Genomic DNA, 72,089 nt, shown 5'->3' with positions numbered 1-72,089 from the left:
CTTTCCGACTTTCGGTAATTTGGTAACATTTCCGCCACTTTCTGCTTATACCGGGGGTCTAGTAGCGTGGCCACCCAGTACAGGTCGTTCTCCTTCATCCTTTTTATACGAGGGTCCCTCAACACACATGACAGCATGAAAGACCCCATTTGCACAAGGCTGGATACCGAGCTACTCATTTCCCGTTCCTCGTCCTCACTGATGTCATTGACGGTCTGTTCTTCCCCCCAGCCACGTACAACACCATGGGTCCCAGATAGGTGACAACAACGAGCACCCTGGGATGCCTGCTGTGGTTGGTCTTCCTCCTCCTCAAAGCCACATTCCTCCTCTGACTCCTCTTCCTCATACTCCTCTTCCAGCGTTGCCGCAGGTCCGGCAAGCGATGATGACAAGGCTGTTTCTGGTGGTGATGGTGACACAACTCTTCCTCTTCACGCTCATCTACAGCCTGATCCAGCACTCTTCACAGGGCACGCTCCAGGAAGAAAACAAATGGGATGAGGTCGCTGATGGTGCCTTCGGTGCGACTGACTAGGTTTGTCACCTCCTCTAAAGGACGCATGAGCCTACAGGCATTGCGCATGAGCGTCCAGTAACGTGGCAAAAAAATTCCCAGCTCCGCAGAGGCTGTCCTAGCACCCCGGTCATACAAATACTCATTGACGGCTTTTTCCTGTTGGAGCAGGCGGTCGAACATTAGGAGTGTTGAATTCCAACGTGTCGGGCTGTCGCAAATCAAGCGCCTCACTGGCATGTTGTTTCGCCGCTGGATATCTGAAAAGTGCGCCATGGCCGTGTAGGAACGCCTGAAATGGCCACACACCTTCCTGGCCTGCTTGAGGACGTCCTGTAAGCCTGGGCACTTAGACACAAAGCGTTGTACGATGAGATTCAACACATGTGCCATGCACGGCACCTGTGACAACTTGCCCAAATTCAATGCCGCCAACAAATTGCTTCCATTGTCACACACCACTTTGCCGATCTCCAGTTGGTGCGGGGTCAGCCACTGATCCACCTGTGCGTTCAGGGCGGACAGGAGTGCTGGTCCGGTGTGGCTCTCTGCTTTAAGGCAAGTCAACCCCAAGACAGCGTGACACTGTCGTATCCGGGATGTGGAATAGCCCCTGGGGAGCTGGGGGGATTCAGTTGATGTGCAGCCAGATGCCGCAGCAGAAGAGGACTCAGCTGAGGAGGTTATCGAAGAGGATAGAGTAGGAGGAGTAGAGGAGGTGGCAGTAGGCCTGCCTGCAAGTCGTGGCGGTGTCACCAACTCCGCTGCAGAGCCACGCATTCCAGCCGTCAGCAGGTTGACCCAATGCGCAGTGTAGGTGATATACAGTACAGACCAAAAGTTTGGACACACCTTCTCATTCAAAGAGTTTTCTTTATTTTCATGACTATGAAAATTGTAGATTCACACTGAAGGCATCAAAACTATGAATTAACACATGTGGAATTATATACATAACAAACAAGTGTGAAACAACTGAAAATATGTCATATTCTAGGTTCTTCAAAGTAGCCACCTTTTGCTTTGATTACTGCTTTGCACACTCTTGGCATTCTCTTGATGAGCTTCAAGAGGTAGTCCCCTGAAATGGTTTTCACTTCACAGGTGTGCCCTGTCAGGTTTAATAAGTGGGATTTCTTGCCTTATAAATGGGGTTGGGACCATCAGTGGCGTTGAGGAGAAGTCAGGTGGATACACAGCTGATAGTCCTACTGAATAGACTGTTAGAATTTGTATTATGGCAAGAAAAAAGCAGCTAAGTAAAGAAAAACGAGTGGCCATCATTACTTCAAGAAATGAAGGTCAGTCAGTCAGCCGAAAAATTGGGAAAACTTTGAAAGTAAGGGCTATTTGACCATGAAGGAGAGTGATGGGGTGCTGCGCCAGATGACCTGGCCTCCACAGTCACCGGACCTGAACCCAATTGAGATGGTTTGGGGTGAGCTGGACCGCAGAGTGAAGGCAAAAGGGCCAACAAGTGCTAAGCATCTCTGGGAACTCCTTCAAGACTGTTGGAAGACCATTTCAGGGGACTACCTCTTGAATCTCATCAAGAGAATGCCAAGAGTGTACAAAGCAGTAATCAAAGCAAAAGGTGGCTACTTTGAAGAACCTAGAATATGACATATTTTCAGTTGTTTTACACTTGTTTGTTATGTATATAATTCCACATGTGTTAATTCATAGTTTTGATGCCTTCATAGTCATGAAAATAAAGAAAACTCTTTGAATGAGAAGGTGTGTCCAAACTTTTGGTCTGTACTGTACCTGCCCTGACCGTGATTTGCAGACCAGGTATCAGTGGTCAGATGGACCCTTGCCCCAACACTGTATGCCAGAGATGCCATGACTTCCTTTTCAATAACTGAGTAGAGGTTTGGGATTGCCTTTTTTGAAAAAAAAAATTGTCCGGGTACCTTCCACTGTAGTGTCCCAATAGCGACAAATTTTTTGAAGGCCTCAGACTCCACCAGCTGGTATGGTAAAAGCTGGCGGGCTAAGAGTTCCGTCAACCCAGCTGTCAGACGCCGGGGAAGGGGGTGACTTTGTGACATTGGCTTCTTACGCTCAAACATGTCCTTGACAGACACCTGACTGTGGGCAGATGAGCAGGAACTGCTGAAGGCGAGAGGCGGAGTGGCGGATGGTTGAGAGGGGGCAAGGAGGACAGCAGTGGTTGACGTGGCTGAAGATGCTGGACCAGGAGGAGGATGGTGGCTTTGAGTTTGTGTGCTGCTTGTACTCATGTGTTGATCCCATAGGCGTTTGTGATGTGCGATCATGTGCCTTCGCAAAGAAGTTGTACCTAGGTGGGTGTTGGACTTCCAACGACTCAGTTTCTTTTGGCACAGGTTGCAAATGGAATCGCTGTTGTCAGAGGCAGACACACAAAAAAAATGCCACACTGCTGAGCTCTGCAATGACGGCATTCTGGTGGTGGCAACAGCATGCGTTGATTGGCGTGCTGTCTTCCTGACCCCGGGTGCCGATACATGCTGTCTGACTGTGCCACTAGCTCCTTGCGACGACCTCCCCCTGCTTCCAACTCGTCTCCTTCTTCTCTCTGTCTCCCCTTCTGAACTTTCCCCCTCTTCTTCTTCTCTTCGAGCAGGCACCCACGTGGCATTCACGGACACATCGTCATCATCAACTACTTCACTTGTATCTGACACCTCAGCAAAGGAAGCAGCAGCGGGTACAACATCATCATCATCACGCTGTACGTCCATGTGTGTAATGCTGCCTGACTGAGACATATCCCTGTTTTCTACATCCTCTGGCAATAATGGTTGCGCATCACTAATTTCATCCAACTGATGTGTAAATAACTCCTCTGATGGATCAAGTGAAGCGGCTGTGGTAGCTGTGGAGGTAGTGGTGGTGGTGGCGGCGGGCGGGAGAGTGGTAACTTGAGAGCAGGTGACCGAAGCTGAGCTGGAGGAGGATGGTGCGTCAAGGTTCTTAGCGGAAGCTGTTGAAGATTGGATGTCCTGTGTAAGCCAGTCAACTTTTTTCTCCGAATTTTTCGGGTTCAGGGTACGTGGCCTCTGAACACTGGGCATTATTTCAGGGCCAGTGGAAATCACAGCACCACGACGGCCCCTGCAGGGTGGCCTGCCTCTGCCTGTCATTTTTTTTTTTAGATAAGTGGTACTATGCGTGCAAGGTACTGTGCCACCCTATATAAGTGGTGGGCAGTGGGCACAGTACAGTCTGTGTGGGCCTGACACACACTGGCTTGCAACTGCGATTATATCACAGAGAAATAATAAATGGACTTTTTTTATCTGCAAGGTACTGTCTGTGACACCCTGTATGAATGGTGTGCACACAGTACTGTCTGTGAGCATGAAGCCTCTCACTGACTTGCAACTGCGATTATATCACAGAGAAATAATAAATTGAGTTTTTTTTATCTGCAAGGTATTGTGAGTGACACCCTGTAACGGTATGAGTGGTGGCCTAGCCAGTGGCCACAGTACAGTCTGTGGGCCAGACACTCACTGGCTTGCAACTGCGATTATATCACAGAAAAATAATAAATGGACTTTTTTTTTATCTGCAAGGTACTGTCTGTGACACCCTGTATGAATGGTGTGCACACAGTACAGTCTGTGAGCCTGCAGCCTCTCACTGTCTGGCAACTGCGATTATATCACAGAGAAATAATAAATGGACTTTTTTTTATCTGCAAGGTACTGTCTGTGACACCCTGTATGAATGATGTGCACACAGTACTGTCTGTGAGCCTGCAGACTCTCACACACGGGCAGGCAACAGCAATATATATATATATATATATATATATATAAAATAAAAAAAGCAGACTGATGTACCAGCCCTAAAAAGGGCTTTTTGGGGTGCTGTCAGGATGCTGTCCTTACAGCAGATGAGTCTGTGGACACAGAACACTGCCCTAGCTAACGCTTTCCCTATTAAATCAGCAGCAGCGTCCCTCCTCTCACTAAGAATGCAGCTTCCGAATGAATCTAAAATGGATGCTGTCCAGGAGGTGGGAGGGTCTGGGAGGGAGGGTCTGCTGCTGATTGGCTGGAATGTGTCTGCTGACTGTGAGGTACAGGGTCAAAGTTTGCTCAATGATGATGCATAGGGGGCGGACCGAACATCGCATATGTTCGCCCGCCGCGGCAAACGCAAACAAGCTATGTTTGCCGGGAACTATTCGCCGGCGAACTATTCGGGACATCTCTACCAACAGACCACAACATTACTCTGGCCTGGGAAGTAAGGGAACTTTGCACTCCTCTGGGTACTAACTTAAGCCTTTGATATTGCATATTGTGGGAAATGCAGAATTTTCTAGTTATCAGCTGACCATAACCGTCACTTTTTATATGGGTAATGTAGAAACTTCTTAGCTCTGCCCCCAACCTTTGAGAAAACCGGGTCCTCTTGTGGTTTTCAAGTGATCCTATTCATTTCTCTGGTTTGACTGTCTTTAATTCCATGTGGTGAGTGCCAGGGCCATGTGCACCAACCTTTCCTACATGTTACTGGTCATTTGGGTGGGTCCTCACCAGATTGCTTTCCCAGTATACTCCATTAACCTGAATCCAGCCTTGGGTTTACCATCAGATGAGTCTCATTGGTTCTTTTTCTGTCTAAGGTCTATTACTGAGTCAGAACCTAGGCCAACAAGAGGAATCTTTAGTGGGAAAATCTTTTTTTCCTATTCCCTTTTTAATACAAACAAAACAAACAAGTGCCATTTTTGGTATTTGTTATTTGAGTCTGATTTGAGTCTGATCTTTTTTAGCCTTCCTCTAGCAGCAATAAATTTTACGCTCTTACAGGACTGTATGTTTAATTCATCTGACAGATAAGAAGACATAAATATACATCTATGTGGAAGCGAAGCTGAAAGGATATTTTTTGCAAAGCTGTAGAGTAAATTTAAAGCTTTAAATCATGAATACGGAAGCTTTTTTGTCTGTTCTATCTGCTTCCATATTTTTCTTTTCGTTGATCTATGGAGTCATCTCAAAGTTCTTTTGGTTCTTGTGAATTTGGACTTACTTCACTTTTTTGTAAATACACAGAGGAATTTATTTGACTTTGGTGTGTTAATTTGATACATTATCCATTTTGTATTGGGTAACTACTATATTTGTGTTCTTTTCAACTTTTCCTGTTACTGCCTTCATGGATTTTAAATTTTTCATATGTCCACCAGACCTTATCAACCTCTTCGATTACATTGTCCTTTGCAAGCAGCCAATGACACTGCATACACATAAACCAACATATGTACGTTCAAGGGAGTGGTAGTACATGCTCATTTCAATGTCGATTCTATTTTTGAAAGTCAATGAACTGTAACTCTGATTATAAACAACTTCCCATAAATCAAATGTACAAGTAAAAATAGAAATGTAATATATCTCATTAGAGAAATATACTTTACTCCTCAGTGGTTGTAATGGCTAACTGAAAATATGACAAAACTGAAAGCCTTCGGGACTACTTGGACCTCTTCAGCAGACGTTGAAGAGGCCCAAGTAGCCTTTAAAGCTTGCAATTTTGTCATCATCTTTTCAGTTAGCCAATAAAAGGTATCAACCACTGAGGAATCTCATTCGCCATTTTTTTATATTTTATTTACTGGCTAACCTGGTACAAATATATACATTTGAGACAGATAGTTATACAGTACCTAATAAAATAGTTATCAATCATCATTCCCCATATGTCTACTTTATGTTGGCATCATTTTGTAGATTAACTGCTGTATGGGCACACGGCAGGGCACAGGGTGCAAGGAGCAACATATGGATTTTGGAGCGCAGATTTCACTGAAATAATTTTTAGGCGCCATGTCACTATTGAAGACACCCTGATGCACCCCTACAGTAATAAATATCAAAAAGTGACCCCATTCTGGAAACTACACCCCTCAAGGAATATTTCAAGGCATGTATTGAGCACTTAGACCCCAAAGGTGCTACATAGAATTAGGAAACACTTGACTGTGAAAATGGAAAATTATATTTATTTCTAGCAAAAGTGACTTTTTTCACTTTCACAAGGGGAAACTGGAGAAAATGCACCCACTAACTAGTTGTCCATTTTCTCTTGATTACGGCAATACCCCATATGTGCTTGTATACTTCTATATAGGCGTACCACAGGGGTCAGAAGGAAATGAGCACCAAATGGCTTCTGGAAGGCAGAGTTCACCGGAATAATTGACAGGTGCCTTCTTGCAATTGAACACACCCTGATGTACCCTTAAAGTGGAAACCCCCAAAAAGTGACCCAATTCTGGAAACTACACCCCTCAAGGAGTATTTCAAGGTGTCTAGTGAGCACTTTGACACATCAGGCTTTTCACAGAATTAGGAAACACTTGGCTGTGAAAATGAAAAATGAAAACATTTTCCAAAAAAAGTTGCTTTACACCCACATTTTTCACTTTCCCAAGGGGTAACAGGACAAAGTGCACCCCACATTTTGTAACCCATTTTCCCTTGAATATGGCAACACCCGCATGTGCTTGTAGCCTGCTGTATGGGTGCACAGCTGGGCTCTAGATTTTAACTGCAAAATATGAATTTTGCAGGCCTGAATTGGCAGACATGGATTTTAGGTACCATGTTGCATTCCAAAAATTTACGAGGTCCCCAGAAATTAAAAACCCCAAGAAGTGACCCCATTTTGGAAAGTGCACCCCTCTACAAACATTTTAAGGAATGGAAAGGGTACTTTTCAGCAAACAGGTGTCTCGCAGAAGGCAGAAACACTTGTCAAAGGATTTAAAAGCACTCAGCTGTGAATATGAAAAAATACAACCAGACTCCAATTTTTCACTTTAACAAGGGGCACTATTGACAGTTGTCTCACAGAAAAGAATATGTAGTGGTAGTTGGAAAGTGGGTATGCAAGAGAGGTGTACTAAATCAGAGATATGGAAATATTACAGGGAGCATAAAGGATGAAATTAATAATCCATGGATGAGTGGTAGGTTCGGAAATAATCCTTTATGCAGAGGCCAGGTTTATCAAGGCAGGTGTTGCACTGATAAATGGTGTCCTTTCGTATTCCCCTTTTGTAACAAACCCGGCATCTTTTTTGGGTCTTTCGCTGTTTGTGAGACTTTACCAGGGCAATGTTGTCCTGGTACAACACGGGCACCATAACCTCCTGAAGTACTCGGGCCCTCCCCTTCCTGACTTTGGAAAATTAGGGCCTTGATGACCACCTCTTGTAACTGAAGGAAAGTTCCTGCGCAGCTCGATGTAAAATGTACGCATTGTACAGTGCCATCTGTACAATGTATACGGCCAGCTTTTTGTACCACACCTTAGTTTTACGCATGGCACTGTAGGGCTTCAGAACTTGATCAGACAGATCAACCCCTCCCATGTGCCTGTTGTAATCAAGGATGCAGTCTGGCTTGTTGACAGTGGTAGTGGTACCTCAAATTCGGGCAGGAGAACTGGTGTTAGTGGCCCCTTTCACACAGGCGAGTTTTCTGCGCCTGTGCAATGCGTCACGTGAACGCATTGCACCCACACTGAATCTGGACCGATTCACTTCAATGGGGCTGTGCAGATGAACAGTGATTTTCACGAATCACTTGTGCTTTGCGTGAAAATCGCAGCATGTTCTATATTCTGTGTTTTTGAAGCAATGCAGGCCCTATAGAAATGAATGGGGCTGCGTGAAAATCTAAAGCATCCGCAAGCAAGTGCGGATGCAGGGCGATTTTCACGCATGGTTGCTAGGAGATGATAGGTATGAGCAACCCCGGACCCCATTAAAGTCTATTTACTGTATTATTTTCTCTTTTAACATTGTTATAAGGGAAAATAATAGCATTCTTAATACAGAATGCTTAGTAAAATGTGCTTTGAGGGTTAAAAAATAAAAAAAATTAACTCATCTCATCCACTTGATCGCGCAGCCGGCATCGTCTTCTTTCTTCTTCTTTCAGGACCTGCAAAAGGACCTTTGATGAAGTAATCGCGCTCACCACGTGGATAGCGGTGACGTGAGCGCAGGTACTTCTGAATGAAGATAGGACCTGCACTGACGTCACCACGCTCACCACATGGTGAGCGCGATTACGTCATCAAAGGTCCTTTTGCAGGTCCTGAAAGAAGATGAAAGAAGACGATGTCGGCTGCGCGATCAAGTGGATGGGGTGAGTTATTTATTTATTTATTTTAAATCCTCAAGGCACATTTTACTAAGCATTCTGTATTAAGAATGCTATTATTTCCCATTATAACCATTGTGGTAAGGTGAACAGAAAAGTGTATGGTAAAGTCCTGGAAGGGGTGTATATCCCACCCAGTTTCCTCAACTGGGTGAGGTAAATAAAATCCAGAAGGTTAAAATGGTCTCAGCAATGTGTAAGTTGCTGAGACAGTTTTGTTAAGTTTATGGGCTGGATTTTATTGGACTGGGAGAAGGTAGGCTTGGTAGAGGGACCTCCCCAGTCCACCCCATTTCGGGGCAGGTTTTCCCCTAGCCTGAGGCATCCCCAGCTGAAGCCAGCTGGGATCATCAAGGGGAAATAAAGCACAGTCCAGGCTGTCAGTCTGAGGAGAATGATGCCTGGAGGAAGTCTGGGAAGATGGCTGCCCTGCTGGCTAGAGAAGCCGAAATATCTCTGTGACCTGTGTTCAATAGGTGAGCTAGGATCTTCACTGTATTAGCCAGAGCCAAAATGGGCAGGTGTTTATTTTGGTTTGGTTTATGTTTTGTGGTGCTGGACCTTCACCTTACCCAGTGAGTTATAACTGGGTTTGCCTGTTTTGCCGGAGTGTTATAAAAGAATAAAGCAACGTTTGGACTTTAACCCTGTGGTCTGCACGGGAATTTGTCATCACCGCCCTGCCTGAGAGTGTAACCCTTACTCCATGTTATAATGGAAAATAATAAAATCTAATAGAACACCAAACCCAAACTTCAGTGAAGAAGTCCGGGTTCGGGTCTGGGTACTACATTCAGTTTTTTGTCACGGGGGTGCAAAACGCATTGCACTTGCGCGGAAAAAACTGAACATCGGAGCGCAATCACAGACAAAACTGACTGCAATTGCGTGCCTACTCGCGTGGGTTTCCCGCAATGCACCCTGAATGCATTCGGCCCTCATCCACGATGCCCGTGTGAAGGGGGCCTTAATACTGTCGCCTTTTTTAGAGTAGTTGCCCTACCAGGGATCTAGGGAGGCCTCTCTGACTTTTGCGTACTGTGCTGCAAGACACAGAACCTCTGGCTTTTAGGGACATGAATAGGGGGATGCTGGTGTAATAGTTATCAATGTAGAGGTGGTAACCCTTATCCAGCAGTGGATGCAGTAAATCCCACACTATTTTCCCAGTAACTCCTAGGACGGGGGGCATTCAGGGGGTTGTATCCGGGAATCTTTCCCTTCATAAACCCGAAACCTGTAGGTGTACCCGGAAGTACTCTCGCACAGCTTGTACATTTTAATTCCATACCGTGCCCGCTTGCTGGGCAGGTACTGGCAGAATTTAACCCTTCATTTAAAATGTACAATGGACTCGCCTATGCTAATTTCTTTTTCTGTGGTGAACACCTCTGTAAATTTGGAGTTGAGCTGCTCCAGGAGGGGTCTTATTTTGAATAGACGGTCATTTTAGGGGGGAGGGGGGGCAATGTGCGTTATCGTTACAGGGAGTGCAGAATTATTAGGCAAATTAGTATTTTGACCACATCATCCTTGTAACGGACCGTTTCAGCAGACAAGGGGTTAAAATCCGTTTAGGCGATGTGGCACTTTCTGAGAGACAGGCACAGCTACTGCAGGATACACCAAACTCCCGAACTGGATACAAAGTAGCACTCCAAACTGGAACCTCACGAATAGCTGCTAGCAGACGAACAGGAATCAGCTTACACTCCTGGCAATCAGCCTCTAACAGCATACAGCGGATCCCCCCCAATAACGAGACAAGGCTCCGTGTTGAGGGTCAAGCAGTGGTCTGACTGTACTTCACGTACAGCCTCTTTTATTCATAAACCACAAACATAGTACTGCCCACAGGGGTTTGAAATATAACCAATCAGTAATTTACAACACATACAATGATACAACATATCCCCACAATGTATCATGGTTTCCTCCCCTCTGTCCCGGAGACCACCGATGGGCAATCCAATTATCTCTCAGGACAAAGAGAAATCACCAATACACATGTGCAGACAACAGGACAGACTTCACCATTTAAACACACAATGGGACAATGGCACAATAGAAACACACCCAGCATTTTCCTCCCAAGCTGACAAGTTACACTTATTAGAAATTGTTACAACTTTGTGAGTTTACATTGGCCATACATATAACTTACATTAATTTAAACAGTATAACTTGGGGACAAACCTATCCAAAATTCACTTGAATAGGTTCAGGGGTTTAAAAGTTAGTATGGGCCATAATCCTGAGGCAAGAGGCTGATAAACAGGCCTCTCCAAAACCCAGTGGCGAGGTTGGTTTCGCCACACATCTCCCCCCCCCCCCCGGGAAGACTAACCAGATACCTGACCTCACGCCGGTCGGTACCTGAGTTAGTCTGGCAGCCCACCCATAACCCAATACTGGACCTGTTGCATTTGGTAGCCTGTCTCTGTCCAGTGAGTCCACCAAGGTTATGTTGGAAGCTGGTACTCCCGGTCTCTGTGTTGCTCCCTGGCTTAGAGTCTGGTTGTTGGAGGGGGAGACCGAATGTCTCTACCCCCTGTGCTGTAAGTGCAGAGACCACGGTCCCATCTGCACTGTTGTGGGGCTTACTGTCTCCCCCTGGTGCGTTAAGCTGCCACTGTGGAGAGGGGGTAACGAGCTCCTCTCCCATACATACTTCCAGCCGCTGGGGAGGGCGACCGACCGTCTCCGCTCCCAATACAGTGTCCTGCTGCTGGGGAAAGGAGACTGGGCTCTCTATTCCCTGCTGGACACTCTGCCGCTGGGGAACAGGACCGACTGTCTCTGCCCCTTGTAACTCCGCTGCCACTGGGGAATGGAGACTGGGCTCCCAATTCCCTGTACATCACACGGCCGCTGGGGAATGGAGACTGGGCTCCCAATTCCCGGCACATCACTCGGCCGCTGGGGAATGGAGACTGGGCTCCCAATTCCCCAAAAATCATGCTGCTGCTGGAGGGCAGGAACAACTACCTCTGCCCCCTGTAACTCAGCCTGCCGCTGGGGAGGGAGGACGCTGCTCTCCTCTCCCTGCATTTCACACTGCCTTCCCGGCATATCACTCTGCTGCTGGGGGGCAGGAACAACTACCTCTGCCCCCTGTAACTCAGCCTGCCGCTGGGGAGGGAGGACGCTGCTCTCCTCTCCCTGCATTTCACACTGCCTTCCCGGCATATCACTCTGCTGCTGGGGGGCAGGAACAACTACCTCTGCCCCCTGTAACTCAGCCTGCCGCTGGGGAGGGAGGACGCTGCTCTCCTCTCCCTGCATCTCACACTGCCTTCCCGGCATATCACTCTGCTGCTGGGGGGCAGGAACAACTACCTCTGCCCCCTGTAACTCAGCCTGCCGCTGGGGAGGGAGGACGCTGCTCTCCTCTCCCTGCACTTCACACTGCCGCTGGGGAATCGAGACTGGGCTCCCAATTCCGTGCTGGACACTTTGCCGCTGGGGAGAGGAGACTGAGCTCTCTCTGTCCCGCAACTGTAACTTCCGATGGAGGTCCACCCAATGTGGCAGCTGACCGTCACCTTCTGCCCGGTATAGTAGGGTCTTGAACACTAGACTCCTCACGAACTTCACGTATTTCTCAGCTGTATTGGGTCCGAAGAAGTTCAGCTGCAACCACATCATACTTTCGAATTCCTCCACAGAGTATCTGTACTCCACTGCTGGTTCCATCCTGGTGCTTTTAGGGTCGCTGTACTGAGACATGCGTTGCCCTTAAGTTGTAAAATCCAAAAAAATGGTGTCTCCTGTAGCTGTCCTTCTGGCTGTAGGAACGATCCCGCTGCTTGCCACCAATGTAACGGACCGTTTCAGCAGACAAGGGGTTAAATCCGTTCAGGCGATATGCCCCTTTCTGAGAGACAGGCCCAGCTACTGCAGAACACCAAACCGCCGAACTGGATACAAAATAGCACTCCAAACTGGAACCTCACGAATAGCTGCTAGAAGACGAAAAGGAATCAGCTTACACTCCTGGCAATCAGTCCCTAACAGCATACAGAGGATCCGCCCAATAACGAGACAAGGCTCCGTGTTGAGGGTCAAGCAGTGACTGTACTTCACGTACAGCCTCTTTTATTCATAAACCACAAACATAGTACTGCCCACAGGGGTTTGAAATATAACCAATCAGTAATTTACAACACATACAATGATACAACATATCCCCACAATGCATCATGGTTTCCTCCCCTCTGTCCCGGAGACAACCGAGGGGCAATCCAATTATCTCTCAGGACAAAGAGAAATCACCAATACACATGTGCAGACAACAGGACAGACATCACCATTTAAACACACAATGGGACAATGGCACAATAGAAACACACCCAGCATTTTCCTCCCAAGCTGACAAGTTACACTTATTAGAAATTGTTACAACTTTGTGAGTTTACATTGGCCATACATATAACTTACATCAATTTAAACAGTATAACTTGGGGACAAACCTATCCAAAATTCACTTGAATAGGTTCAGGGGTTTAAAAGTTAGTATGGGCCATAATCCTGAGGCAAGAGGCTGATAAACAGGCCTCTCCAAAACCCAGTGGCGAGGTTGGTTTCGCCACAATCCTCTTTATGCATGTTGTCTTACTCCAAGCTGTATAGGCTCGAAAGCCTACTACCAATTAAGCATATTAGGTTATGTGCATCTCTGTAATGAGAAGGGGTGTGGTCTAATGACATCAACACCCTATATCAGGTGTGCATAATTATTAGGCAACTTCCTTTCCTTTGGAAAAATGGGTCAAAAGAAGGACTTGACAGGCTCAGAAAAGTCAAAAATATTGAGATATCTTGCAGAGGGATGCAGCACTCTTAAAATTGCAAAGCTTCTGAAGCGTGATCATCGAACAATCAAGCGTTTCATTCAAAATAGTCAACAGGGTCGCAAGAAGCGTGTGGAAAAACCAAGGCGCAAAATAACTGCCCATGAACTGAGAAAAGTCAAGCGTGCAGCTGCCAAGATGCCACTTGCCACCAGTTTGGCCATATTTCAGAGCTGCAACATCACTGGAGTGCCCAAAAGCACAAGGTGTGCAATACTCAGAGACATGGCCAAGGTAAGAAAGGCTGAAAGACGACCACCACTGAACAAGACACACAAGCTGAAACGTCAAGACTGGGCCAAGAAATATCTCAAGACTGATTTTTCTAAGGTTTTATGGACTGATGAAATGAGAGTGAGTCTTGATGGGCCAGATGGATGGGCCCGTGGCTGGATTGGTAAAGGGCAGAGAGCTCCAGTCCGACTCAGACGCCAGCAAGGTGGAGGTGGAGTACTGGTTTGGGCTGGTATCATCAAAGATGAGCTTGTGGGGCCTTTTCGGGTTGAGGATGGAGTCAAGCTCAACTCCCAGTCCTACTGCCAGTTTCTGGAAGACACCTTCTTCAAGCAGTGGTACAGGAAGAAGTCTGCATCCTTTAAGAAAAACATGATTTTCATGCAGGACAATGCTCCATCACACGCGTCCAAGTACTCCACAGCGTGGCTGGCAAGAAAGGGTATAAAAGAAGAAAATCTAATGACATGGCCTCCTTGTTCACCTGATCTGAACCCCATTGAGAACCTGTGGTCCATCATCAAATGTGAGATTTACAAGGAGGGAAAACAGTACACCTCTCTGAACAGTGTCTGGGAGGCTGTGGTTGCTGCTGAACGCAATGTTGATGGTGAACAGATCAAAACACTGACAGAATCCATGGATGGCAGGCTTTTGAGTGTCCTTGCAAAGAAAGGTGGCTATATTGGTCACTGATTTGTTTTTGTTTTGTTTTTGAATGTCAGAAATGTATATTTGTGAATGTTGAGATGTTATATTGGTTTCACTGGTAAAAATAAATAATTGAAATGGGTATATATTTGTTTTTTGTTAAGTTGCCTAATAATTATGCACAGTAATAGTCACCTGCACACACAGATATCCCCCTAAAATAGCTAAAACTAAAAACAAACTAAAAACTACTTCCAAAAATATTCAGCTTTGATATTAATGAGTTTTTTGGGTTCATTGAGAACATGGTTGTTGTTCAATAATAAAATTAATCCTCAAAAATACAACTTGCCTAATAATTCTGCACTCCCTGTATAATGTAGGAATTTTAAAGTGGATTAAAATGGGACATGACCATTGTAAATTGGAGTGTGGTACAAGATATCTGAACTCCAATATTGTCTCATTTAGTTGTTTACCAGGCCCATATGCAGCAAGAGTTCCCAAAACATCATAATGTCGGCTGCATTTACTGGGGTCCAACCAAGGGTTCTTGCATATGAGGATCCTGAAAGGAAGAAATTTTATGTTATTTAAAATCTTGAGTATATTCACACTATGCGTTTTTTTTCAAGCTCATAAGGTGAACTCATTATATATGTTTTCTTTTCTTCCATCCTTGTCTGGTAAGGTTCTATCTCCTCTCTGTGCTTTCATTTTTCGATATGAATTGGGTATGTTTATGTTTTATTTGCACAGTAGTTGGGAATGTATTTAGTTCTATTCAATGTAGAATTTGGTGATACACAGTGTTTTGGCTTTTATACATTTGTGATAAGTGATGGATCCAGTGGCGGGAAGGGGGCCCGCAGTGGAGGATAGGCCCCGCCCACTAATTACACTTGTATGGCTACCTCAGAATGTAAGAGGTGGAGAAGGACCTTTGGTGATGTCATCAACCATGTGACCAGTGCTAAAGCCAATAGCAGAGCAGCAGAAGTCTAAAGGACCTTTAGTGATGTCACAATCATGTGACCATTGCAGAGGACTGGTGAAAGACCTGTGGCATATCCCTGTGAGGGGGCGGGGCTTCTGTGTGGCGCCTGGAGGAGAGGTTAGTGGTGTTCTGGAATAACCCATAATATCCTTGAAAAGCTCGGAGTTGTATTTCTGTCCTATTATATCCCTCTCCATGTAATTTAAACGTATGCCCTAGTACAGTCTGGTAATGCTGGGAGTTGTAGTTCTTCTGTCCTATTGTATCCCTCTCCATGTATTTTCAATTTGTGCCCTAGTACAGTTTGGCAATGCTGGGAGTTTTAGTTCTCTCCTCTTATACCCCCTCGCTGTCATGTATACTGATGCCCCATAATCTGGCCATACTGGGGGTTATAGTTATTTCTTTTTAAAGCTCTCACCTGGTACAACTAGATGATGTCCTATAATAATCTGGACATGCTGAGAGTTGTAGTTCTCTCTTCTTAGGCTGGGTTCTCATCACCGTTTAGTTTTCCGTTTTGCGTGCAGGACTTTTTTCTGTCTAAAATAATGGATCTCTGACAGAAATGGTATAAACGGATGCCAAATGTGCAGAACTGATGCTTGAAATACAGGATCCGTTTTTTCTATATTTTCCTGTTCATCTGACGGATCAGAAGAACGGAAAACTAAACGGTGATTTGAACCCGGCCTTATACTCTCTCTGTGTAATATCTACCGTATTTTTCGCCCTATAAGACGCATCGGCCCATAAGACGCACCTAGGTTTTTGGGGAGGAAAATAAGAATTTTTTTTTGAACCAAAAGGTGTGCTTTTGGTGGGTTTGGAACTAATGGTGGTCTGTGGATGACAAACACTGTTATGGGGGGATCTGTGGATGATGGACACTGTTATGGGGGGGATCTGTGGATGACGGACACTGTTATGGGGGGGGATCCGTGGATGACGGACACTGTTATGGGGGGGATCTGTGGATGACGGACACTGTTATGGGGGGATCTGTGGATGACGGACACTGTTATGGGGGATCTGTGGATGACGGACACTGTTATGGGGGGATCTGTGGATGACGGACACTTATGGGGGGATCTGTGGATGACGGACACTTATGGGGGGATCTGTGGATGACCGACACTTATGGGGGGGATCTGTGGATGACAGACACTTATGGGGAAGATCTGTGGATGACGAACACTTATGGGGGGATCTGTGGATGACAGACACTTATGGGGGGGATCTGTGGATGACAGACACTGTTACAGGGGGGGGGGCTCTGTGGCTGGCACTGTTACAGGGGGGGGGATCTGTGGATGGCAGTGTGATATATGTGCCATCCACAGACCCCCCACCCCATAACAGTGCCATCCACAGACCCCCACCCCTTAACTGTGCCATCCACAGAGGGGGAGGAAAAAGTGCGTCTTATGGGGCGAAAAATACGGTACTTGTATCCAATAATAACAGCCTGGACATGCTGGGAGTTGTAGTTCTCTTCATTTTTCCTCTCCCTGTGTTGCTCCCTAATTTCCAATAATAACAATCTGGTGATGATGAGACTTATAGTTCCCTTGTCACTATTATAATGTTCTGCAGCCGCTGAGGTGTGTATTAGGCTTTGTTCAGATCTGTGCTGGTGACAGTCGCTGTTCTGCCGTCATAGGAGCACAACAACGAAAATCACTGTAATTCCGGATCTGGCGCTTGAATGAAGTAACTATTACTAATTAAAATGTGGCTAGCTGCCAAAAGTGAATATATCTTGATGGGGACTTTCACCCAGCTATGGATACTGTGCAGCATACAGTTATAGTGCTATAGCTCAGTGATATACAGTCAGGTCCATAAATATTGGGACATCAACACAATTCTAACATTTTTGGCTCTATACACCACCACAATGGATTTGAAATAAAACGAACAAGATGTGCTTTAACTGCAGACTGTCAGCTTTAATTTAAGGGTATTTACATCCAAATACGGTGAACGGTGTAGGAATTACAACAGTTTGCACATGTGCCTCCCACTTGTTAAGGGACCAAAAGTAATGGGACAGAATAATAATCATAAATCAAACTTTCATTTTTTAATACTTGGTTGCAAATCCTTTGCAGTCAATTACAGCCTGAAGTCTGGAACGCATAGACATCATCAGATGCTGGGTTTCATACCTGGAGATGCTCTGCCAGGCCTCTACTGCAACTGTCTTCAGTTCCTGCTTGTTCTTGGGCCATTTTCCCTTCAGTTTTGTCTTCAGCAAGTGAAATGCATGCTCAAATCGGATTCAGATCAGGTGATTGACTTGGCCATTGCATAATATTCCACTTATTTCCCTTAAAAAACTCTTTGGTTGCTTTTGCAGTATGCTTTGGGTCATTGTCAATCTGCACTGTGAAGCGCCGTCCAATGAGTTCTGAAGCATTTGGCTGAATATGAGCAGATAATATTGCCCGAAACACTTCAGAATTCATCCTGCTGCTTTTGTCAGCAGTCACATCATCAATAAATACAAGAGAACCAGTTCCATTGGCAGCCATACATGCCCACACCATGACACTACCACCACCATGCTTCACTGATGAGGTGGTATGCTTAGGATCATGAGCAGTTCCTTTCCTTCTCCATACTCTTCTCTTCCCATCACTCTGGTACAAGTTGATCTTGGTCTCATCTGACCAAAGTATGTTGTTCCATAACTGTGAAGGCTATTTTAGATGTCGTTTGGCAAACTCTAATCTGGCCTTCCTGTTTTTGAGGCTCACCAATGGTTTACATCTTGTGGTGAACCCTCTGTATTCACTCTGGTGAAATCTTCTCTTGATTGTTGACTTTGACACACATACACCTACCTCCTGGAGAGTGTTCTTGATCTGGCCAACTGTTGTGAAGGGTGTTTTCTTCACCAGGGAAAGAATTCTTCGGTCATCCACCACAGTTCTTTTCCATGGTCTTCCGGGTCTTTTGGTATTGCTGAGCTCACCGGTGCATTCCTTCTTTTTAAGAATGTTCCAAACAGTTGTTTTGGCCATGCCTAATGTTTTTGCTATCTGTCTGATGTTTTTTTTTTTTTTTCTTTCAGCCTAATGATGGCTTGCTTCACTGATAGTGACAGCTCTTTGGATCTCATCTTGGGAGTTGATAGCAACAGATTCCAAATGCAAATAGCACACTTGAAATTAACTCTGGACCTTTTATCTGCTCATTGTAATTCGGATAATAAAGTAATAAAACACACCGGGCCATGGAACAGCTGAGAAGCCAATTGTCCCATTACTTTTGGTCCCTTAACAATTGGGAGCCACATATGCAAACTGTTGGAATTCCTACACCGTTCACCTGATTTGGATGCAAATCCCCTCAAATTGAAGTTGATAGTCTGCTGTAAAAGCACATCTTGTTCGTTTTATTTCAAATCCACTGTGGTGGTGTATAGAGCAAAAAATCTTAGAATTGTGTCGATGTCCCAATATTTATGGTCCTGACTGTATATAGAGACACTGTCCCCCATTTGTTGGAGGGTGGGGATGTCAGGTTGCCTTATTGAGATATAGCATTCAGTAATCCCCTGAGCCTAACATACGGCTCACTGGGGTCCCGGCTTTGAGGTGTGCTATACAAAGAGGTGCCACCTGCTTAACAATCCCTATACCCTCCTTCGAGGCTGGCTACAGATATACTGATTCCCTAACTTGCATCCTGCTCGACGCGTTTCTCTGCTGGACATAAGCCAGCAGTTCCTTAGGAGTCAAGCGCGGGGAAAAGAGCACCAAAGAAACAATAATTGATGCTGCACGCTGCTGATATTGAGCGTACAGCGAGACGGCCATCATAGTGCCGGAGGCTACGCATCACTGTACGCTCAATATCAGCAGCGTGCAGCATCCATTATTGTTTGTTTGATGCTCTTTTCTCCTCCTCCTCGTCACTCATTTTGCCAGCAATTGAACACACAGGCCACTGCAAAAAGACAACAGTATGTGTGCACTCCAACGGCTCAGAAGCTGGACGTGCTCCTGGAAAAGTTGCTGGTATTACAGTTTTTAACTTTCCATGTGGCACCTTTCAGAGAACTGATGGCTTGTGCCGAGCCAAGGAGGAGGTCCAAAGCCGTCATTACTTCTCCAAAAAGGCTTTTCCAGCCTTGCATACATATGTTGAGCAGAAGGTGGGCCAGTCCTTAAGCCTGTAGGTGTCTGGTAAAGTTCACGGCAGCGCCAACATGTGGATCTGTAATTATGGTCAAGAAAAATACTTAGATTGCACCCTGCGACCCCAGATCCAAGATCCGCTGGACTACTGGGCTTGATTTCTGGCCGCAACTGGCCGAGTTTGCCCTGGAAAAGCTTTCCTGCTCAGCCAGTAGTGTGGCATCAGAGCAGGTATTTAGTGCGGCGGGGGGCAGAGTTACCACAAAGAGAACTTGCCTTTCAACACAAAATGTTGAGAGACAAACTTTTGTAAAGATGAATCATGCGTGGATCAGCCAAGATTTCCACACGCCAGTGCCTGATGCATCAGACTAGATAATTCTGTGTGCCACACCAAAACATTGTGAAAAATGGCTCGTTAATTCTAGCCACATGCGTCAGCCACTATTCTGATGCTGCCACCCGCCTGATGCCACATGCCTCTGCTGCCATCTTCTCTTACAGCCACTATCTTGTGCTGTTACTGCCACCTTTGTTGCCCCTCACCACCCCACTCTGTGACTGGACCACTACGTTGACTCCTCTCCTGTTGCCACCCTCACCACTCTGTGACTGAGCCAGTGTGCTGACATCTCATGCTGTTGCCACCCTCACCACTTTGTGATTAGGCTACTATGTTAACTGCTCTTGCCACCCTCAACAATGGCTGTTTTTAAAGGTATGCAAAACGGGCATTAAAAATGGATAGACAGCAGGAAAATGGATGCACACAGATGTAAAATAAGGTTTTTAAATGACTTTTTTTTTTTAAATGTAGTATAACTAAATCATCTCAAGAGATGAAATGGATTATTATTTTACATGCTGCCCATGGAAATCTATGGAGAGAAATGTAAATCAGCCAAAAGTCTAAAAAAAAATTGAGGTTGTAAATAAAAAATTACCCCTTTATGCTAGAAGTGTTCCTTTTTAAATGAAATACAGTCAATTTATATACCCAAGAGGTAACCAAAAATTAAAAATGTAGGCTTGATTCTAACCAGCCTTTTATTTTTACCAATAATCCCTCAAGGATATCTCGATAGAAAAAAGGCAATAATGTTGTGATCTTAAGGAGTGTCTAGGTGAATATGTGAAGGGCAACCAGAATGTCATCATGGTGACAGCAGATATGAAGAAAATACTAGTTGAGAGCAAGAAGACTGGGAGTCAGAAAGGTCAAGAACTGGTGAAGCCATTATGGGTGAATCAAAGTCAAGGTTAATACACATGGAAACCTAGTCCAGGGATGAGAGAAGTGCATTTGATGGCCAAGACAGGGCTTTTGGAAGGCAACCCTCTTCCTTGATCCCTAATATCACCATGATAGCTGTTAGATAAACAATCATATTTTTAGTTACTTCCTGTAAATGCTCTTCTCCAAGGACCCATAGCATTCTCATTTACAAAAACTATACACAATGTTTCGCTCACCTCCTATCCTCTCAATGCAGGGCCATCTGACCATCCTACCATGTATCTGTAATAGGGTCCACTGGCTCCTGCAGCTCCTATCCTAGCTCCATCCTTCACCTCTCTATTTCACCTATGTGAGCGTTTTGTTTTTTGAATAAATAAATTGAAACCCCTATTATTGCTACCTACTTCACCTCCCCTAACGTTGTTCCACCCCTGGCTGAGTCAGAAAAAATAATAAAAGTCAATGGTCACAAGTATAGCAGCAGAAGAAAGTAGTAAGCAGCAAGTAGAACACAGAGATACCAATAAAGAAGTTTCCATGATGGAGTATGAAGGTCTTCTGAGGTCTTTGTCAGTCAATCTAAGTGACTGATCATTCCAAATTATGTTCCACCGAAGCTCTGAGTATCTCCAGTGTCTTCAAATATTTCTGAACATGAGAACATCCCTAAGATAAAGATGTATTTTATTGGCGCCCAGCAATAAATTCTCCAAGTGCTTTATCATTGGATTTAATAGAGAAATATATTTTTTAGTGAAATTCTACACGCAATATATCATAAAGATGTCAGTGATTTATGAAAACCTTCAGAGCCAGAAGCGGACAGTGACGTTAAATTGTTAGAAACACTATGTGCTATGTTCCTAAGAATGATCAAAAGTAGAGATGAGCGAATTGAAGCTGACGAAGTGGAATTCATTCCGAATTTCAGGAACAAATCACATTTTTTCCTAAAATGGCTGCTGCACGTGTGAGGTCATGGAGAAAGGAACTCTGGGAAGGTGGGATCACCCATAATGTAGCTGGCCAGCTAAGACCTGTCCTAGGTTGCTAGTATAGCTTATGTGTGTATACAGCTAAACCTGCTAATAACCTTAATACAGTTCCTATGTTTATGTGTTAAAGACAAAAGCAGAGTTATTTACTGTGACATCATGTTTTGGATGTTATATAACTGTTATATTTTGTGTTCACAGAAGCAGGATAAGATAATATGCTTTTAAGATTCATTTTGTAATGTAAGGTAAGCTCAGTGACACAGCAGAAAGCATGTTTTTGCTGTGCAGAAGTCTAGACCAATCACAGCCAGCTTCTCACAAAAGCAAGAGTTTTCACCAATCACAGCCAGCCTCACACACAGCCTGTCTGGGAATTCCCCTAGCAGGAGCTGCCAAAATAATTCCACCAAATTGCTAGCTACAAATTGCAAGCATACAAACCAGATTCCATACAAATTGCATACAAACTGCGAACTGCTCATACCAGATCATAAGCAATTGCATACTGCAAACTGCAAACCAAGTTGAGCAAGCAGAACTATTAGTTAGACCTCAGCTATACCTCTCAGAGAGATCATAAAGTGCTTAAATAACTTAAAGTGAGAGTACAGGTACTCAAGAGAGAAATATATCGACCATTTTATGTTGAATGACAAGATTGAACAGTTGAACCACTATCTTAATCATACCGCCGTTTTGTGATATCTTTTTAACACGTGTTATGTACATGGACTATATGCTGCGGAGGCAGTGTTATATGAAGAACAGTTTAAGTTAATAAAGAAGTTGTTTCAAGCATTTGGTGTGTTCTTTAAACCTACTGTTTCCATAGAACGGCGCTAGAGGAATTACAGAGTAATAGACAGTCTGGTTAGACTAAAAGTCAGAGATACCAAAATTCTTCTAATGCCACAGAGCAAAAGGCACTTCATAGTGCTGCGCCTGCCACACATAATGCCATGCATGCAGCCAATCAGCAGCCAGCCCTGTGATGTCACAGCCCTATAAATAGCGGCAGCCATCTTAGATTCTGCCATTTACCAGTGTACTTAGTGCAGGCGCTAAGGACAGTGATAGGAAAGACTTGATTGTGGTGAAATTTTTTTTTATGAGTGCAGGGAAAGGATAGGGAGGAATTGTTCAACAGCATTTGTGTAGAACAGGGTTCAGTAGAGGACTGGGTAATAGGAACAATCCTATTACACCTTGGTGCACTGACTGGGGATCCAAATTGCCATTATATAGCTTTGTATATTATTCCAGCAAACATTTCTTGTTATTGGGGTGCAAGTGCTGATTGATACAGCCATTAAAGACTTGATTGTGATTAAAAAAGGATTTATAAGTGCAGGGAAAGGATAGGGAGGAATCATTCCACAGCATTTATGTAGAACAGGGTTCAGTAGGGGAGGTTGACTGGGTAATAGGAACAATCCTGTTACCGCTTGCTGCACTGACTGGAGATCCAAATTGCCATTATACAGCTCTGTCATTCCAGCAAACAGTTCTTGTTATTGGGGTGCAAGTGCTGTTTTATACAGCCATTAACAGGGTTTATTACAAGGAAATATTTCTACAGTACGTCTTATTTGCCCTTGTGCGGTGCAGTTATATGTTAAGCCCTTTCTGCCGTGTATTAATGGCGAAATAAAAATATATTTGCCCTTGTGCGGTGCAATGATATATTCTACAGCCCTGTTTGCCGTGTATTAGTGGCGACATAAAAATATATTCGCCGTCCAGCGTTGCACTTATCTGTTGAAAAGCCTGTTGTGTTGTGTAAAAGTAGAAAAAAATTATTATTATTATTTATTATTAAATCGCCATTCATTCCATAGTGCTGTACATATGAAAAGGGGTATACATACAGTACATAATACAGACAATTGCACTAAGCATAAACAAGACGAGTTACAAACGGGTACAGAAGGAGAGAGGGCCCTGCCTGTGAGGGCTTACAATCTACATGGTATGGTGAGGGTGAAGTTGGTCCCCTGCTGGCGGTATAGAGGCAGCAGGGTCACTGGTTGTAGGCTTGTCTGAAGAGGTGGGTTTTCAGGTTTCTTTTGAAGGATTCCACTGTAGGTAAGAGTCTGATATGTTGGGGTAGCGAGTTCCAGAGTGTGGGGGATGCACGGGAGAAATCTTGGAGGCGATTGTGGGAAGAGGTGATAGGAGAGGAGAGATGGAGGTCTTGTGAGGATCGGAGAGTGCGTGTGGGGATGTATTGGGAAAATAGCTCAGATGCAGGGAGGGGACAGATTGTAGACGGCCTTGTATGTATTTGTTAGTATTTTGAAGTGAATTCGCTGGGCAATGGGGAGCCAGTGAAGGGATTGGCAGAAGGGAGAGGCAGAGAAAAAACAGGGTGAGAGGTGGATTAGTCAGGCAGCAGAGTTGAGGGTAGATTGAAGGGGTGTGAGAGTGCTAGATGGAAGGCCACAGAGGAGAATGTTGCAGTAATCTAGGTGGGAGATGATGAATGCATGTACAAGCTTTTTCGCAGATTCAAAGTTAAGGAAAGCGCAGATGCAGGAGATGTTTTTGAGTTGGAGGTGGCAGGTGGTGGAAAGGGCTTGAATGTGCGGTCGGAAAGAGAGGGCAGAATCCAAGGTCGCTCCAAGACAGCGGACTTTGTTGCCCGGGGAGAGTGTGCAGCCATTGATTGTGATAGATAGGTCTGTTGGGGGGGTTGAGCAAGATGAGCGAAAGATGGTGAATTCAGTTTTATCTATGTTAAGTTTTAGAAAGCGAGAGGAGAAGAAGGATGATATAGAAGGTAGACATTGTGGGATTCTGCATAGTAAGGTGGTGATGTCTGGACCAGAGAGGTAGATTTGTGTGTCGTCAGCATAAGAGTGATACTGAAAGCCATGGGACTCTATGAGATGTCCCAGGCCAAAAGTGTAGATAGAGAAGAGCAGGGGTCCTAGGACAGAGCCTTGCGAGACACCAACAGAGAGGGAATGAGACAAGGAGGGGGTGCGAGAGTGGGAGATGCTAAACGTCCTATGATGTGATCCAGGAGAGGGCCAGGTCAGTGATGCCAAGAGATGAGAGAGTTTGCAACAGAAGGGAGTGGTCGACAGTGTCGAAGGAAGAGGACAGGTCAAGGAGAAAGAGGACAGAGTAATGTTTTTTGATTTTGGCTGTTAGTAGGTCATTGGTGACTTTGGTAAGGGCAGTCTCAGTCGAGTGGTGGGGTCGGAAGCCAGATTGTAGCCGGTCAAAGAGGGAGCAGGAGGAGAGGGGAAAGGACAGTTCCGAATGGACATGCTGTTCAAGTAGCTTTGAGGCATACAGAGGAAGTGATATGGGGCGATAACTGGACAAAGAAGATGGGTCAAGTAAAGTTTTTTTTATTGAGGATAGTTGTAATGGTAGCATGTTTAAAAGCAGAGGGGAGGACACCAGAGGTTAGTGATAGGTTGAAGAGATGAGATAGGGCTGGGATAAACACTGTGGTGAGGTTAGGGATGAGGTGGGATGGGATTGGGTCAAGTGCACAGGTAGGTGGTGAGATGTGATCTGGAGAGTAGAGTGGAGAGTTTTTCTTCTGTAATGGTGGAGAAGCGGGTTTTGGGAGAGGAGGACCGAGCAGTTGTGTAGAGGGTCTGTGGAAACTGTGTATTGAAGCTTTCTCTGATGTTGACTATATTTTGTTTGAAGTATTTGGCAAAGTCCTCAGCTGAGATGAGAGGAGAGGGTGGGGGACGGAGAAGGGAGTTAAAAGTGTTAAAAAGTTGTTTAGGGCTGTGGGCCAGGGAAGATATGAGAGATGAGAAGTAGGCCTGTTTTGCATCAGGATTTGAATATGAGGAGGGATTGCTTGTATGCGGTGAATTGATCTTTAAATGGGACTTCTTTCATCGCCGCTCAGCAGCCCTGGAAGCTTTTCTGAGTTTTTTGGTCAGGTTGGTGTGCCAGGGTTTTCTGTTGATTTTTCGGGTTTTGTTGTGTGTGAGGGGGACAACAGTGTCCAGAGCTGTACTTATTGTGGTGTTATATAGGGTGGTGGCAGCATCTGGGTCTTGGAGGGAACAGATGGTAGAGAGTCAGAAAGCAAGCGAAAGTCGAGATGTTTAAGGTTCCTTCAGAGGGGTGCTAGTGTGTGGACCAGGGGAGCAACAGAAGAGACCAAGAGAAGGTGAGTAGGTTGTGGTCGGATAGCGGGAAAGGCAAATTAGAAAAGTTAATTAGGGAGCAGAGGCGGGTAAAGATAAGATCCAGAGTGTGACCATCTCTGTGGGTGGGAGCTGAAGACCACTGTGATAGGCCGAAGGAGGAAGAGAGTGATAGGAGTTTAGAGGCGACTGAGTGGCAGGTGTCAATAGGGATGTTGAAGTCACCCATGATGATAGTGGGGATGTCGTCAGAAAGAAAGTGTAGTAGCCAGGCGATAAAGTGGTCAAGAAAGATGGTGGCTGGGCTTGGGGGGCGGTAAATGACAGCTACTTGAAGGTTGGAGGGAGATTAGATGCGAACAGAGTGTACTTTAAATAAGGTGAGCGTAATCAGGCCTGTCGCTAACAGACAGGCAAAACAAGCAATTGCTTGGGGCCCCGAGCTGGTTGGGGCCCCGAGCTGGCCCGGGGCCAAGCTGAGCCGGTGCTTGTTTTGCTTCCTTTAAGTAACTCAGAAGATCCGATGGTATATTCTAAACCCCAGGCGTTCCCATGGTGACGGGGACGCTTGCCTGGGGATTAGAATATACCATCGGATCTGAGTTTTACGAGCTCAGTGAGATCGTAAAAACTCAAATCCGATGGTATATTCTAACCCCCAGGCGTTCCCATGGTGACAGGGACGCTTGCCTGGGGGTTAGAATATACAGGGCCACGCCGCTCACAGCAGTATATTTATAAACTAATCAGTAACTACTTTAACTTTAATCATTGCTCATTGCTGAGCTCTTTACTTGGATTATTTGGATATCTTACTTTGTCTTAGCTCCGGTAATAGCAGGCAGTGCGGGGGGCGGCGCTCACTCACTGACGTCACGCGCCTGCTCCTCCCACTAGGCGGCGCAGGCGCGTGACGTCAGTGAGTGAGCGCCGCCCCCCGCACTGCCTGCTATTACCGGAGCTGAGACAAAGTAAGATATCCAAATAATCCAAGTAAAGAGCTCAGCAATGAGCAATGATTAAAGTTAAAGTAGTTACTGATTAGTTTATAAATATACTGCTGTGAGCGTCGGGGAGGGGGATCTGTGGATGGCACTGTAGGGGATCTGTGGATGGCAGTGCCATCCACAGATCCCCCTACAGTGCCATCCACAGATCCCCCCTCCCCTAAACAGTGCCATCCACAGATCCCCCCCTAAACAGTGCCATCCACAGATCCCCCCTAAACAGTGCCATCCACAGATCCCCCCCTAAACAGTGCCATCCACAGATCCCCCCCTCCCCTAAACAATCATGGCACTGTTTAGGGGAGGGGGGGATCTGTGGATGGCACTGTTTAGGGGGGATCTGTGGATGGCACTGTTTAGGGGGGATCTGTGGATGGCACTGTTTAGGGGGGGGATCTGTGGATGGCACTGTTTAGGGGGGAGATCTGTGGATGGCACTGTTTAGGGGAGGGGGGATCTGTGGATGGCACTGTTTAGGGGGAGATCTGTGGATGGCACTGTTTAGGGGAGGGGGGATCTGTGGATGGCACTGTTTAGGGGAGGAGGGATCTGTGGATGGCACTGTTTAGGGGAGGGATCTGTGGATGGCACTGTTTAGGGGGGAGATCTGTGGATGGCACTGTTTAGGGGAGGGGGGATCTGTGGATGGCACTGTTTAGGGGGATCTGTGGATGGCACTGTTTAGGGGGGATCTGTGGATGGCACTGTTTAGGGGGATCTGTGGATGCCACTGTTTAGAGGGGGATCTGTGGATGCCACTGTTTAGAGGGGGATCTGTGGATGCCACTGTTTAGAGGGGGATCTGTGGATGCCACTGTTTAGAGGGGGATCTGTGGATGGCACTGTTTAGGGGGAGATCTGTGGATGGCACTGTTTAGGGGAGGGGGATCTGTGGATGGCACTGTTCAAATTTCATGCACATTAAATGCAACAGCAGTATTTGCACTGTAAACCTCCTTTTTTATTTATATAAAGTGTGGGTGAACTTAAACTGTATGGCTATACTGTGGTTCCTGTAGACTTTGCGTGCGTAAGGTGGGGAGGGCGTGGAGGGGGGGGCCTCCATGTCTATTTTGCTTGGGGCCCCCAAATTCCTTTAAACGGCCCTGAGCGTAATAGTGGGTGGCAGTGGAGTTGGGCTGTAGGAGCAGGTGTCTGATAGGAGAAGACCAACTCCTCCACCATGTTTGCAGCCGGGGCGGGGGGTGTGAGTGAATTGAAATCCACTATATGAGAGTGCAGCAGGGGAGGAGGTGTCAGAGGGTGTCAGCCATGTTTCTGTGAGACCCAGAAAGGAAAGTTTTTGAGAGATGAAACGTTCATGAATGTAGGACAGTTTGTTACAGACAGAGAATGCATTCCATAATGCTCCTGCAAGAGGAACCAAAGGAGCAGGGGTCAGAGGAATGGTTATTAGGTTTAAGGGGTTGCAGAAATTAGTAGAAGGAGATTTGTAGTGGGACATAGAGGTGATAGTGGGGATTTGCTGAGGGGAGCCTGGATTTGGAGATATATCACCAACAGTAAGGAGAAGCAGAGAAAGTGTTTATAGATGAGAATAAGAGAGGGCAGGAGGTATCTATGTGTGTTTGGGAAGGAAGTGTTTTATGTTGTCAAACAGGTTTGTGCAAGCGGTCAGATGAGAAGGTAAGATGGAGGAAGAGATGAATAGTTCCTTGCTGGGTGAATGGATGTGGGGGTATTTCAGGAGGTTGTGGAAAAGTGGGAAGAATAAGATGAAAAATCGAAAAATTGTTTGCAGCAACTATTTCTGTAATCACCTGTGGTCCCCTTCTGGTTCAATTCTGGTATAATTCTGTATGTGCATTGAAAGAGTTGCACTTGAAAGATGTTGCATTGAAAAGACCAAGGTCTAAAAGACCTAGGAACTTAGATTTATACCACTCAGTGATCAATCATGTGTGAACAAGAGGGGAGGGGATACATATGGCCTAATCAAGGGAGCACAAGATACAGGGTGAAATAGTCAATGTAAACAAATACTCAATAAATCCAGCAGGGAAAGAGACATTAAAGTTCAGTGCAGACATACCAGGGATTAGAAGGAAAGATGAGAGGTGTGGACAATATCAGACTAATTGCCGTTCAGCGGTGTAGTGATATATTCTACAGCCCTGTTTGCCATGTATAAGTGGCGAAATAAAAATATATTCGCCGTCCAGCGTTGCACTTATCTGTTTAAAAGCCTGTTGTGTTCTGTAAAATTAGAAAAAAATGAGGGCCTAATTACCGTTCAACGGTGCAGTAATATACTCTTAAACCCTGTTTGATGTGTATTAGTGGTGAAATAAAAAATATTTGATCTAACATTTGATTATTTGATCTAACAGTATGTCAGACAGAGAAGTGCCAGGCAGTGGCAGAGGCCTAAATGTTTCTGGCGCAGGCAGAGGTCGCAGCAGAGTAAGGGGGTGTGGGAGCAGGGGTCGCAGCGAGAGGCCTGAGCTCCCGATGTCATCTAATGGTCGTGTCTTGACCAGCAACCCAGCGGTTCTTGAATAGTTGACTCAGTCATCCACTTAGTCCCAAGTGACATCGGACACTCCCAGCCAAGAGTCGGTGGGTTCCTCTGACACGACGAATAGTTGGCATGGCCCGGGAGCAGGCCCTGTGCCTCCACCTGTCCTGAACCTTCCTCTGTCATTTTCAGTTCCCTCGCTGCGATAAATATCATATGCCATAGGCTCAGCTCCACTTTTCAGCGACGAAGAGCTACTAGAGGAGAGTCAGCAGCCACTTCCCAGCCAAGATCTGGAGGAGATATCTGTCGCTTCTTCCGCTAGCTGGGCAAGTAGTGATGCAAGGAGAGTGGCGTGGGAGCTGGTGTTGCAAGCGGTCAGGCTCCTGACCCAGAGACGGTTGAGGAGGACATCAGTGCAGACAGTATTCGATGATGATGTAGCTGATCGCACTTGGGAGCTGGATGACGAAGGGGGAAAAGAGGGTGGCAACTTGCCCGTGAGCCAGGAAGTCGCTAGCGTGGGTGGGAGTCAGCAGGGTGGCAGCAGTGGGAGGTCAGGAGCCAAACGTGCCCGGGGTAAACCACCTGCCTGGGAAGTAGCGGTGCAAGGGTTCAAGTAGGCAGCGGCGGAAGCAGTCTGTCAGTGCATAGTATTGGGGGTAAAATCACCTACTCAGAGGTGTGGCAGTTTTTTGTTAAGCCGCCGGAGGAGGTGAATGTGGCTATATGTAGAATCTGTGGGCAGAGGGTGAAACGTGACCAGAGTGCCAATGTTGGCACTATGGTCCTGTGTCAACATATTCAGTATCGCCATGAAGTGGCTTGGGAGAACCGTGGCTCCAATGTGGTGGTCCAGCCTGCCGCAGCAACCGCTGCATTACCCAGTGGCACGCACCCGGTTTCAGGCAGTCAAGGCTCCACCATCTCAGCCAAAGGGAGCTGTCTGTCATTTTCATCATCTGCTGGTCCTGATGCTCCTCCTCCTCGTCACTAATTCCACCAGCAATCGATCACCGAATCGATTGTCAAGAGACAACAATATGCGTGCACTCATCCAATGGCGCAGAACTGATGGCTTGTGCCGAGCTGAGATGGAGAGTCCCAAGCCGTAATTTCTTTGCCAAAAAGGCAGTGCCAGCCCTACACACACATGTAGAACGGAAGGTGGGCCAGTCCATGAGCCTGTCGGTGTCTGCCAAAGTGCAAGGCAGCGCCGACGTGTGGAGCTGTAACTACGGTCAGGGACAATACATGTCCTTTACGGCCCACTGGGTGAATGTGGTTCCTGCACAGCCACACCAGTAACTTGGCCAGGTGACACCGCTTCCGCCTCCACGTTGTCACGCCGTTGGTCCTGCAACAATGTCCGCCTCTGCCTCCTCATCCTCCACCGTGTCCTCAGCCTCCACTACAGGGACAATTCACAGTGCCCCTCCAGGATACCACATGTGCAGGGCACGGCGGTGTCACGCTGTTCTGCACCTCGTTTGCCTTGGTGAACGGAGTCACAGAGGGGAGGAACTGCTCTGTTTCCTTCATCAAGAAATGGAATCCTGGCTTTCTCCGTGACAACTCAAAATAGGAACCATGGTGACCGACAACAGGAAGAACATTGTGTTTGTGCTGCGTCAAGGAGGGCTCAGCCATGCACCCTGCATGGCACATGTGTTCAATCTGGTTGTCAAGCGGTTCCTGATGTCTTCGACCCATCTGCAAGACATCCTAAAAATGGCCAGGAAACTTTGCATGCACTTCAGCCACTCGTACACCACAAAGCTACCCTCCTTGAGCTGCAGTGGCAGAACTGGATCCCCAACATTATTATTATTTATTATTAAAGCGCCATTCATTCCATAGCACTGTTCATATGAAAAGGGGTATACATACATAATACAGAGAATTGCACTAAGCATAAACAAGACGAGTTACAAATTGGTACAGAAGGAGAGAGGGTCCTGCCCATGAGGGCTTACAATCTACATGGCATGGGAGAAGGACACAGTAGGTGAGGGTGAAGTTGGTCATGGCGGTATAGAGGCAGCATGGTCAACATAGGATGATATGCGACGTTTTCACTTGTTGTAATTCCACCCTCCATATGTTGGACCGAGTGTACGAACAGAGAAAGGCCATAAACGATTTCCTGATGATCCAAGCTGACAGGAGTACTCCCCTATGTAACTTCAATGTCAGCAATTGGCAGCTCATACATGACACCTGCTGTTTGCTCAGGCCCTTTGAGCAGGCCATGTTATTTTTCAGTCGCCAGGACTACAGGATGAACAATGTCATTCCACTGCTTCATGTCCTGGAACAGATGCTGGTAAATATGACTGGTCAGGGGACTGGAGATGTGGCGCCTAGATCTCACGGCCACCTGAGCCATGTGGGGGATGAACTGGAGGAGGAGGATGACATGGGAGCACAAGCAATGTATAGCGAAATGGGTGATTTTTTCTACACAGGTGACAGGAGAGGAGGAGCAGGACCAGCCAAAGGAGCTACAGGGCGATGAGGCAGAGGACCCAGACACACCATGGCAGTATGCAGTGGAGATGGAGGCAGGGAGTCCCTCTGAGTCACTTGCGCAAATGGCCCGCTGCATGCTTACTTGCTTGGGTAGTGACAGCCGATTTGTCACCATTCGGCAGAGGGATGACTTCTGGCTCTCCACCTTGTTGGACCCTCGCTACCGGTCCAAAATGGGGGCCTTTTTTTTACACCCGCTGAGAGGGAGGACAAACTGAACTACTGTAAAGACATCCCAGGTGCATGGCTAAAGGCTCATGGGCCCTGGTGGAAGAGTTTAGCTTGCCCAGTCATGAATAAGAACTCACTTGTTCGAAACGCGTAGATTGCAACAGGACCTGTGAACAAGTTTTATTGCTGTCTCCTTGTCACTGAAAATAAAGAAAATTTCGCTCAAGAAAGCAGTGGTGCTGGAAAATTCTTCTCTTTAGCTTGCTTCCCCCCCCCCCCCACCCCTTCACTCAGCGCTGGTGCACCTAGCTTTTCTGCTGCCCAATGCAAATATTGAAATGTTCCCAACTTCCCTCCAGTCCTACTGTTAAAGGGGTTGTCCTCTTTTTACTTCTGATAACCTATCCTCAGGATAGGTCATCAATATCAGATCAGCAGGGGTCCTCCGGCACCCCCGTCGATCAGCTATTTGAAGAGAGGGCAGCGCTCATATGAGAGCTGCTTTCTCTGTTCTGTTTACCTGCACGCCGTAGCATTTGCAGTGATGAGCAGGTAAACAGAGGCAGAGAAGGCAGCGCTCATACAAAAAAAAAAAAAACGGACAACCTCTTTAACCACCTCAGCCCCCAGTGCTTAAACACCCTGAAAGACCAGGCCACTTTTTACACTTCTGACCTACCCTACTTTCACCGTTTATTGCTCGGTAATGCAACTTACCACCCAAAGGAATTTTACCTCCTTTTCTTCTCACTAATAGAGCTTTCATTTGGTGGTATTTCATTGCTGCTGACATTTTTACTTTTTTTGTTATTAATCGAAATTTAACGATTTTTTTGCAAAAAAATGACATTTTTCACTTTCAGTTGTAAAATTTTGCAAAAAAAACGACATCCATATATAAATTTTGCTCTAAATTTATTGCTCTACATGTCTTTGATAAAAAAAAAATGTTTGGGTAAAAAAAAAATGGTTTGGGTAAAAGTTATAGCGTTTACAAACTATGGTACAAAAATGTGAATTTCCGCTTTTTGAAGCAGCTCTGACTTTCTGAGCACCTTTCATGTTTCCTGAGGTTCTACAATGGCCAGACAGTACAAACACCCCACAAATGACCCCATTTCGGAAAGTAGACACCCTAAGGTATTCACTGATGGGCATAGTGAGTTTATAAAACTTTTTATTTTTTGTCACAAGTTAGCGGAAAATGATGATTTTTTTTTTTTTCTTACAAAGTCTCATATTCCACTAACTTGTGACAAAAAATAAAAACTTCCATGAACTCACTATGCCCATCAGCGAATACCTTGGGGTGTCTTCTTTCCAAAATGGGGTCACTTGTGGGGTAGTTATACTGCCCTGGCATTCTAGGGGCCCAAATGTGTGGTAAGGAGTTTGAAATCAAATTCTGTAAAAAATTACCAGTGAAATCCGAAAGGTGCTCTTTGGAATATGGGCCCCTTTGCCCACCTAGGCTGCAAAAAAGTGTCACACATCTGGTATCTCCGTATTCAGGAGAAGTTGGGGAATGTGTTTTGGGGTGTCATTTTACATATACCCATGCTGGGTGAGATAAATATCTTGGTCAAATGCCAACTTTGTATAAAAAAATGGGAGTCTATATGGGGTGATCACCACAGTCATTGATCACGCCCCTGTAAGGCTCCATTCAGATGTCCGTATGCGTTTTGCGGATCCGATCCATCTATCAGTGGATCCGTAAAAATCATGCGGACATCTGAATGGAGCTTTACAGGGGGGTGATCAATGACAGGGGGGTAATCAATGACAGGGGGGTGATCAGGGAGTCTATATGGGGTGATCACCACAGTCATTGATCACGCCCCTGTAAGGCTTTATTCAGACGTCCGTATGCGTTTTGCGGATCCGATCCATCTATCAGTGGATCCGTAAAAATCATGCGGACATCTGAATGGATCTTACAGGGGGGTAATCAATGACAGGGGGGTGATCAGGGAGTCTATATGGGGTGATCACCATAGTCATTGATCACGCCCCTGTAAGGCTCCATTCAGATGTCCGTATGCGTTTTGCGGATCCGATCCATCTATCAGTGGATCCGTAAAAATCATGCGGACATCTGAATGGAGCTTTACAGGGGTGTGATCAATGACAGGGGGGTAATCAATGACAGGGGGGTGATCAGGGAGTCTATATGGGGTGATCACCACAGTCATTGATCACGCCCCTGTAAGGCTTTATTCAGACGTCCGTATGCGTTTTGCGGATCCGATCCATCTATCAGTGGATCCGTAAAAATCATGCGGACATCTGAATGGATCTTACAGGGGGGTAATCAATGACAGGGGGGTGATCAGGGAGTCTATATGGGGTGATCACCACAGTCATTGATCACGCCCCTGTAAGGCTCCATTCAGATGTCCGTATGCGTTTTGCGGATCCGATCCATCTATCAGTGGATCCGTAAAAATCATGCGGACATCTGAATGGAGCTTTACAGGGGTGTGATCAATGACAGGGGGTAATCAATGACAGGGGGGTGATCAGGGAGTCTATATGGGGTGATCACCACAGTCATTGATCACGCCCCTGTAAGGCTTTATTCAGACGTCCGTATGCGTTTTGCGGATCCGATCCATCTATCAGTGGATCCGTAAAAATCATGCGGACATCTGAATGGATCTTACAGGGGGGTAATCAATGACAGGGGGGTAATCAATGACAGGGGGTGATCAGGGAGTCTATATGGGGTGATCAGGGGTGATCAGGGGCTAATAAGGGGTTAATAAGTGACGGGGGGGGGGTGTAGTGTAGTGTAGTGGTGCTTGGTGCTACTTTACTGAGCTACCTGTGTCCTCTGGTGGTCGATCCAAACAAAGGGGACCACCAGAGGACCAGGTAGCAGGTATATTAGACGCTGTTATCAAAACAGCGTCTAATATACCTGTTAGGGGTTAAAAAAAACACATCTCCAGCCTGCCAGCGAACGATCGCCGCTGGCAGGCTGGAGATCAACTCTCTTACCTTCCGTTCCTGTGAGCGCGCCTGTGTGCGCGCGTTCACAGGAAATCTCGGCTCGCGCGAGATGACGCATATATGCGTGACTCTGCGCAGGGCTGCCACCTCCGGAACGCGAATCTGCATTAGGCGGTCCGGAGGTGGTTAAAGACATGTAGCTGGCCAGCTAAGACCTGTCCTAGGTTGCTAGTATAGCTTATATGTGTATACAGCTGGACATGTCAATAACCTTAATACAGTTCCTATGTTTATGTGTTAGAGACAAAAGCAGAGTTATTTACAGTGACTTTATGTTTTGGGTGTCATATAACTGTTATATATTGTGTTCACAGAAGCAGAAAAGATAACATGCCTTTAAGATTAATTTTGTAATGTAAGGTAAGCTCAGTGATACAGCAGAAACAACAGAACCTATAGTGTTAATCTGTTGTTGCTGGGCAGAAGTCTAGACCAATCACAGCCAGGAATTCCCCTGGCAGGAGCTGCTGGAATGATTACTCACCAGAGAGAGGAGCTGAACAGACGCACAGTTCCAGTCAGAATCCAGTTTTATGGGAACAAGAGGCCACAATAGGTATTTAGAACAGTTATATAATGTTCATATTGTTAGTATTGTGATTAGAACTGTATACTGAACCAGTTATATATGTTTACTTACAGTTCCACCAAATTCCAAACTGCAAATTGCAAGCATACAATTGCAAATTGCAAGCTACAAATTGCAAGCATACAAACCAGATTCCATTCAAATTGCATACAAACTGCGAACTGCTCAAACCAGATCATAAGCAATTGCATACTGCAAACTGCAAACCAAGTTGAGCAAGCAGAACGATTAGTTAGACCTCAGACCTCACTTAAAGTGAGAGTACAGGTACTCAAGAGAGAAATATATCCACAATTTTATGTTGAATGACAAGATTGAACAGTTGAACCACAGTCAGACCCCAGTCAGACCTCCAGACCCCCAGTCAGACCTCCAGACCCCTCCATTAGACCACTTTAGACACCCAGTCAGACCTCCAGAACCCCCCAGTCAGACATCCAGACCCCCCATAGACCACTCCAGACCCCTATTAGACCGCTCCAGACCCCCAGTAAGACCTCTCCAGATCCCCCATTAGACCTCCATATCAGACCTCAGATGAGACTGTAAAATAATAAAGTAACTTACCTCTCCTGCCGCCACTCTCTTTGTCCTGGCTGTCTTCTCTTCTCAGGGCCCGCGCTGCAGTCACCTGACCTCCTGCAGCGTCAGGTCAGAGTACACTCTGTACGTCCTGACGCTGCAGGCAGCCAGGACACAGCAGAGCGGGCCCTGAGAAGAGTGAGCAGGAGGAGAGGTAAGTACTGGACAGCGCTCACAGCGCTTCTCTCCCCCTGCTCCTGCAGACTAGTGAGCGCTTCCACTATGGAAGTGTAACACCCCAGAGTTGTGTTACTACACTCCTCTACCCCGCTATTATCTTCTAGGAGCCGTTATATTGTAATCTGATGTAGACCCTGTATACGCTTACAAAGGGTACAACAACTTAAGCTGCCGACTTCCTGAATTTTTCAAAACAGCCCGCTCCCGTGGAACCAATAGCGGTACAATAGCGGTAAAGTACCCAACAAACTACATACTGTCTAAAACTACATATTGTTTATGACATTCATGGCACCTTAACCTAGTTTGAGAGGAATTACAAAATAGACTATCTGCTACTTAACTCTGCCCAAATAGGCACTACAAGATAAACCATCTATGGACTAACACTGCCTCGCTCTTCTTTATAATTGGATATCACCGGCTTACGACATACTGGATGGTGGAGTTTAGATCAAGCCGTTATTAGACCACAAGATTACCACTATATGTGTTATTCTATCCAAGCGGCCATATGTTTTATATGGATCACTAAGTGTGAACATTGTGTGTTTTTATTTATGTTTTTTATCTATTTGGTTTTATGTTATTTTTATCTGCTTTACATTAAATTGATCATATCTATTCATAATTTGCAATATTTATTTTAATGCACTAGTCTATTTATAACCAGATATCTGAGTGCCCCCTCCCTCTTTTTATTTTCTAATTTACATTTGTTACATACGACATAGGGTGTGTCGTGGGGTGTGCACCTTTTCCGTCTCGGTGACAATAGTATTGAGCCACTATTACTCCCTACTTTGACAAAAGAGACTGGTTTCTTCTCGCTACCTGCCTCAGCTACTATTCTGATGCTGCCACCCGCCTGATGCCACACATCTGATGCCAAGTGCTCCTTCTTTCACCCACCATCTTCAGCTGCTACTGGTATTGCCACCCACCTACACACTATGTGAACTTGCCATTCTGTGGTCTCCTGATGCTGCTGCCACCTCCACTTTGTCACCTTGACATTCTGTGGCCTCCTGATGCTGCTGCCACCTCCACACTATGTCACCTTGCCACTGTGTGGCCTCCTGATGCTGCCGCAATCTCCACATTGTCATTGGGCCACTCTGTGGTCTCCTCATGCTGCTCTGCAAAGAAAAGGGGGTTAGTCAGCACCTCCCAATGCGCAGGTGCACGCTGCCATGGCTGAAAACAGAGAGAAAGAAGGGGGAAATGCAGCAGCACCCTGCAAACCAGATAAAGTACAATAATGCCATAGTCACAAAAAATATTATAGTGCTAATGCTACGCTTATTTATAAAGTGAGATGCTTGGCAAATTTTGTACAAAATGTACAGGGAGTGCAGAATTATTAGGCAAATTAGTATTTTGACCACATCATCCTCTTTATGCATGTTGTCTTACTCCAAGCTGTATAGGCTCGAAAGCCTACTACCAATTAAGCATATTAGGTGATGTGCATCTCTGTAATGAGAAGGGGTGTGGTCTAATGACATCAACACCCTATATCAGGTGTGCATAATTATTAGGCAATTTCCTTTCCTTTGGCAAAATGGGTCAAAAGAAGGACTTGACAGGCTCAGAAAAGTCAAAAATAGTGAGATATCTTGCAGAGGGATGCAGCACTCTTAAAATTGCAAAGCTTCTGAAGCGTGATCATCGAACAATCAAGCGTTTCATTCAAAATAGTCAACAGGGTCGCAAGAAGCGTGTGGAAAAACCAAGGCGCAAAATAACTGCCCATGAACTGAGAAAAGTCAAGCGTGCAGCTGCCAAGATGCCACTTGCCACCAGTTTGGCCATATTTCAGAGCTGCAACATCACTGGAGTGCCCAAAAGCACAAGGTGTGCAATACTCAGAGACATGGCCAAGGTAAGAAAGGCTGAAAGACGACCACCACTGAACAAGACACACAAGCTGAAACGTCAAGACTGGGCCAAGAAATATCTCAAGACTGATTTTTCTAAGGTTTTATGGACTGATGAAATGAGAGTGAGTCTTGATGGGCCAGATGGATGGGCCCGTGGCTGGATTGGTAAAGGGCAGAGAGCTCCAGTCCGACTCAGACGCCAGCAAGGTGGAGGTGGAGTACTGGTTTGGGCTGGTATCATCAAAGATGAGCTTGTGGGGCCTTTTCGGGTTGAGGATGGAGTCAAGCTCAACTCCCAGTCCTACTGCCAGTTTCTGGAAGACACCTTCTTCAAGCAGTGGTACAGGAAGAAGTCTGCATCCTTCAAGAAAAACATGATTTTCATGCAGGACAATGCTCCATCACACGCGTCCAAGTACTCCACAGCGTGGCTGGCAAGAAAGGGTATAAAAAAAGAAAATCTAATGACATGGCCTCCTTGTTCACCTGATCTGAACCCCATTGAGAACCTGTGGTCCATCATCAAATGTGAGATTTACAAGGAGGGAAAACAGTACACCTCTCTGAACAGTGTCTGGGAGGCTGTGGTTGCTGCTGCACGCAATGTTGATGGTGAACAGATCAAAACACTGACAGAATCCATGGATGGCAGGCTTTTGAGTGTCCTTGCAAAGAAAGGTGGCTATAATGGTCACTGATTTGTTTTTGTTTTGTTTTTGAATGTCAGAAATGTATATTTGTAAATGTTGAGATGTTATATTGGTTTCACTGGTAAAAATAAATAATTGAAATGGGTATATATTTGTTTTTTGTTAAGTTGCCTAATAATTATGCACAGTAATAGTCACCTGCACACACAGATATCCCCCTAAAATAGCTAAAACTAAAAACAAACTAAAAACTACTTCCAAAAATATTCAGCTTTGATATTAATGAGTTTTTTGGGTTCATTGAGAACATGGTTGTTGTTCAATAATAAAATTAATCCTCAAAAATATAACTTGCCTAATAATTCTGCACTCCCTGTATTTGCCAAGCATCTCACTTTATAAATAAGCGTAGCATTAGCACTATAATATTTTTTGAGACTATGGCATTATTGTACTTTATCTGGTTTGCAGGGTGCTGCTGCATTTCCCCCTTTTTTTTCTCCTCATGCTGCTTTCACCTCACCACTATGTCATAGGGCCACTCTGTGGAGTTCTCATGCTGTTCCCACCCTCCCCACTTCATGACTCGGCCACTATTTTGGCTTTCGGCTTGGCTGACAACATCATTTATTTGACCCTTCTTCTGATCTGTCAGAAGGAAGGGAAAATGAGATGCGCAACTGATCCTCTCTGTGTAGCAGCTATAAGACCTGTATGGTCCCTTTAGACTTGGCTTATGATTTGGTAGCCAAAAGTAGGAGTGGGTACAAAACAAAGAATACATGCAAATATTCCATTCACCTGTCATCTCTGTTTTGGATCCACTCCTGTTTTTTTTTGGCATTAGCAATACTGATGGATTACTGACAAAATGCTGACCAAGTGAAGGCGGATGCTCCACAGACAGGATCCGTTTTTTATGGGTTATTGTTCTGACGGATCAGAGGAAGGGCAAAATAATCTGTAACCTCAACACAAACTTACTTCTGACACCCTCTCCACTTTGTCACTTGTATAAGCGTTTAATAGAACAGGTTCTGTAGACATCTATGTGGAATCATCTGACAATGGTGTAAAAGGAGTGCGCTTCTTCTTGGCGCTAACATCGACCTATAAGGCTGAGTTCATACTTGAGTTATTTGGTCAGTTTTGGCCCCGTGACTGCCAAAATAAGTGAAGTGTGCTGTGATTCTAAGAGCGACGACTGTCATCTGCATGTCATATGGACTCACAGTATTATTTCACTACCAAAGCATAGAAACATAGAAACATAGAATGTGTCGGCAGATAAGAACCATTTGGCCCATCTAGTCTGCCCAATATACTGAATACTATGAATAGCCCCTGGCCCTATCTTATATGAAGGATGGCCTTATGCCTATCCCATGCATGCCTAAACTCCTTCTCTGTATTTGCAGCTACCACTTCTGCAGGAAGGCTATTCCATGCATCCACTACTCTCTCAGTAAAGTAATACTTCCTGATATTACTTTTAAACCTTTGCCCCTCTAATTTAAAACTATGTCCTCTTGTAGCTTTTTTTCTTTTTTTAAATATTCTTTCCTCTTTTACCTTGTTGATTCCCTTTATGTATTTAAAAGTTTCTATCATATCCCCTCTGTCTCGTCTTTCTTCCAAGCTATACATGTTAAGGTCCTTTAATCTTTCCTTGTAAGTTTTGTCCTGCAATCCATGTACTAGTTTAGTAGCTCTTCTCTGAACTCTCTCCAAAGTATCAATATCCTTCTGGAGATATGGTCTCCAGTACTGCGCACAATACTCCAAATAAGGTCTCACTAGTGCTCTGTAGAGCGGCATGAGCACCTCCCTCTTTCTACTAGTAATTCCTCTCCCTATACACCCAAGCATTCTGCTAGCATTTCCTGCTGCTCTATGACATTGTCTGCCTACCTTTAAGTCTTCTGAAATAATGACCCCTAAATCCCTTTCCTCAGATACTGAGGTTAGGACTGTATCACTGATTTTATATTCTGCTCTTGGGTTTTTACGCCCCAGGTGCATTATCAGGCTCCCTATGCATGTGACTGCAAGGCACAGTGTTCTACACCACTATAAAGGCTCTGTGCAGCCAGGAAATAGCAGTTTTTTAACGTAATTCACCGCGAATAAATTCGGATTGAACCAAATTTTTCCCAAAAAATTCGGCCAAACGGCAAATCAAATTTTAAAAAAATTCGCTCATCTCTAATCATAAGCTAAAGGGCTACTGTGAGTACACTATATGTATATACTGAGGCAAAATTAATGGGGTTAGATAGGATTAGACAAACATGGCTGCTTTCTTTAAAAAGTAGCACCATACCAGTCCATAGGTTGTGAGTGGTAATGCATCATATACCCACTAACTTCAAAGAAGCAGAGGTGCAAAAAAGGACACAAACCATTGATAGGTATAGTGCTGGATAATCCCTTTAAATTGGGCACAGCAAAATATAAAAGAGATTCTTTGTTGAGCAGGCCATCAATCATCTTCTACCAGCAACACTTTAGCCACCAAGCTTCAGCCTTGCAGCACTAAACATCTAGTGACAAAGATAGAAACACAACACCCAAGTATCGGAGGACTGGAAATTAACAATTGAGTTACAGTAGGACAGGCCCTCTGGTCTCCTGGTTGGATGCTACCCTTGTCACTCAGAGCAAAGGGAAGGGTCTGTGAAGCAGTTCAATGCAGAGAGTACTTTTCAGCGAAGGCCTGCCCTGGGCACTTGTAGAAGCAGAATCTGTCAAACTAAGGCTAGTTTCGCACTAGCGTTAGAGCTCTCTGGCATGATGTTCCTGCAGAGCACAGCCTGCTGGAACTCTCTGGATCTGGCATACAGTATTTACCGGGTAACAGGCAGCTCTCTGCCTGATCCCATTATGGTCAATGGGACTGGAGGCAATGCCATATCTGAAGAACACCTGCAGGCTGTTCTCTGCCAGAACAGCCTGCTAGAGAGCTGTGCTGCAGATGTGAAAGAGGGCTAAAAGTTTATATTCTCACTACTTCTGATAATAACTCCACAAACGGTATGGAAGTGCTGCTCTCACCGGCTCCTACATAATGGGAGGACAGTCACTTGAACAGAGGATACTTCATGAGGTATAGTGGCCTGATAGTTCCCCTGCAAAGAAATCCAGATCCCTGTACATGGGGATAAAGGGTGAAGATCTGGGGGTAACTTACAGCTGGTAACATGATTAGGAGTAGATCCAAGACATATCTGTTCAAGTGCTACAGCAAATCCATGTCTGCTTTGTAACAATATGCCCTTTTTTCTACCAATATCTGCTGTGGAGGGAGAATCGGAACACCCACATACACATTAGACATTTCACAACAAAATCTTATACTCTAACAATAATGAGATGACTGATAACCCTGCCTCCGTAAATTCAAATGTCAGTAAATTTACTAACATCTGATGTCCAGCAGGGCACCAGAAAGCAGATAGACCATGGAAAGGGTTAATGAACTTAGAAGCACAGTCATGCAGTTTGAGGCAATCTGGCCGTTATTAATAATGTATCAGAGAGGTTATCGGCTTTTCACGCTGACTATAATGTAAGCGTTTCTTTTTTATTAATGCGCACGTAACATGAGACAGCTCTGCCAGGCAGGGGGCGGCCGGCCCGCACACTCAGGTTCCTTCATTTAATGCTGAGCGGAAAGATCAAAGCCGTGACAGCACTGCCTATAAACAAAATAACAAAAATAACAAATACAGGTTCACACCACAAGGTCATCCTCCCACCCGCTCCGGAATATCAATCACATGTACAGGTTGTGGAAACTGCTTTGTGAATCCAACTATTAAAACATATTTATTTGTTTTGTTTTATTTGTACCATTTTTCATATAATTTTGTGGACATTATTACAGACTTTACTTTAAATTACGGTAAATGTCTGCATAACAATATTTTCTGTGCTGGCAGATATGTTTTTTTGAAGGAAATGTAAACTCCTAGGGGTGTTTTTTTGCATGTGCCCTGGCATGTGGGTGTGGTACAGTTTTCTCTGTTATACTAAGGCCCCTTTCACACGGGCGAGATTTCCGTGTGGGTGAAATGCGTGAGGTTAATGCATTGCACCCGCACTGAATCTGGACCCATTCATTTCTATGGGGCTGTGCAGATGAGCGTTGATTTTTACGCATCACTTGTGCGTTGCATGAAAATCGCAGCATGCTCCTCTTTGTGCGTTTTCCACGCAACGCATGCCCCATAGAAGTAAATGGGGCTGCGTGAAAATCGCAAGCAAGTGCGGATGCGGTGCGATTTTCACGCACGGTTGCTAGGAGACGATTGGGATGGAGACCCGATCATTATAATTTTCCCTTATAACATGGTTATAAGGGAAAATAATAGCATTCTTAATACAGAATGCATAGTACAATAGGGCTGGAGGGGTTAAAAAAAAAATAATAATAATTTAACTCACCTTAATCCACTTGTTCGCGCAGCCGGCATCTCTTCTGTATTCTTCTTTGCTGTGCACAGGAAAAGGACCTGTGGTGACGTCATTAAGCTCATCACATGGTCCGTCACATGATCCATCACCATGGTAAAAAGATAATGTGATGGACCATGTGATGAGTGCAGTGACGTCATCAAAGGTCCTATTCCTCAAAGAAGAAGACAGAAGAGAAGCCGGGCTGCGCGAACAAGTGGATTAAGGTGAGTTAATTTTTTTAAAAAAATTTTTTAACCCCTCCAGCCCTATTGTACTAAGAATTCTGTATTAAGAATGCTATTATTTTCCCTTATAACCATGTTATAAGGGAAAATAATGCAATCTGCAGAACACCTAACCCAAAAGTTCGGGTTTGGGTACCAAACATGCCGATTTTTCTCATGCGCGTTTTTGCACTCGCGCGGAAAAATCGTGCATTTTACCACGACGCACCCGCATCTTATCCAGGCCAAAAACATGACACCCATGTGAAAGAGGCCTAAGGGTCCATTCACACGTCCGTAAGTGTTTTGCGGATCCACAAAACACGGACACCTGCAATGTGCGATCCGCACATCACAGACACTATAATAGAAAATGCCTTTTCTGGTCCGCAATTGCGGACAAGAATAGGACATGTTCTATTTTTTTCAGGGACGGAATTGCGGATCCCGAAAAAACGTATCCCGAAAAAACGAATGCGGATCCCGAAAATGCGGATGTGGATCCCGAAAATGCAGATTTGCATCCGTTCCAGCCCCATTGAAAGTGAATTGGTCTGCAAATTGCAGAACGAATGCGGACCCAAATTACGGACGTGTGAATGCACCCTAATTCAGGTGGGAAGTGAATATGGGAGTATTATGTACATCTATACTCTATCATTACTTGGGAGTGCCCCAACCCTATTCTCCATCACTATTAGACGGCCTCACCGATATCCACCCAAGAGTATCCATATCTATCTATCTATCTATCTATCTATCTATCTATCTATCTATCTATCTATCTATCTATCTAACTATCTATCTCATATCTATCTATCTAACTATCTATCTATCTCATATATATATCTATCTATCTATCTAGGTAACAAATAGAGGCAGCAGTCCAAACTCAGGTGAAAGGGTAGTGGACCTGCTTTATTCACCCCAACTGCAATGTTTCAGCCCAACTTAATGAGGCCTTGCACATTTTTGAATTTCTTCTATCTGACTCATACCTATCGATCTATTTTTCTATCAATCTATCTATATTTCTATTTCAGTTAGGCCCAGGCCTTTTTTTCTCAGAGAAAAGGTGGTGGAACTCACCCCCCCTCCCCTGGCCACGCCCCTACCCACCCCTAGGACCGCCCCCTAAAACTGCCCCTTTAGAGAACAGGGATGCAAGTAAAATTTGGAGGGGCTATAAAAGTCCAGCCCAGAAAATAAACCCCCCAGATGGGGATGGCACTGTTAATGAGGGATCTGGGGATGGCACTGTTATGGGGTGGAGGATCTGTGGATTGCACTGTTATGGGGGATCTGTGGATGGCATCCACAGATCCCCCATCCTATAACAGTGCCATCCACAGACCCCCCCACCCCATAACAGTGCCATCCACAGACCCCCCCCCTTAACAGTGCCATCCACAGACCCCCCCACCCTATATCAGTGCCATCCACAGACCCCCCCCACCCCATAACAGTGCCATCCACAGACCCCCCCACCCCATAACAGTGCCATCCACAGACCCCTCCCTTAACAGTGCCATCCACAGACCCCCCCTACCCCATAACAGTGCCATCCACAGACCCCCCCACCCCATAACAGTACCATCCACAGACCCCCCCTTAACAGTGCCATCCACAGACCCCCCCACCCCATAACAGTGCCATCCACAGACCCCCCCACCCCATAACAGTGCCATCCACAGACCCCCCACCCCATAACAGTGCCATCCACAGACACCCCCCCTTAACGGTGCCATCCACAGACCCCCCCACCCCATAACAGTGCCATCCACAGACGACACCCCCCCTTAACAGTGCCATCCACAGACCCCCCCACCCCATACCAGTGCCATCCACAGACCCCCCCACCCCATAACAGTGCCATCCACAGACCCCCCCACCCCATAACAGTGCCATCCACAGACCCCCCCACCCCATAACAGTGCCATCCACAGACCCCCCACCCACCCCTTAACAGTGTCATCCACAGACCCCCCATTGCCGCTCCAGTACAGTTATAAAATGTGTCAATTAATAATGATTCATGCTGCCCCCTCTGTAGTATAACATTCAATAGGCCTAATTGTTGGTCTGATTCTATACAGGTTCATATAAATTCAAGCCAAAACTACAGTGATCTTATTGCCTGGAGAAGTGTCTTTTTCTCTCTCCTTCCCAAATCGAATCACACAAAATTCGAATTCGGTACAATCAGTATTTTTTTTTGCAAAATCTGGGTCAAATTTTCAAATCGATTCGCTCATCTTCAATTATCTATCTATCTATCTATCTATCTATCTATCTATCTATCTATCTATCTATCTATCTATCTATTTATCACCTGTCTGTCTAGCTGTCTAACTATTTGAAAATGTTGATAATTTTTTAAGTATAACAGTGCACAAAAAGGTTACCATTTCAACAGTAAAATCTTACATGAATCTTATGGAGAAGGTGTGGAGGGCACAGAACAGCGATATATTACAACTGAGGTATTGGCTCGGGGCTTACCAATAATTCATATTCTGCTCCATTCTAATAAATCTCCTTCACCTCATGTAAAATACAGTGGATGGGGGAATGAGGGATTGAAGCGGCACAATGAAGGAAATATCCTTGAATTGACATCTGTATCTTATTTACAGCAAATCCCAGGGCTTGTCTAAGACGTCCATCCAGCTGAATTAAGATGCACAGATCCATATTGGCGTCACTGATGTTCTTTTAATTGTATACAATGGTTACTGTTGATTCATTGCTTCATGTTCTCTTTTCTATTGATCCCCCTCAACCAAGAATGAATTTACCCTTTCTGTATCCAACATTGGACAGGCCAGACTCAAAGGTCATCCATTCTTACCATCACAGAGCCTGAAAGAAATTTACTGAACTGTGACATCAGATCGCTACTTTCACACTTGCGTTCGGGGTTCCGCTTGTGAGTTCCGTTTGAAGGCTCTCACAAGCGGCCCCGAACACATCCGTACAGCCCTAATGCATTCTGAGTGGATAAGGATCCGCTCAGAATGCATCAGTTTGGCTCCGTTTCGCCTCGTTCCGCTCAGCAGGTGGACACCCGAACGCAGCTTGCAGCGTTTTGGTGTCCGCCTGGCCGTGCGGAGCCAAACGGATCCGTCCAGACTTACAATGTAAGTCAATGGGGACGGATCCGTTTGTCCTGGATCCGCTTTGACACGGATCCGTTAGAAACCGTTCACGTCTGCGCATGCCCAGTAACTTCCTGTCCCTCCCCTCATCGTCGGCCATTTTGGATTATCGACTTGATGAAGACTGGTAAGTATATGAAGTTTTGTCTGTTTGGCTATCTTTCTTTTTTTTCTATCTATCTATCTATCTATCTATCTATCTATCTATCTATCTATCTATCTATCTATCTATCTAAAATAGAAAATAAATCAGCAGCACTCTGTTGGATTCCGGGTGCAATTCCACAGTTGCTCTTGGATAGGAGCCGTTCAATAGAAATAGAAAAAAATATGGCAGCACTCCGGTCTTGTGAAGAAATTCAGTGACGTTTATTCACACTTATTTGCAATGCAGCATTTCAGCCCTCTCAATGGAGCCTTTATCAAAGCTTGACAAAGGCTCCATTGAGAGGGCTGAAATGCTGCATTGCAAATAAGTGTGAATAAACGTCACTGAATTTCTTCACAAGACCGGAGTGCTGCCATATTTTTTTCTATTTCTATCTATCTATCTATCTCTCTATTTCTAGGGGGGGGGCTGCTGGCACTTGGGAAGGGGTGTGTGTGTGTCTGGAACAGTGGGGGCTCCTGGCACTGGTGGTGGGGCTGCCTTTATGGGGACTTCTGGCACTGGGGGGGGCTGCTGGCACTGCGGGGGGGGGGGGGGGGTGGCTGGAACTGGGGGGGTCTGCTGGCACTGCGATGATGTTTGTGGCTGGAACTGTGCGGTGCTTCTGGCACTGCCAGGGTTTATGTGGCTGGAACTGTGGGTCCTGCTGGCACTGCGGGGGTGTTTGTGGCTGGAACCGTGCAGTGCTTCTGGCACTGCAGGGGTTTTTGTGGCTGGAACTGCGCGGTGCTTCTGGCACTGCAGGGGTTTTTGTGGCTGGAACTGTGGTTGCTGCTGCCACTGCGGGGGTGTTTGTGGCTGGAACTGTGGTTGCTGCTGGCACTGCGGGGGTGTTTGTGGCTGGAACTCTGTGGTGCTTCTGGCACTGCAGGGGTTTTTGTGGCTGGAACTGTGGGGTCTGCTGGCACTGTGGGGGTGTGTGTAGCTGGAACTGTGGGGGCTGCTGTCATTGGGGAGGCTGAGGGCACTGTGGGAAAGTTGTTTGGAACTGGGGGGCTGATGTCACTGTGGGGGGCTGCTGGCACTATGGGGGGCTGCTGGCACTATGCGGGGCTGCTGTCTCTGGGGCGTGTTTATGGCACTTGTGGGGATTATGGCTCCTGTCGGATTAATTTTTTTAATCATTTTATTATTAGGGTTGTTCCAATAAAAAATAAAAAATTTGAAATTTAAAGAAAGTTCTGCGGTGGGCAAGCACCAATCTATATTTTAAAAAGTAAGTATTAAAAATAAAATTAAAATTGTTGATATATGTGGAAATAGTGCTCTAAACAAGTTCCTTTAACGTTATCTGCATTTTGTCTGGTATTCTGTTGCGTACAGATGTCATCAAAGAAGACAAGCATCGATTGGAAAAACCCACCCAGAAGGCGCCGGCGTATTCAGTGGCCGATAAGTATAAAATCAACACTTGGAGTTTGTACTGTTTGATTCGTTGCATTAATCAGTATGTGCTCTGATTATAGATTTATTCATCATCAGCGGAGGGCTCTCCGGATGTGGCCAGCTCACCTGCCGGGGCTCGCTCACCAGTGCTGGAATCGCCAGCGTCCAGGGGAGGTGGACCAAGCCCGGACCGGGGCTGTCAAGAAGTAAGCATATATATATCGATATCTAATAATTTTTTTTATTTAAATACATTCTTTAAAAAAAAAAAAAAATTGTTGTTTCAGCAATCTGCACCTAGAGCCACCAGCGAGGATCCCCCAGTCGCCTCCAGAGTCCGCGGGAATGAGCGTGGCGGTTGTAGACGTGTAAGACTTGAATTAAGTAGTTTTAATTTGCATTTTGTATTAGGATTTACATTTAATTTTGTATTTCCTTTTTTTCAGGGTTCCGTAGGCTCCACCAGGGAAGATGAGGAGTTCGGGGTTCCTACCATAGATAACCTGCTCCTCATCCAACTGATGGAGGCGCGTCCATCATCATGGGACCACTCCGACCGCCACCACGCTTATCATCATCGGACCCAGCGGCTCTGGAGGGACATCTGTCCCGAAATTTTTGAGACCTGGGGGGATCTAAATGTGGCGGCTCAGGAGAAATATGGTAAGTAAAACAATATGTATTTTAATACATTAAAATATTGTTCTTTTCCTTTCATCATGCTGATTTTATTTTTTATGTTTTTTTTCTATAGTCAAAATGGTTACAACGCGTTGGCAATCTATCCGGGACCGCTTCAGGAGGGATTTTAACAAGGAGGTTCAGGCCCTGAGTGGCTCCGGAGGAACCTCAGGGACCACATACATCCATACGGCGGCCCTGGGGTTCCTACGAAAGGCGATGGCACCAAGAAGGTAAATATTTTTAACAACTGTTAAAAAAAAAAATTGTAAAGGGGCTGACTGAGACAGCGGAGCGTTTGGCTCCCCTGTTTTGGCCAGCCCCCTACAGTCCGTCTGAGTGTAAGGGGCTGTCTGAGACAGCGGAGCGTTTGGCTCCCCTGTTTTGGCCAGCCCCCTACAGTCAGAGGGACAACTGTTCTCTCCGTCTGAGTGTAAGGGGCTGTCTGAGTCAGCGGAGTGTTTGGCTCCCCTGTTTTGGCCAGCCCCCTACAGTCAGAGGGACAACTGTTCTCTCCTTCTGAGTGTAAGGGGCTGTCTGAGTCAGCGGAGTGTTTGGCTCCCCTGTTTTGGCCAGCCCCCTACAGTCAGAGGGACAACTGTTCTCTCCTTCTGAGTGTAAGGGGCTGTCTGAGTCAGCGGAGTGTTTGGCTCCCCTGTTTTGGCCAGCCCCCTACAGTCAGAGGGACAACTGTTCTCTCCTTCTGAGTGTAAGGGGCTGTCTGAGTCAGCGGAGAGTTTGTCTCCCCTGTTTTGGCCAGCCCCCTACAGTCAGAGGGACAACTGTTCTCTCCGTCTGAGTGTAAGGGGCTGTCTGAGACAGCGGAGCGTTTGGCTCCCCTGTTTTGGCCAGCCCCCTACAGTCAGAGGGACAACTGTTCTCTCCTTCTGAGTGTAAGGGGCTGTCTGAGTCAGCGGAGAGTTTGTCTCCCCTGTTTTGGCCAGCCCCCTACAGTCAGAGGGACAACTGTTCTCTCCGTCTGAGTGTAAGGGGCTGTCTGAGACAGCGGAGCGTTTGGCTCCCCTGTTTTGGCCAGCCCCCTACAGTCCGTCTGAGTGTAAGGGGCTGTCTGAGACAGCGGAGAGTTTGGCTCTCCTGTTTTGGCCAGACATAGCATAGAACAGGGATGTTTTATTTAAAGAACAATTCATAACTTTCCTTATTTTTTTCCTACAGAAGTGCCAGCAGCACTCGGGAGCCTGAACAACCTCCTGAGGCGGAACCAAAACAGATCGCCAGCGCCAGCCCCCCTCATGTATTGGCTCAGGATAATCCGGGTCCCCTACCAGATCCCTCCGCTCAACAGAGGCTCTTAGGTTTTTGCCAAAATTTGAGAGCCCTGGTGAGTGGGCAGAGATCCGGTAGGCCAAATCGAACTGATTATGCGAACCTTGTAGAGGTTGTTTCCGACGCTCTAGAAGGTTTTGCCGAACATCAGAAGGAGTTTGGTGCTGACTTGATTCGCCGCTGGGAGGGGGCGGAGTCGGCGATTCAACACAGCCCAAACTACCATTATGGACTAAGCATGATCAGTTTGATGGACTCAATGACGCCCGAGCAGTTGCATGAGTTTAAGATCATGCTAGAGAACGGGTCATGGGAAATTATGCACCGCCCCCAACCCCCCCACCCCATCCCACACCTACCCCCCATCCCACACCAGTGGCCAGTACCGCCAACCTTTCCCTTCCCACCCCCCACCCCCCCGAGTATGTGTTACCTTCTGTTTCTTATTCTTCTCCTGCCCAGTATTTTCCTCCTACTTCTTTTCAAACTCCCTCCACCTCTACACATGCTCGGGTCCCCTCCTCCTCAGACCCTTCCTTTCTCCACACCCCACAATTACGCCCTGCATCCTTTCCTGTGGCCAGTAGTTTCACCTCAGTAGATCGCCAGGACAGGGGGGCTACCATTGCCAGCCCCAGACCATCAAGCCCACGACATTCCACTCACCGTTATGAACAATTATAAATAAAATTTATGTTTATATATATATATATATATATTTTTTTTAATTGTTTCAAAAATATATATTTTTTTATAGTTTACTGCACTGTGTCTGTGTTTTTATTGTCCTGTACAGGGTAACCTTGGCACTACAGCTGTGTTGAAATTAAAACTACCCTAGTCTCACTACTGTGCGTTTATTATAACACCCTTGGTAGTTTTTATATCAAAACAGCATTAGTGCCAATGTCGTAAGAACCATTAACATGACCATCAATAATGAGCTATCTTTTGGCTCTTTATTGATTGTAGACCCTATGAATGATTGGCACATGAACAAGCAAATGCTTGTTCATTGTTCAATCTTGTGCCCTTTCATATGAGCCCTTGTGGGAGTCACGGTCCATCAGCATCATCAGGAATTCATTAATAAATTGTAATTTTACCGTTTAATGATTTCCCGATGACGCTCTAATATAACTAGTGTGATTACCACAAGGGACACGGAAGGGACATACAGTTTTTAAAGGGGTATTCACATAGACAATGGGGGGATTTCGCTTGAATATGCCCCCATTGTCTGATAGGTGTGGGTAACATTGGTAGGACCCGCACCTATATCGAGAACGGAGCGGGGAGCACTGTTGCTGGAGGACAAGAAATTTCCCATGGTACGTCCACCACCAAGCGCTATTCCCCGCCTCTCCCATATAAATGAATGGAGGGCAGCAGTGCAGTGCAACCTCATCCACTTTCTTGGCTCCGTTCTCAATATATGTGAGGGTACCAGCGGTGGGACCCGCACCTATAAGACAATGTGGGCATATCTTAGTGGTATGCCCCCATTGTATGAGATGAGAAACCCCTTTAAGGCCTCTTGCACACGACTGTATGCCCCAAGAGACATACGGTCCGTGAGCGGGCCATATATCCCGTAGTGGCATTGATCGTGCGCACGAGAGTACACAGCATCATAGTGTACAATGATTCTGTGCAAGTTGAGCTGCCCGCGGGGATATAGTCTTGCACTAATAGATCATATGAGTGCGGGACAGTAGCCCAGTTTGCGGCACAACATGGTCAGCATCATGATGCTCTGTACTCCCGTACGCACGATCAATGACGATCAGGGACATATGGCCCGCTAACGAACACTATACATCTTTAAGTGCATGTAGTCGTGTACAAGAGTCCAAAAGGTGTGGTCCATTATCAAAGCCGGACCAACTTTGAATTTCAACAAGATAGCCCTGGAGAAATATAGGAGCATTACAACCCTGGGGATCTGAATACATGAAGATGGAACCTAGAGATGCTACTCATTCCAAAATGGATCCGCTAAACGGATGGCAAAACGGAAACGAACGTGACAAACGGATCCGCAATACAGACGGATCCGTTCTGAATGGCTTCTGTTTGTCTCCGTTTAGTCAGTTTATTGACGGATCCATTTCAAATGCATTTCAAACGGATCCGTGAAACAAAAGTGTGAAAGTAGCCTTTACAGAGGTTATTATGCCTTTAAACTGACTGGTGATATGTTTAGCTTCCTCTCTTCTACTACTGTGTGTTAGTTGTCACTGTAGTTCTTACATTATGTTCATGAGTCAGGATGCTCAGGATGGGCAGTGCGCAATAGTGCTCAGTTCTGTTATGGACCTCTGAATCCCTTGTCTAGAGGTACCGTTCTGGCTGTCTTCACCCAGCATCGCCTGCATTTTTATACATTGACTCTCATGAAAAAAAACTGTATGCGGTAGCTTCCTGTGCTCCCCCTAGTGGCAGTTGCAGACATAAATTTAATCAGATAATTATTTTTTTTTAATTAATTATCATGACCATACAGGTTATACATTAGAAGCTTACAATCCAAGCAAGATCACAGATCACATAACAGCATCAAGATACAGCATTATCTCAGTAATATAATTGGTCATTACACACAATTCCACAACAATACCCATCCGCCCCACTTGAGACAAATTTAGTGCAGCACAAAGCAATTTCCCAATCCCACTGAGGTACTAACAACCCAAAGGATTCGTATAAAGCCTAGCAGCTGAAGTAAAACCGGGCCTTAACAATCCCTAGGAGTTACATCATTATATTAGCGTGGACACCCCCTGCATAGGCAGCATTGAGTACATCACCCTATATTGTCCCTTATCCCTCTATTAAGAGCTAACCAAGGGCTACACACTCCTGATAAGGGATGAGCGAACCCGAACTGTATAGTTCGGGTTCGTACCGAATTTTGGGGTGTCCGTGACACGGACCTGAACCCGAACATTTTCGTAAAAGTCCGTGTTCGGGTTCGGTGTTCGGCGCTTTCTTGGCGCTTTTTGAAAGGCTGCAAAGCAGCCAATCAACAAGCGTCATACTACTTGCCCCAAGAGGCCATCACAGCCTTGCCTACTATTGGCATGGCTGTGATTGGCCAGTGCAGCATGTGACCCAGCCTCTATTTAAGCTTGGGTCACGTAGCGCTGCACGTCACTCTGCTGATTCAAGCATAGGGAGAGGTTGCAGCTGCGACGTTAGGGCGAGATTAGGCAGATTAACTCCTCCAAAAGACTTCATTCTGTGATCGATCTCCAGCTGTGGATCATTGAAGTGCTAATATCGACTTGCTCACTTTTTTGAGGCTGCCCAGAGCATTTTTAGATCACTTTTTTCTGGGGTGATCGGCGGCCATTTTGTGGCTTGTGGTGCGCCAGCACAAGCTATCACCAAGTGTATTTAACCATCAATAGTGTGGTTATTTTTTGCTATATCCTACATCAGCTGCAGGCTGAGCCTGTGTCACCGAAGTGCATTTAACCATCAACAGTCTGGTTATTTTTTGGCCATATACTACATCAGCTGCAGGCTGAGCCTGTGTCACCGAAGTGCATTTAACCATCAACAGTCTGGTTATTTTTTGGCCATATACTACATCTGGTGCAGGCTGAGCCTGTGTCACCGAAGTGCATTTAACCATCAACAGTCTGGTTATTTTTTGGCCATATACTACATCAGGTGCAGGCTGAGCCTGTGTCACCCAAGTGCATTTAACCATCAATAGTGTGGTTATTTTTTGGCAATATACTACATCAGGGGCAAGTTGAGCCTGTCACCCAGCGCCTAAAAAATAGACCTGACATTTCTATTCAACCAAATTTGTACTGTTTTAGCTGGTCAAGTGATTTGTAGTGACCGTAAAAGCACACTTTTTGTTCTGGGTGGAAAAACTATTCCCAAATTTGCCATTCTCAAAATAACTAGTTTCTGCAATTTGAGGCCTACTTGAAATCTATCCCAAAAAGGATATCTTACATTGAAGGTGCTGATAGTGTCATTCAGAAAAACTTAACACACACGCTACCATGCAGATACAAGTCTAATTCTGTGATTAAACCTATACCTGTCACACAGCGCAAAAAAAAACAGGCCTCACATTTCTATTCAACCAAATCTGTACTGTTTTAGCTGGTCAAGTTATTTGTAGTGACCGTAAAAGCACACTTTTTGTTCTGGGTTGAAAAACTATTCCCAAATTTGCCATTCTCAAAATTGTGGTGAACGGGAACAATGAGGAAAACATCTAATAAGGGACGCGGACGTGGACATGGTCGTGGTGGTGTTAGTGGACCCTCTGGTGCTGGGAGAGGACGTGGCCGTTCTGCCACAGCCACACGTCCTAGTGAACCAACTACCTCAGGTCCCAGTAGCCAGCAGAATTTACAGCGATATTTTGTGGGGCCCAATGCCGTTCTAAGGATGGTAAGGCCTGAGCAGGTACAGGCATTAGTCAATTGGGTGGCCGACAGTGGATCCAGCACGTTCACATTATCTCCCACCCAGTCTTCTGCAGAAAGCGCACAGATGGCGCATGAAAACCAAGCCCATCGGTCTGTCACATCACCCCCATGCATATCAGGGAAACTGTCTGAGCCTCAAGTTATGCAGCAGTCTCTTATGCTGTTTGAAGACTCTGCTGCCAGGGTTTCCCAAGGGCATCCACCTAGCCCTTCCCCAGGGGTGGAAGAGATAGAATGCACTAACGCACAACCACTTATTTTTCCTGATGATGAGGACATGGGAATACCACCTCAGCACGTCTCTGATGATGGCGAAACACAGGTGCCAACTGCTGCGTCTTTCTGCAGTGTGCAGACTGAACAGGAGGTCAGGGGTCAAGACTGGGTGGAAGACGATGCAGGGGACGATGAGGTCCTAGACCCCACATGGAATGAAGGTCGTGCCACTGACTTTCACAGTTCGGAGGAAGAGGCAGTGGTGAGACCGAGCCAACAGCGTATCAAAAGAGGGAGCAGTGTGCAAAATCAGAACACCCGCGGCCAAGAGACTCCGCCTGCTACTGACCGCCGCCATCTGGGACCGAGCACCCCAAAGGCAGCTTCAAGGAGTTCCCTGGCATGGCACTTCTTCAAACAATGTGCTGACGACAAGACACGAGTGGTTTGCACGCTGTGCCATCAGAGCCTGAAGCGAGGCATTAACATTCTGAACCTTAGCACAACCTGCATGACCAGGCACCTGCATGCAAAGCATGAACTGCAGTGGAGTAAACACCTTAAAAACAAGGAACTCACTCAGGCTCCCCCTGCTACCTCTTCTGCTGCTGCCGCCGCCTCGGCCTCTTCTGCTGCTGCCGCCGCCTCGGCCTCTTCCTCCGCCTCTGGAGGAACGTTGGCACCCGCCGCCCAACAAACATGGGATGTACCACCAACACCACCACCTGCGTCACCAAGCATCTCAACCATGTCACACGGCAGCGTTCAGCTCTCCATCTCACAAACATTTGAGAGAAAGCGTAAATTCCCACCTAGCCACCCTCGATCCCTGGCCCTGAATGCCAGCATTTCTAAACTACTGGCCTATGAAATGCTGTCATTTAGGCTGGTGGACACACACAGCTTCAAACAGCTCATGTCGCTTGCTGTCCCACAGTATGTTGTTCCCAGCCGGCACTACTTCTCCAAGAGAGCCGTGCCTTCCCTGCACAACCAAGTGTCGGATAAAATCAAGTGTGCACTGCGCAACGCCATCTGTGGCAAGGTCCACCTAACCACAGATACGTGGACCAGTAAGCACGGCCAGGGACGCTATATCTCCCTAACTGCACACTGGGTAAATGTAGTGGCGGCTGGGCCCCAGGCGGAGAGCTGTTTGGCGCACGTCCTTCCGCCGCCAAGGATCGCAGGGCAACATTCTTTGCCTCCTGTCTCCTCCTCCTCCTACTCAGCTTCCTCCTCCTCTTCTTCCACCTGCTCATCCAGTCACCCACACACCTTCACCACCAACTTCAGCACAGCCCGGGGTAAACGTCAGCAGGCCGTTCTGAAACTCATATGTTTGGGGGACAGGCCCCACACCGCACAGGATTTGTGGTGGGGTATAGAACAACAGACCGACGAGTGGTTGCTGCCGGTGAGCCTCAAGCCCGGCCTGGTGGTGTGCGATAATGGGCGAAATCTCGTTGCAGCTCTGGGACTAGCCGGTTTGACGCACATCCCTTGCCTGGCGCATGTGCTGAATTTGGTGGTGCAGAAGTTCATTCGCAACTACCCCGACATGTCAGAGCTGCTGCATAAAGTGCGGGCCGTCTGTTCGCGCTTCCAGCGTTCACACCCTGCCGCTGCTCGCCTGTCTGCGCTACAGCGTAACTTCGGCCTTCCCGCTCACCGCCTCATATGCGACGTGCCCACCAGGTGGAACTCCACCTTGCATATGCTGGACAGACTGTGCGAGCAGCAGCAGGCCATAGTGGAGTTTCAGCTGCAGCACGCACGGGTCAGTCGCACTGCGGATCAGACCCACTTCACCACCAATGACTGGGCCTCCATGCGAGACCTGTGTGCCCTGTTGCGCTGTTTCGAGTACTCCACCAACATGGCCAGTGGCGATGACGCCGTTATCAGCGTTACAATACCACTTCTATGTCTCCTTGAGAAAACACTTAGGGCGATGATGGAAGAGGAGGTGGCCCAGGAGGAAGAGGAGGAAGAGGGGTCATTTTTAGCACTTTCAGGCCAGTCTCTTCGAAGTGACTCAGAGGGAGGTTTTTTGCAACACCAGAGGCCAGGTACAAATGTGGGCAGACAGGGCCCACTACTGGAGGACGAGGAGGACGAGGATGAGGAGGAGGTGGAGGAGGAGGAGGATGAAGCATCTTCACAGCGGGGTGACACCCAAAGCAGCTCGGGCCCATCACTGGTGCGTGGCTGGGGGGAAACACAGGACGATGACAATACGCCTCCCACAGAGGACAGCTTGTCCTTACCTCTGGGCAGCCTGGCACACATGAGCGACTACATGCTGCAGTGCCTGCGCAACGACAGCAGAGTTGCCCACATTTTAACGTGTGCGGACTACTGGGTTGCCACCCTGCTGGATCCCCGGTACAAAGACAATGTGCCCACCTTACTTCCTACACTGGAGCGTGATAGGAAGATGCGCGAGTACAAGCGCACGTTGGTAGACGCGCTACTGAGAGCATTCCCAAATGTCACTGGGGAACCAGTGGAAGCCCAAGGCGAAGGCAGAGGAGGAGCAAGAGGTCGCCAACGCAGCTGTGTCACGGCCAGCTCCTCTGAGGGCAGGGTTAGCATGGCAGAGATGTAGAAAAGTTTTGTCACCACGCCACAGCTAACTGCACCACCACCTGATACGGAACGTGTTAGCAGGAGGCAACATTTCACTAACATGGTGGAACAGTACCTGTGCACACCCCTCCACGTACTGACTGATGGTTCGGCCCCATTCAACTTCTGGGTCTCCAAATTGTCCACGTGGCCAGAGCTAGCCTTTTATGCCTTGGAGGTGCTGGCCTGCCCGGCGGCCAGCGTTTTGTCTGAACGTGTATTCAGCACGGCAGGGGGCGTCATTACAGACAAACGCAGCCGCCTGTCTACAGCCAATGTGGACAAGCTGACGTTCATAAAAATGAACCAACCATGGATCCCACAGGACCTGTCCATCCCTTGTGCAGATTAGATATTAACTACCTCCCCTTAACAATATATTATTCTACTCCAGGGCACTTCCTCATTCAATACTATTTTTATTTTCATTTTACCATTATATTGCGGGGCAACCCAAAGTTGAATGAACCTCTCCTCTGCCTGGGTGCCGGGGCCTAAATGTGTGACAGTGGCCTGTTCCAGTGGTGGGTGACGTGAAGCCTGATTCTCTGCTATGACATGAAGACAGATTCTGTGCTGACATAAGGCCAGATTCATTGTTACGGGACCTCTCTCCTCTGCCTGGGTGCCTGGGCCTAAATATGTGACAGTGGACTGTTCCAGTGGTGGGTGACGTGAAGCCTGATTCTCTGATATGACATGAAGACAGATTCTGCGCTGACATAAGGCCAGATTCTCTGTTACGGGACCTCTCTCCTCTGTCTGGGTGCCTGGGCCTAAATATGTGACAGTGGCCTGTTCCAGTGGTGGGTGACGTAAAGCCTGATGCTCTGCTATGACATGAAGACAGATTCTGTGCTGACATAAGGCCAGATTCTCTGTTACGGGACCTCTCTCCTCTGTCTGGGTGCCTGGGCCTAAATATGTGACAGTGGCCTGTTCCAGTGGGTGGGTGACGTGAAGCCTGATTTTCTGCTATGACATGAAGACTGATTCTGCGCTGACATAAGGCCAGATTCTCTGTTACGGGACCTCTCTCCTCTGTCTGGGTGCCGGGGCCTAAATATGTGACAGTGGCCTGTTCCAGTGGTGGGTGACGTGAAGCCTGATTCTCTGCTATGACATGAAGACAGATTCTGTGCTGACATAAGGCCAGATTCTCTGTTACGGGACCTCTCTCCTCTGTCTGGGTGCCGGGGCCTAAATATGTGACAGTGGCCTGTTCCAGTGGTGGGTGACGTGAAGCCTGATTCTCTGCTATGACATGAAGACAGATTCTGCGCTGACATAAGGCCAGATTCTCTGTTACGGGACCTCTCTTCTCTGTCTGGGTGCCAGGGCCTAAATATGTGACAGTGGCCTGTTCCAGTGGTGGGTGACGTGAAGCCTGATTCTCTGCTATGACATGAAGACTGATTCTGCGCTGACATAAGGCCAGATTCTCTGTTACGGGACCTCTCTCCTCTGTCTGGGTGCCGGGGCCTAAATATGTGACAGTGGCCTGTTCCAGTGGTGGGTGACGTGAAGCCTGATTCTCTGCTATGACATGAAGACAGATTCTGTGCTGACATAAGGCCAGATTCTCTGTTACGGGACCTCTCTCCTCTGTCTGGGTGCCGGGGCCTAAATATGTGACAGTGGCCTGTTCCAGTGGTGGGTGACGTGAAGCCTGATTCTCTGCTATGACATGAAGACAGATTCTGCGCTGACATAAGGCCAGATTCTCTGTTACGGGACCTCTCTCCTCTGTCTGGGTGCCGGGGCCTAAATATGTGACAGTGGCCTGTTCCAGTGGTGGGTGACGTGAAGCCTGATTCTCTGCTATGACATGAAGACAGATTCTGCGCTGACATAAGGCCAGATTCTCTGTTACGGGACCTCTCTCCTCTGTCTGGGTGCCGGGGCCTAAATATGTGACAGTGGCCTGTTCCAGTGGTGGGTGACGTGAAGCCTGATTCTCTGCTATGACATGAAGACTGATTCTGCGCTGACATAAGGCCAGATTCTCTTTTACGGGACCTCTCTCCTCTGTCTGGGTGCCGGGGCCTAAATATGTGACAGTGGCCTGTTCCAGTGGTGGGTGACGTGAAGCCTGATTCTCTGCTATGACATGAAGACAGATTCTGTGCTGACATAAGGCCAGATTCTCTGTTACGGGACCTCTCTCCTCTGTCTGGGTGCAGGGGCCTAAATATGTGACAGTGGCCTGTTCCAGTGGTGGGTGACGTGAAGCCTGATTCTCTGCTATGACATGAAGACAGATTCTGTGCTGACATAAGGCCAGATTCTCTGTTACGGGACCTCTCTCCTCTGTCTGGGTGCCTGGGCCTAAATATGTGACAGTGGCCTGTTCCAGTGGGTGGGTGACGTGAAGCCTGATTTTCTGCTATGACATGAAGACTGATTCTGCGCTGACATAAGGCCAGATTCTCTGTTACGGGACCTCTCTCCTCTGTCTGGGTGCCGGGGCCTAAATATGTGACAGTGGCCTGTTCCAGTGGTGCGTGACGTGAAGCCTGATTCTCTGCTATGACATGAAGACAGATTCTGTGCTGACATAAGGCCAGATTCTCTGTTACGGGACCTCTCTCCTCTGTCTGGGTGCCGGGGCCTAAATATGTGACAGTGGCCTGTTCCAGTGGTGGGTGACGTGAAGCCTGATTCTCTGCTATGACATGAAGACAGATTCTGCGCTGACATAAGGCCAGATTCTCTGTTACGGGACCTCTCTCCTCTGTCTGGGTGCCGGGGCCTAAATATGTGACAGTGGCCTGTTCCAGTGGTGGGTGACGTGAAGCCTGATTCTCTGCTATGACATGAAGACTGATTCTGCGCTGACATAAGGCCAGATTCTCTGTTACGGGACCTCTCTCCTCTGTCTGGGTGCCGGGGCCTAAATATGTGACAGTGGCCTGTTCCAGTGGTGGGTGACGTGAAGCCTGATTCTCTGCTATGACATGAAGACAGATTCTGTGCTGACATAAGGCCAGATTCTCTGTTACGGGACCTCTCTCCTCTGTCTGGGTGCCGGGGCCTAAATATGTGACAGTGGCCTGTTCCAGTGGTGGGTGACGTGAAGCCTGATTCTCTGCTATGACATGAAGACAGATTCTGTGCTGACATAAGGCCAGATTCTCTGTTACGGGACCTCTCTCCTCTGCCTGGTTGCCTGGGCCTAAATATGTGACAGTGGCCTGTTCCAGTGGTGGGTGACGTGAAACCTGATTCTCTGCTATGACATGAAGACAGATTCTGTGCTGACATAAGGCCAGATTCTCTGTTACGGGTCCTCTCTCCTCTGCCTGGGTGCCGGGGCCTAAATGTGTGACAGTAGCCTGTTCCAGTGGGTGGGTGACGTGAAGCCTGATTCTCTGATATGACATGAAGACTGATTCTGCGCTGACATAAGGCCAGATTCTCTGTTACGGGACCTCTCTCCTCTGTCTGGGTGCCTGGGCCTAAATATGTGACAGTGGCCTGTTCCAGTGGTGGGTGACGTGAAGCCTGATTCTCTGCTATGACATGAAGACAGATTCTGTGCTGACATAAGGCTAGAATCTCTGTTACGGGACCTCTCTCCTCTGTCTGGGTGCCTGGGCCTAAATATGTGACAGTGGCCTGTTCCAGTGGGTGGATGACGTGAAGCCTGATTTTCTGCTATGACATGAAGACTGATTCTGCGCTGACATAAGGCCAGATTCTCTGTTACGGGACCTCTCTCCTCTGTCTGGGTGCCGGGGCCTAAATATGTGACAGTGGCCTGTTCCAGTGGTGGGTGACGTGAAGCCTGATTCTCTGCTATGACATGAAGACTGATTCTGCGCTGACATGAAGCCAGATTCTCTGCTATGGCATGAAGAGACTGATTCTCTGCTGACATGAAGCCAGATTCTTTGCTATGGCATGAAGAGACTGATTCTCTGCTGATGTGAAGCCAGATTCTCTGCTATGGGACCTCTGCCCAATTGATATTGGTTAATTTTTATTTTTTTTATTTTTATTTTAATTCATTTCCCTATCCACATTTGTTTGCAGGGGATTTACCTACATGTTGCTGCCTTTTGCAGCCCTCTAGTTATTTCCTGGGCTGTTTTACAGCCTTTTTAGTGGCCAAAAGTTCGGGTCCCCATTGACTTCAATGGGGTTCGGGTTCGGGACGAAGTTCGGGTCGGGTTCGGATCCTGAACCCGAACATTTCCGGGAAGTTCGGCCGAACTTCTCGAACCCGAACATCCAGGTGTTCGCTCAACTCTACTCCTGATCTATCCATCCATAGGCCCCAGATATTTTCAAATTTCGACAAGCAATTACGCTTAATATATACCCCTTTCTCCATCCTTATTACATAATTCAGTCTTGCAATAAACTCAGAAGCATTAGGAGGAAGAGGCTGTATCCATTTAGCAGCCAACGTTTTACGTGCCTGATATAATATTCTATTAATTCCAATGACAATATAATCCTGTAGATTATCTGTTTCAAAAAATGCCAAGCAGGCACATTCTGGGATCAAGAACATATTGTGCACTATATATCTTATTAATTAGAGTTATTACATCACTCCAATACGGTTTTAGGGAACTGCAGCTCCATAACATATAGAATAGCCCAGCCTCATCCTCACGACATTTCGGACACGAGAAATCCCCTCTATTTTTATATGTTCTGTGTAACATGTACAATTGTGATAATCTAGCCGCTTCACTAAGGGACAAAGTTGGGGTCAGAGCCATTATTTCCTCCCACTGGGTATCAGTTATTTCACCCACATCCTTTTCCCATTGCATTTTTACCTTAAGGGGAATTTTTTTTCAAATATTCTCCAAGGAGCTCAAGGTAGATAATGGAAATAGCTCCTTTCACTGAGCCCACTTCCACTATCTTTCCAAGTATTCGATTAGAAGTACCGTATTTTTCGCCGTATAAGACGCACTTTCCCCCCCCCAAAAGTGGGGGGAAAATAGCAGTGCGTCTTATACGGCGAATGCTGCTGATTTTGCTGAGTTTTCAATGATACACCCGCCGCGATGCCGTGCGGCGGGTGTATCAGCTGTGAGGGAGGCGGGACTGGGGGCCGGCATCTGCTTTTATAATGACAGCGGGGCCCGTGCAGTGACTGTATTCTACTACACGGGCCCCGCTCACTGTATAATCCTATGTCTAATAGTTAATTGTATGTAATCACATAAGGAGCGCTGTGTATTACCGGTACTTACAACTACAAGCGCTCGCCGCTAGGTAGGTAGCAGAGAGGAGGGAGGAGGCAGGCCGGGAGGACGGACGCTGGCAGTATGACTCACACTGCCAGCGTCCGTCCTCCCGGCCTGCCTCCTCCCTCCTCCCTCCTCTTATTTTCCTCCTCAAAAACCTAGGTGCGTCTTATGGGCCGGTGCGTCATATAGGGCGAAAAATACGGTATATTGCAATTATAGCATTTTGGATTTCGACTCAAGAGCATGTCTTAATTGCAAGTATTTGTAAAAATGAGCGGAAGGTAGACTGAACTCCGAACATAACTGCTGAAACTGTTTCAAAATATCTTGAGAGTACAACTGACTAATATTCCAGAGACCTTTCTTTTCCATTGGGAGAAGCCTTCCAAGCAGGACAGCTCCAGCAAAGCCGGATTATGCCATAGAGGCGAGATGTGTAATAATCCTGTGATTCCCAAAATCTCTTTAATCTTCCCCCATACCTTCCTCATAAACCCAACAATCGGGGAGGATTTCAATTTTGCATCTGCATCCCTTCCAGCAGGTGGAGAACATCCGGAGGCCCACTCTTAAAGCTTGCCACTCCTTCCATCTCCCCCAACTACTCTCCAGCTCTTAAAATGTTGCGCTTGGGCGGATAAGAAATATAGGAAGGGGTTAGGCAGGGCCAGGCCACCCATCCCTTTACTCCTCTGTAAAGTTTCATACTTGATCCTACTTCTATCTTTTTTCCATAATACAAAGCGAAAAATTTGTTGGACCTTATAAAAGTAATGCATGGGTATCCAGTCAGCTGCATTGTGAAGTAACTATAAAAGTTGTGGCATTAACACGATTTTTATCAAGTTGCCCCTGCCAATCAGAGATAAGTGAAGTTTATGCCAGGATATTGCTTTGAGTTTAAACTTAGCCAGTAGTGGTAGTATATTGTCGGGTATGTACCTATGAGGGTTGGTTGAAATATCAACTCCCAGATACCTAAAAGACGACACCACTCTAAGATTAGTGTGAGCAAGGGAGAGAGTCTGCGGAAGGGAGGACAACGGAAGGATCACAGATTTATCCTAATTAATAAGTAAACCAGACTGTTTACCAAAGTCAGATATAAGTGATATGATGGGGCCAATTGAAGAGGCCAGATTTCCTACATACAACAACATATCGTCTGCGTAAAGCGAAATCCGTTCTGATCATATAATAGCTTTACCCACTTAATGAAACCAGGACCAAATCCCAACTTCAATAGTACAGCCCAAAGGTAGTCCCACTCGACGCTGTCAAAAGCCTTGGCAGCGTCAAGTGAAAGCACAGCCTCGCAATCTCCACCCCCTCCCCCCCAATTGGAGATTAAGGAACAGGCGTCTAAGATTTAGAGAGGTAGATTTACCAGGCATAAAGCCACATTGATCTTTATGGACAATAGTGGAGATAACACTTAACAATCTGTTAGCTAACACCTTGGCCAACACTTTAATATCCGAAGTCAATAGTGAGATAGGCCGATAAGAGTCTACCAAGGTGAGGTCCTTACCCGGTTTTGGGAGCACAACTACTATTGCTTCTCTCATCGAGCTTGGTAAAGTACCCGCACGATAGGAGTCCCTATAAACATTTAAGAGGTGCCTCTTATAAAACTCCCCAGGTAGGCCATCTCCCCCCTGCGCCTTTTGAATAGGGAAGGAGCTCAATGCCAGCTCCAGTTCTTCTAACTGAATGTCCTTATCTAGTAAGTCCCTTTGTTCCTCAGAAAGAGTAGGCATTAAAATATCATTTAGGTAACCATCCCTATCCTTCGGGGTAACTACCAATCTAGACCTATGAACTTTGCAGACATAATTTTATTGTTTAATATTATGTCTTTGTTGATTTTGAGCTCTTTATCAGAAACATTAGGCTCTGACCACAATCAAGATGTAATAAGAAATTGATCAGCCTAGGATACAGGACCTTAAAAAAGAACATTATAATACAAAGTGGATATTCCCTTTAAGTTTATAAAGCATAGCTAGACTTTGATGCTGCAGCTTGGGAGCTGAGTAATAGGAATAGTCAGCTGTGTACTGTCTGAGAACTGTTTGGGTTGCTGGCACAGCATCTCTCTCCAACTCCCACCAGGATCCGGGAAAATGATTCTATAGGAAAGATTTAAGGCAACCTAATTAGATGAAGACTGCGGCTCGCCTTACCATCAGCAGCCATCATTGGATGGATTTTATCAGCTTTTTTACCCTCTTCTCAAGGGAAGGCTGCATTAATCCTCTCATAAGACTCAACTAATACGATTTATTTGGCAGAATTACTGCAGGTTTTAATTGCTTCAGTCTCATTAACACATTTGCCGCTGTTTTTGGTAGCATTTTTAGAACTACAAGCAGATGTATGCTTCCTTACCGTTCCTCTTGGCTTGAGATATTCCAAGATATGTGTTGCGAGATGACCAGGTTTGAAAAAAAAAACATTTACATTGTTCTACTGAGTATTTCAAAGCATCTTATGCCACTAATCTCGTAACAAAAGGAAGGGTAATGAATAAATCTGTATGTACAGTACTAATTTATATGATCAAAACTTTAGGCAAAAGTAGAATTTTTCTTTATATGTTAGATTGCCATGCTCAGTTTGAAGGCACAATGAATGGGATCCTGAACAAGCAAGGTCATAGCTCCATTGAATGATATTGACTGGTTTCTGTGGAGCTCTCACTTTGCTTGCTGGGAGCTATGCTATGTTCTCTGAACCAGTCAGATATGTAGTGGTGTCTCCTGCCCTGTCACAGCATGCAGTCTCACAAAGACTATTTGTAATAAGGAACCAATGTATAATGACTTGAAAAGCTATGGATAGTTAATCTACAAAACATATTTAAATCATTAATGTGGAGTTTTTCTTTCACATGTCAGTTAGCTATGTAATGAACCACCACTAGAGGGAGCTTACTGTATACTGTATATACTGTACATTAAACACAATAATAAAGGTGTATGCAGTAGGTTCCCTCTAGAGGTGGCAGCAGGCAGCGAGAATATTATCATTTAACTCTATGTCTAAGTACTGGATTTGGAGCTCTGTATAATAATAAACAGAGCTCCTATCACTGGAAAGATGTATCAACACTGATTGTTGAATCTAAATATACAATGGTGTCAGAACTGCCAGCAGAATTTCCTGATCACCATATAGCTAAAAAGTCTGGTGCGAGCAGAGAAGACATGTTGACAGACACTTTGAAGGGAGGAGGGTGAAAGGGATTTTCAGAATCTTACTTTTGATACATCACAGATTAGACATATATTATACAAGCCTCATCTCTTGTGGCATGCAGCACATCGAATTAGCACATATCACACCCTGCCAGTGCTGGACACAATAGCAGCATCCCTGAACAAAGGAGCTATTTAACATCTCACCTCACATACAATGAAACGAACTGAGATAACCTATTCAACTTATTAGCATATAGGAAAACCGGTTCAATGTAAAATAGCTCTTTTGCAAGTATTGTATATAGCAGATACCAGCATTGTTTAACAAAGTTTCAACTGTATTTTGACAACACATGTTTCCCAAGGCCTCTTGAGAAATACCAGGATTGTTCCAATTGGATCTTGAGAGACAATATGCGCCCACCCCCAAAAAGCACTATAAGTATGTGCTGAAAAATAAAGATGTTAGATATTTAACAACCTATGTTAAGTCAGGGTGGTTGTATCTCCTGATCAGAAGCAAACCGGATATTCGTTGCACAGGGAAATATTCATGCGTTGGAGGTCTGATGCCTCATCATATACCATCATAAACCTGCCTGAGAAAAACCGCTAACATTTTGGTGTCAGAAGTGGGATCCACCAGAATACAGTATCGGGTAAGTGATTCTATATTTAAGATATATATTATTACTGCCCTATACTGTAAGAGTGGATTATTTGAACCCGGTAACCGCTTCTGATAAGCGTCTCCCAGGAATCTGATATTCCTAAAGAAATAGAGGGATCTGAAGTCCCCCAGGAATCTGATATTCCTAAAGAAAAAAATGGGGTCTGTAGTCCCCTAATCTGAAAAACAGTATTGTGTGCAACGAATATCCTTTGCTAAAACCTGTATATTGCTGTATAATTGCTTAAGCATATTTAGTCGTTATATATAGGGATGAGCGAACCCGAACTGTATAGTTCGGGTTCGTACCGAATTTTGGGGTGTCCGTGACACGGACCCGAACCCGAACATTTTCGTAAAAGTCCGGGTTCGGGTTCGGTGTTCGGCGCTTTCTTGGCGCTTTTTGAAAGGCTGCAAAGCAGCCAATCAACAAGCGTCATACTACTTGCCCCAAGAGGCCATCACAGCCTTGCCTACTATTGGCATGGCTTTGATTGGCCAGTGCAGCATGTGACCCAGCCTCTATATAAGCTTGGGTCACGTAGCGCTGCACGTCACTCTGCTGATTCAAGCATAGGGAGAGGTTGCTGCTGCGACGTTAGGGCGAGATTAGGCAGATTAACTCCTCCAAAAGACTTCATTCTGTGATCGATCTCCAGCTGTGGATCATTGAAGTGCTAATATCGACTTGCTCACTTTTTTTAGGCTGCCCAGAGCGTTTTTAGATCACTTTTTTCTGGGGTGATCGGCGGCCATTTTGCGGCTTGTGGTGCGCCAGCACAAGCTACCACCAAGTGCTTTTATGTCACGGAACCATGAACCAGACGTACAACAAGAGATAAGTGAAAATAGGAAGGCTTTATTGAAAATAAAGCTGTAAAGCAAAAGTCCAAACGGATGGTGAAACCGAGCAGAGTCTTTGCGAAGCCAGAGGTCAGGAACCAGAAGGGTAGTCAGACGAAGCCAGGATCAGGAACCAGCAGGGTAGTCAGACGAAGCCAGGATCAGGAACCAGCAGGGTAGTCAGACGAAGCCAGGATCAGGAACCAGCAGGGTAGTCAGACGAAGCCAGGATCAGGAACCAGAAGCAGCAGCAGTCTTAGAAGCATGTGAACACAAGAGGACCAAGCAAGGAACTGAAGCCACAGACCTCCTATATATATGAGCTAGGCATCCAGCTCCTCCCAGGGGAAGGAGGAGCCGCAGGGTGGAAGGCTACAAGAAACCCAGAAACCAAGATGGCCGCCAGCACATGTCAAACGAAGGAGAGCAGCAAGCAGGTAAGACCATGACAGTACCTCCCCCTCAAGGGCCCCTCCTCCGCGGAGCATAAAACGGTTTCTGAGGGAAGCGTGCGTGGAAGGCTCGGAGCAAGGCAGGAGCATGGACATCAGCGGAGGGAACCCAGGAACGCTCCTCTGGACCATAACCACGCCAATGGACCAAAAACTGCAACCGACCGCGGACCAGGCGTGAGTCCAGGATATTGCTCACCTCATATTCCTCACGATTGCCCACTTGGACCGGACGAGGCCGAGGAACCGAGGAAGTGAAACGATTACACACCAGTGGCTTCAACAGGGAGACATGAAACACGTTGGAGATCCGCATGCCAGGAGGAAGCGCAAGGGCATAGGCTACCGGGTTTACCCTGCGAAGCACTCGGAAGGGACCAACAAAGCGAGGCGCCAGCTTGGGAGTGGGCACTCGAAGGTTGAGGTTGCGGGTGGACAACCATACACGGTCTCCGACCTGGTAGGAAGGAGCAGGCGCTCGTCTGCGATCAGCCTGGAGTCTCTGGCGCTGCGCAGAGACCTCAAGGGACTTCTGGATCTGTACCCAAGAAGCACGTAGGACGGAAAGGTGATCCTCCACAGCCGGAATATCCTGGGGAGAGAATACCTCCGGTAACACGGCAGGTTGGAACCCATAATTGGCCATGAAGGGAGACGTCCCAGAGGAAGAGTTCACCGCCGTGTTCCTGGCAAACTCAGCCCAAGGCAGGAGGTCAACCCAATTGTCTTGGTGATCGGAGACATAGCAACGAAGGAATTGCTCCAAGGCCTGATTGGATCGTTCTGCGGCCCCATTGGACTGAGGGTGGTAGGCTGAGGAGAAGGAGAGATGAATCCCCAACTGGGAGCAAAAGGCGCGCCAGAACCTGGACACAAACTGACTCCCCCGATCCGACACAATCTCCTTAGGCAAACCGTGCAACCGGAAGACATCCCTGGCAAAAATCGTGGCCAACTCTTGTGCAGAGGGTAACTTCTTGAGAGGAACACAGTGGCACATTTTGGAAAACCGATCCACAATCATGAGAATGACCGTATGGCCTCGGGATGCAGGGAGGTCCACAATGAAATCCATCCCCAGGTGTGACCATGGGCGCTCCCCGGTGGCTATGGGTTGCAGAAGGCCCAACGGAAGGTGCCGAGGGGACTTACTCTGGGCACAAACGGAGCATGCCGCTACATATGCGGCGATGTCGGAACGTAGGGAAGGCCACCAGAACAGACGTGAAACAGCCCAGGACAGCTGATTCTTTCCAGGATGCCCCGCGGTCTTGGAGTTATGGTAGGTTCGCAACAACCGAGTGCGCAACTCCTCAGGCACAAAACATCTGCCGTTGGGTCTCCCAGAGGGAGCACCAGATTGAGCCGCCAAAATCTGCTCACCCAGGGGAGAGGTCAGGCTGGTGCGAATGGCGGCCAGGATCTGATTCGGAGGTATGACCGAAGTCGGAATCGACTCCTCCCTGGACAGCTCGGAGTACTGCCGTGATAAGGCATCCGCCCTGATGTTCTTGGAACCGGGTAGGTAGGAGACCACGTAATTAAAACGTGACAAGAACAGAGCCCATCTGGCCTGACGTGGTGTCAATCTCTTGGCCTCAGAAAGGTAGGTCAGATTCTTGTGGTCCGTCAGGATGAGAACCGGAACCACCGAACCCTCGAGCAAGTGCCTCCATTCTTTAAGGGCCTGCACGATGGCCAATAACTCCCTGTCACCAATCTGATAGTTGCACTCCGCGGAAGACAGTTTCCGGGAGTAAAACCCACAAGGAAGCAGAGGACCCTCTGGTGTTCTACGCTGAGACAGAAGGGCGCCTACTCCCGTCTCAGACGCGTCCACCTCGAGGACAAAGGGCAACCCAGGGTTGGGATGCGACAGAATCGGAGCCGACACAAAGGCGGACTTTAGGGCCTCAAAAGCTCGGATGGCCTCAAGCGGCCAGACCTGGGAATTACTGCCCTTCCTGGTCAGATCCGTGAGAGGCTTGGCCAGCATGGAAAAGTCCCTGATGAACTTCCGATAATAATTGGCGAAGCCCAAAAAGCGCTGCAGGGAACGAAGACCACTGGGCTGGGGCCACTGTAAGACAGCCGAAACCTTCTCAGGATCCATGGAGAACCCCTCAGCGGAAATGATGTAACCTAAGAAGGTTACCTGGGATCGGTGAAATTCGCATTTCTCAAGCTTACCGAACAGCTTGTTCTCTCGTAACCGTTGCAACACTCGTCTGACATCCAGAATGTGGGCCTCCATGGATTCAGAATATACCAAGATGTCATCCAAATAGACTACCACACACTGCTGCAACAGGTCACGGAAAACATCGTTGATGAATTCCTGAAAGACTGCGGGCGCATTGCACAACCCAAAGGGCATAACCAAGGATTCGTAATGACCGGTCCTGGTGTTAAACGCGGTCTTCCACTCATCGCCCGCCTTGATCCTTACCAGGTTATATGCCGCCCTCAGGTCGAGTTTGGTAAAGACCGTGGCCCCTTTAAGGCGATCGAACAGCTCGGAAATCAAGGGTATCGGGTAAGCGTTCTTGATCGTGATGCGATTGAGACCACTGTAATCGATGCAAGGCCTCAACTCACCGCCCTTCTTTTTCACAAAGAAAAACCCAGCCCCTGCCGGGGACGAAGATTTGCGAATGTGTCCGCGTGAAAGCGCCTCCCTCACGTACTCCTCCATGGCCTCATTCTCCGCTACCGACAGTGGATAGACTTTGCCACGAGGAGGAACGGCACCAGATTGTAACTCTATGGCACAATCGTATGGGCGGTGCGGAGGTAGGGCAACCGCGCGCACCTTATCGAATACATCCCGGTACTCCTCGTATTCAGGAGGCAACAGAGAGTCCGAGGAAGTACACAGCAACTTGACAGACCCATGGATGCAACTAGCCCCACACTGCGGTGACCACGAGAGGATCTCGACCGATCTCCAATCGAAAGTCGGATTATGCTTCTGGAGCCAGGGGTACCCCAAGACCACCGAGTAGTGTGGAGACGAAATAACCTGGAGGCAGACCGACTCTCTGTGAACGGCACCAATGGCTATCCCCACTGGAAGGGTCTCATGAGTCACGTGTGGCGGCAGAAGGGGTCTGCCGTCTATCGCCTCAAGAGCCAGTGGGGAACCTCGAGCCTGCAGAGGAATGGAATTGGCGGCAGCGAACACACTATCAATGAACAAACCACCAGCACCAGAGTCCACCAACGCCTGGGTCGTCACCGAGCCCCCGACCCAGGAGAGGACAACAGTGATCAGTGGTTTGTCAACACGGGAAACCGGGGACGAGGAGACTCCACCCAAGATCTGCCCCCGACAGGATCTCAGGGTACGAGCGTTTCCCGGACGGTTCGGACATGCCAACCGAAAATGCCCACCGAGACCACAGTACATGCATCGGCCCTCGCGTCTCCGGAGTGCCCTCTCCCCCTCGGACAGGCGAGCAAACCCCAGCTGCATGGGTTCACCCCCAGACAAGTCATCCCCAGGAGGCGTGGGAGGAGAGGGAGGCACGGGTGGGACAGCAAACATAGGCACCAATCTGTTAGAAGACCTCCGCAGGTTCTCCTTAAAGGAAGGTCTCTCCCTGAGTCTGGTGTCAATCAAAATCAGGAAAGAAATAAGAGACTCGAGCTCAACTGGTAGGTCCTTAGCTGCAACCTCATCCTTCAAGGCATCCGAGAGACCATGAGAGAAAGCAGCGACCAGAGCCTCATTATTCCAGCCCACCTCTGCTGCCAGGGTACGAAACTCAATGGCGTATTCAGCTACGGATCGTGAACCCTGTCTGATGGACATAAGGAGCTTCGCAGCAGAGGCAGCACGAGCCGGCACATCGAATACCTTCCGAAGAGAAGCAACAAAACCGGAAAACCGGATTGTTGTTCTCCCATAAAGGGCTGGCCCAGGCCAAGGCCTTGTCCGAGAGCAGCGAGATCAAGAAGCCCACCTTTGATCTCTCAGTAGGAAAGGCATGTGGCAGCAACTCGAAA

General features: G+C 46.7%; 1 long non-coding RNA gene across 1 annotated transcript; it reads left to right on the top strand.

Moving 5' to 3' along the window:
* Positions 1-48,551: 48,551 nt before the first annotated feature.
* LOC120986948 lies at positions 48,552-48,957 on the top strand. Its single transcript, XR_005775852.1, has 3 exons — positions 48,552-48,631; positions 48,713-48,793; positions 48,872-48,957. It is a non-coding gene; the product is annotated as an uncharacterized LOC120986948 (long non-coding RNA).
* Positions 48,958-72,089: the final 23,132 nt, after the last annotated feature.

This window comes from Bufo bufo, chromosome 1 (genome assembly GCF_905171765.1).
Source record: "Bufo bufo chromosome 1, aBufBuf1.1, whole genome shotgun sequence".
In the NCBI taxonomy this organism is placed as follows: Eukaryota; Metazoa; Chordata; class Amphibia; order Anura; family Bufonidae; genus Bufo; species Bufo bufo.
The sequence above is the reverse complement of the archived record's forward strand: the minus strand, read 5'-3'. Positions and strand labels throughout refer to the sequence as shown.